Source organism: Myxocyprinus asiaticus, chromosome 3, assembly GCF_019703515.2.
Source record: "Myxocyprinus asiaticus isolate MX2 ecotype Aquarium Trade chromosome 3, UBuf_Myxa_2, whole genome shotgun sequence".
Classification (NCBI taxonomy): domain Eukaryota; kingdom Metazoa; phylum Chordata; class Actinopteri; order Cypriniformes; family Catostomidae; genus Myxocyprinus; species Myxocyprinus asiaticus.
In genome coordinates, this window is record NC_059346.1 from 9,470,250 (window position 1) to 9,542,338 (window position 72,089).

Here is a 72,089-nt window from a genome sequence, read left to right on the forward strand (position 1 = left end):
ATCTTAAAAAGAGTTGGTCAAGATTACGATCAGAGAATACATTTCAAATCAGCAATAAAATTCGATAATATTGGAATCATAAATTGTGCTTCTTTACCTCATATAACGCTAAAACACGCAATTTCCCCGCCTGATATAGCTAATGCGCATATGCAATACCGAGATGATTGACAGGTAATGTCTGTATCTAAAAGGTGATTGGCTATTTTACCTGTAAGGCGGGACTTCCTTTCTATATCCGTTTGACCGTTGGGCGCTAGAGCTTCTTGGTTGGGCGTTCAAATTTCTCCCATTCATTTCAATAGAAGTGGCCCATCTCTGCTAAATATTCTCTGCATTTATAACGAACCACAAACAATATGACAACCATCACTAACCAATTGTCGTTCTCCAATTTTTTGAACGGACCAATGGGAACCGAGAGGGGCGTATCCCCGCAAAATTCAAGCGACAGTTGTAGACGATGCGTTAGCAACCTTGTGTGTTGCTAATATAGACTCCCGTATATTGTTATAAACAAAGATTGTACTTTATTTGTTCGGCTATAGAAGCAATAACTCATTAGGTGATCGTAAAGCGATGGAAACAGCGACGGGTGAACACGTATCTATCCTATCTAAAACAGGTAAAGCGCTCTCTTACAAATTTACTGCAGGCTAGTTAAATTTAAATATGTACAGTGTTAGATATTTAGGGTAACGATTGTTTCATTTCCGTTATTTTTCGTCCGACAGAGCAAGTAGTGTTAATTTGACTTTTTGTCGGGAAATCATCTAGCAATGAGTTTGAAACCGATGAGCTGCTATACAGAGCATTGTATTACAACAACTGTGTGTGTGTGTCAGCTTCACAAAGGGACTAGTATGTCTTCATTTAATCTAAATGTTTTTGTTAAGGGCTTGGATTTGGATTATATCGTAATACTAATAACTCCAAGATAATTAGCCTTAAAAGAATAGAAGTCAACGGGAAGTTCCCACCATGATATATACAAACAAACTTGTGGGTCAGGCTTTGCTGTCTATTTGTTGGGATCAAATGTCCCCTAAAAAGACTGTAAACACTTAAGTGCCATGTGAGGTCATCCTGGTGTTGCAGACTGTAAAAACAGCTTCATTAAGGAATGAAATGTCTCAATTTACATGTAAATCTGTCCAATTTTATAAATAGCCTATACAAGAAAGAACATTTGAAGTCAGAATCAGTCTTTTTGTGTATTTCTATATATACTTTATTTTCTATCCACTTTTTATCTTTATCTATTTTTCTTTAATTATTATTATTATCTCTGTCTTGTTGCTGTATTGTTGTGCACTGGAAGCTTCTGTCACCAAGACAAATTCCTTGTATGTGCAAGCATACTTGGCAATAAACCTCATTCAGATTCTGATTTCAAATGCTCTTTCTTGTATAGGCTACTTATAAGACAGATTTACATGTAAATTGAGACATTTCGTTCCTTAATGAAGCTGTTTTTACAATCTGCAACACCAGGAAGACCTCACATGGCACTTAAGTATTTACAATCTTTTTAGGGGACATTTGATCCCAACAAATAGACAGCAAAGCCTGACCCACAAGTTTGTTTATATATCTTGGTGGGAACTACCTGTTGACTTCTATTCTTTTGTTATAAGGCTAATTATCTTGAGTTATTAGTATTACGATATAATCCAAATCCAAGCTCCTTAACAACTTTTAGATTAAATGAAGACATACTAGTCCCTTTGTGAAGCTGACAGACACACACACACATACATACACACATATATATATATATATACACACACACACACACACACACACAAATGTATGTACAATATACAAATATAAATCTGTTATATACAGAAGCAAGGGAATGTAATGGCAGAAGAGGTATGGTATGGTCAATGGGATGTCCCAATTTAGATAGCTAGACATACATTTTTTGTGTGGTTTTAATATAGTAAGGTAGGCATGTGCAGTTAAACTTTATTATTTGATCCATTTAAGTATGCTGGATTTTTTTTCTTCTTTTATTTACAGAGCAGCGCAAACTGAAATTGGCAGAATACCTGGCAGCAAAAGGCAGACTGAAAGCACCTAATCCAAAGTAGGTGGCCTAACACAGACCTGTTATGACGCATTTCCACCTTCTTTAACAACGTAAATGTAGCAAACATTTTTATATTTCCAGTTTAAAAAATATTTAGTGTAAATTTATAACATTGTCCTGTGTATTATATTACCCTGGAATAAAAAAATTAATAAAACCAGTTACCATAGCTGCCACGAGGCTTCTAACGCAGCTGCTGAGGGAGTGACAGAAAATTTGGTCTGTTTCTCTCTTCTTACTGCTGTTATCCAGCGCTGTATATTTTTATCTTCTTTTACAAAGTTGTGGAAGTGTAACGTTTTTCTTTTGCTGTTGGAGCAAATGGTTAAGCAAAAAATAAAATTTGCTGTGGTCCCCCATTCACTGCCATTCAAGTTTAGCCAACTATGACGACTTCGGCTTCATGAATGCAGACCTGTGAAAAAGGTCCATAGAAGCGTTAGTTCCAGTCTTGTCACTTCACATATTTTTGGTTAATTCTGACTAAATGATATGCAAAATAAGTGTTCATTTGATTTGAGTAATTTTGTGTATGCCTCATTCACCATCATTAAAGGCGCAATCAGTAATTTTTTTCCTCATTAAAAAAGTTTAACTCTTAAAAACATGCATTGTAATGTTGCAGTATATGTAGGAAATCTTGACCACTCACATTAAAATGAAGACTCCAGTCATATCTGTAACCTTATAAAAGCTGTTTTATTCTACATGGAGAGGGTCCGCACATGGGGGCTGCCGTGTTAGAATCACATGACCACCTGAATACTACTCACTTAATCTCGGTAACCGTCCTGTTATTTGACACTTTCACTCATTGATTAAAGTAATCATGGCTGACTATGAATACTAAATTTCTACAATGGCATCTAAAACTGAAAACTATTGATTTTAAATTACACTGCATTCAAGCAACTAGGTGTTAGTGTAAGTCCAAGATGACACAATGACAGAAATTACTGAGTATGCCTTTAAATTGTAGTATTTATATATCAGCATTAGGGTATATCTTCTAAATATCAGCATCAGCCATTGAAAAACCCATACTGATCAACCACTAAGTCACAAAACAATCTGTATTTATGTTCAGAATCAATTTACCATTGCCTGTTTTTCCTCCAAGACCTTATCTAAAGGACAAGCCTGTTGCGAAGAAACATACAGAAACTAAGGAGAAATCAAAAATTGTAAGTTTGTTGTATAAAAAGATTTTGCCCTATTCTCTGTAGTGAAAGAGTTGACTGTTGTATTGAAGTCAGTTTGTTTTTCTCAGGCAGGTGATGAAAAGGAGAACTGTGACATTAATGGCACAAATGTCAAAGAAATTAGGAGAGTGAAGACATTGGCAGAGGTTGATAAAAAGATTGCCAACTCCACCTCCTCAAAAACAAGACTCAGAACCGATTCATTTGCCAGACCCCCACCACTGTTCTCCAGTAATTCCCGTAATGCTTCACTGTTCTTGCACAAAACTGCTCTTTGTCAAGCAGACCTTCAGAGTTCACATGGTGCCAGAACAGCTTCCATTCAAATTCCTGTAAGGAAACTGCACAAAGCCAAGAAAACTGTACTGCTTTCCCACACAGCAAATGGAACCCATCAACAAAGCCATCAGAATGTCCAAAGCAAAGCCAACAAGCAAACTCAGCCATCTTCCAGCACTGCAGATAAGACTCATAAGTCAAAAAATTCAAGTCTTGTTTCAATCTGTGGTCCATCACAACCTGAACGTGGTATCCCCCATAGAGGACCAGATAACAGGCATACTAAGACAGACCATCATTCAACCAGACCAACCAAAAAATTGGTTTCAGATAACATGGTTGCAAAAATTAGTGTCCAAACAACCTCAACTGCCAAGATGCAATTGAAGAGCCAAAGACCAGCAAACAGGAATGAGACAAAAATTCAGACAAACAATGTTTCTAATACCCAGGCTATGCCAACAAAACTCCCACAAAAGCCCAGACTTGGGATTAACAGCAAAACACACAACACCAATGCTCAGTGCAATAAGCAGATGACCCGAAAAACACATTCCACAACAGAAAGACCAAATCAGAGAAAGGACATTTCGCATGTTGACACAAATGTAGATGCTGCCAAAAGTAAATTGCTTAACTCTGTCATAAATAAAGCCACAAGAACAAGTGTCTCTTCAACTGTATTTAAGCCTGCAAATAGTGGAATTACAGCAGTCATCAAAAATAAACCGCAAACTGCAGTTAAACTAAACAATGCCACTGCATCCACCAAACTATTAGGTCGAAACATCAAGAGTTCTGTGCTGCCACAGTCTACCAATGCCCCCCAAGAGCTTCAGCCGGCCACTAAGAGATCCAGCCAGGCCAAGCCAACGGTGCTGTTGCAGACTCCTAAACCCAGTTTGTGTCCCAGTACTCAGGGTGTCAGGACAGCCCCGGTGGATGGAAGGAAGAAGCCGACTGCAGCTCAGGAGGAGAGACTGTGAGTTTACTTGTGCTGAATTGGGAAGCTACCTATGAAGCTGATGTGTGCAATGTTTTTCATTGCTAAAATTCTTTCATATCCCAAAGTAATATGCAGAGTCAGCTATATGTAGACCATTTGTAGGTGCATCTGTAGGTGGATTTCACCTTAAAAAGGAAAAGCCAAAGTATACTTCAGTTTTCTGCATATCGGCACATCTCTCGCAAAGTGAGTGTCACACTAATTTCATCATCAGCACAGTACACAGCTACTGCCACATGTAGACTAGTTTTTCTAGACACAAGGACAGTCCGCGTTTTGACATGTCGTCGGCCTCTGCTTGTCCATGTGGGCTCGGGTTTAAAAGAGTTGACTTTGAATGGCTAGAGCACTCGATCGTGTGCAAGATAGAACAGTACACAGACAAACGAAGCATATGCTAGCCTTAACACTGTCTCTACGGCCTGTCCATTCTGACACGGCAACATTGGCTCGACCAGTGGTGTGAGTTTAGGGCAGAACTCTCTGTTTGTACAACCAATGGAAGACGGGGGGGGATTTTCTATAATCAGTTTTTTGCAATTTTCTAGTGATTATTTTTGCAGTTCCTTGACGCTAATGGCACAAAATTATATACATTTTAAAATTATACCACTTTAAAATTTCTGCTGCACTAGCATCACCAAATGGACTTATAATAAACAAAAAAGTAATGACTGCTTCAACTGGTTTTTTGGACACTCCCCCTTCTGCCATTGGTCATCATACAGAGAGTACCACCCCCAGGCTCAAGTTTATTTTGGGCCAGTGTTGCTGTTTCTATCCAGCCAGGATTATCAAACAAATCTACCTACGAATAGCTTGCATGTAGTTGTCTCTGCATATAACGCTGAGATTAAAAATTACACACATTAGCTTTAATTAACATTTAGATTTTCTATGTTCTTTTCTAAATCATGATAAAATATAGTTTATTATTAAAATTATATTGTTAATGTATGTATTTGTAAAATAAGTGATGTCTGTCACAGGCGTAAACTTCAGGAGTGGCGGGAGGCAAGGGGTGTTACATATAAACGCCCCCCAATGCCTGTCCGGCTGGTGAGGAGGAAGACAGTCTCTGCTTTTCCTCAGCCATATTGGACTTCTATGGAGCAGGAAGAATGCGTTCATGACTTTGTCTTTGCTGTGGGCCGATCACTTGATGACTGTATTAAATTATTACAGCAGGTATTATTTTATTTCATACCCTTTCTTAAAGTTGAATTGCATCAGAATAAAGCTAGTGGCTCATTAGCTGCTTTTCCACTATCGTTCAGTGCGCTAGGGCTATCAACTCTTCAGCTGGGGCCAATAGCCTCGGTCCTCGAGCTGCAAGACCGAAATCAATCTGTGTTCCCAACATCAGGCAAATAGCCCCGCAGCATTCCCCTAAAAACCGCCCTTAATATGCCACCCTGGTGCCATGGTGTCCCGAGTGGTCTCCCACTAACAGTGGGACGATGTCCATGCACACGTCCATGATCTCAAACTGTGGTCATTGGGCACCACTTTGTTCATTGTGCATTTTTACAGATTTGTACTGTGCCTGAAATTTTTTAATTTAAGTTGTGTGCTGGATATGCAACCTGCAAGTTCGGCGATCTTGGTGCTGACTTGACTCACCGAAACTCCACCTTTGACATTGACCCCGCCTCAATCCCCAGTTGGCCTTGTTTGGCCAAGGGTAATTGGTGGGTCATTGATCATTGGCCACAAGGAAGCATGGAGGTGGCACGATGAAGCCCCGGAAGTGACAGTGGGAACGCAACTAGCCCTGACATGCACTGGCACGCCCTAATTTGTCCCGATAGTGGAAATGCAGCTATTGTGAAAGGGGTTTCAAAGGCGCCATATGATGAGAAATAAAAATTTTCTTGATCTTTTGAAATAAAAAAAAACCCTCTGAAAGATTTAGCATGTGAGTGTATGTCATATTGATAGGATATTGGTCTTTGTGGACTAGATCTGGTACGCTGCTGCTGCTACTGCAGAGCAAGTACCGAGACTTGCTACTGCTAGAAAAACACAAATATACTGAATTAGCATGTGAAAATGCTGGTGCAAAATTAGTCAAAACGCAAGACATGCTGCATCGAGCATGTGTTACATGTTGCTGCTCAAACAGACATAAAAATTCCCCCAAAAAAGCTGGGAAGCTGCACAAATGCATATCACATAAACACAAACACAGACCCCAAATAAGCATATCTGTTGCCAAGACTTATGTACTGCTGCTGCTCCGAACAGCAATGAGCGTATGCTAACTAGGTGTGCCTAGGCCACAGGCCAAATGGCGTAACGCTAATGAAGTAAATTTGGTTAAGGTTTACCTTATAAAGATGAGCTTCTATGTGTCATGGTGAAAGCAGACCTTACCGTGCTAGCTGTTAGAAGGAAACCACCTGAGCAAATAGCATTTTGAGAAAAAACTGCAAAGAAACTCCGCTTACAGTAACTGCAAAACTAAGTCATTTAAATATTAAACAAAGAAAGAAGCAAGATGATTGGCTGAACTTCCTTCTTAGTCCAAAATGATTAATACTTTTTCAAATGTATCTGTTCAAAACGGCTCCTCCTAAACCACCCACGTGAACAATACTGGACCATTCAGTAAGTGCAGCAAAGTGCTGTTACTAATTTTTCATGCAAAGAGGGTGTTAACATAGAAGTCTTAAAGGCACAGCAGCAAAAAAACATCCCAATACCATGTCCTTACCAGGTGCAAAGCGACAAGTTTCCAGCTACAAGGAATTCATCTGTCCACACTGAACACGAAATTGCTCTGTGACGTGGCACAATCACAGCCAATCAGAAAATATTTGATGTTTAATGTACAATTCTGAGGAGCAGGATTTTGGACCAATGAGATTTCACGGTGGGCGGGACTACCCAGCTTGACACTGCGGAAGTAGAAACCAAGCAACTAATGAAATTTTTTGCAGAAATAGAAACACACTGAGGACTCATCGATGGAAAGAAACTATCGGCATAGATATTTGCCGATAACTGGTAGTTCCTAAAAGCAACTATCTACTAACTACAATTCTGAGGAGCAGGATTTTAGACCAATGAGATTTCACGGTGGGCGGGGCTACCCAGCTTGACACTGCAGAAATAGAAACCAAGAAACTGACGAAATTTTCGACTAGCGCTCGTTGCTTGCCGTGTTTGTGGCTGGTTAGGACAAATAGTCTGATTTACTTAGATTTTGTTGCTTGTCCCTGTTGCGCTGCATCCGGCTTGTAAATGAAAGGGTCAGAGTGAGGGTGGAAAATGGCCATGAAACTCTGATTTGTGATTGTTTGTGGCATAAGAATATGTCAATAAGGTTCAGGGATGCAAACTACTCACCTTTCAGTTAGTACCTTTCTTGAAGCTAATTTGCCCAAAATGTTCTACAATTTCTTTATTAAAATCACTTGAAAGGAACACTTTAAGAGCTTTAAATGCACCCAAAAAGCTTTAAATACAACAAACAAATCAACTAAAAGAACATCTGCTATGACTTTCTCACCCTTTTCACCTCTTTTGAGTTTGTATCCCTGGACATTATGAAATTATTATATTATGGTAGACATCCGCTTCTTAACAATCCAAGGAAATGTTTAAGCAAAACAAAAAACAAGTCCTGTTTCCATCTAAATGGATGGAACAAAATAAACTTAAGAATGTATAGTCAAATTGGACTTTATCAGTGTTTCACACACTGTAACAGTAGCATTACTCAAATACAGCAACTTATGTCACTACATCCTGCACCTATTGAATCAGGGATATTAGGAAATCATGAGTCTGAGTCATGAACTGCAACTAATAACCCACATTGCCCATTTTTTGTATAATGACCCATAAAGGTGTTAGTCAGTCATTGTTCATACCTTTATCTGTTGGTTTCAGTATTAGTTGGATTTTTTTGGAATATCTTGATCGTTGCGAAAAGCATCCTAATTAGAAGTCGACCAATAGTGGATTTTGCCGGTGGTAAGAAAGGCAGATTACCGAATAATTGGCTGATAGTTTTTAAAATTGATTTATGGAATGTCAAAAAATGTCTTATTCTTTTCTTACTATAGCGGGCACAGAAAAAGAGTCCAAAATTAATAAAATCCTAGATGCGGTTTATTGTACAAACCAAAATCCCATAATAACCAGAAAAAACTTCTATAACGCGGGACTTTTGAGGATAAAGAAGCCGAAACACACTGAGGACTCATTTTGAAAATATGAAATGATGGAAAGAAACTATCAGCAACTATCGGCATAGATATTTGCCGATAACTGGTAGTTCCTAAAAGGAATTAACTATCGGCATTAGTTAATTAGTAAAACCAATATATATATATATATACACACTATATTGCCAAAAGTATTCGCTCACCCATCCAAATAATTGAATTCAGGTGTTCCAATCACTTCCATGGCCACAGGTGTATAAAATGAAGCACCTAGGCATGCAGACTGCTTCTACAAACATTTGTGAAAGAATGGGCCGCTCTCAGGAGCTCTGAATTCCAGCGTGGTACTGTGATAGGATGCCACCTGTGCAACAAGTCCAGTCGTGAAATTTCCTCGCTACTAAATATTCCACAGTCAACTGTCAGTGGTATTATAACAAAGTGGAAGCGATTGGGAATGACAGCAATTCAGGCCACGTAAAATGACAGAGCGGGGTCAGCGGATGCTGAGGCGCATAGTGCGCAGAGGTCGCCAACTTTCTGCAGAGTCAATCGCTACAGACCTCCAAAGTTCATGTGGCCTTCAGATTAGCTCAAGAACAGTGCGTAGAGAGCTTCATGGGTTTCCATGGCCGAGCAGCTGCATCCAAGCCATACATCACCAAATGCAATGCAAAGCGTCGGATGCAGTGGTGTAAAGCACGCCGCCACTGGACTCTAGAGCAGTGGAGACGCGTTCTCTGGAGTGACGAATCACGCTTCTCCATCTGGCAATCTGATGGACGAGTCTGGGTTTGGCGGTTGCCAGGAGAACGGTACTTGTCTGACTGCATTGTGCCAACTGTGAAGTTTGGTGGAGGAGGGATTATGGTGTGGGGTTGTTTTTCAGGAGCTGGGCTTGGCTCCTTAGTTCCAGTGAAAGGAACTCTGAATGCTTCAGCATACCAAGAGATTTTGGACAATTCCATGCTCCCAACTTTGTGGGAATAGTTTGGGGATGGCCCCTTCCTGTCCAACATGACTGCGCACCAGTGCACAAAGCAAGGTCCATAAAGACATGGATGAGCGAGTTTGGTGTGGAAGAACTTGACTGGCCTGCACAGAGTCCTGACCTCAACCCGATAGAGCACCTTTGGGATAAATTTGAGCGAAGACTGTGAGCCAGGCCTTCTCGTCCAACATCAGTGTCTGACCTCACAAATGCGCTTCTGGAAGAATGGTCAAAAATTCCCATAAACACACTCCTAAACCTTGTGGAAAGCCTTCCCATAATAGTTGAAGCTGTTATAGCTGCAAAGGGTGGGCCGACGTCATATTAAACCCTATGGATTAAGAATGGGATGTCACTTAAGTTCATATGCGTCTAAAGGCAGGTGAGCGAATACTTTTGGCAATATAGTGTATATATATATATATAATATTACCTCTAATCCTAATTAAAGATTAATTTCCCCTGCAGATGATCATAAGATGCCATTGTTAATTTTAACTGCTGTAAAAACGGAGCCATTGAAAATATTGTCAGTGCAAGTAAAAATGTGGGCAGTAGAATAAGTCCTTATTGTTGTGCTGAAAAACCACTGATTTAGATGACTTTTCTTGGGTGTGCTCACAAGCACATTCAGAAATGATCAGATGCTGTGCACCATGTCTTGTGTTATAGGGTTGCCCGGTGGAGCAGGTCAAAGATGTGCTGTCTCGGGTGCCAATGGCACAGAAGTTTGCCAAATACTGGATCTGCCAAGCCAGACTGATGGAAAGAGAAGGAAATCTAGAAATCCTACCCATGTTCCAGGAGGCTGTTCGTGTAGTAAGAGAGGTCAGTCTTTCTCTCACACACAAACAATACATGCTTTGTTTTTGGTGTTATTTCCTCTGTATGTGTGGATTGTTTTGGTCTATGCCAGGGCATTTTAACAATTTCTGGTTTATCTGAGATGCCATTTTCAGATAAAGAATATTAGGCATTACTATCTAAATTATATTTAATCTTTCCTGGAATATAATCTAATTTCTGTTACTTCTAAGCAGGAAGTGATATGTAAATACAGAAACACAAATGTGCAAAAAGAATAAAAAACAACATCACGTAGCATATGAATGTTCTTTTCACCAATTCCAATTTCTCTCAACAGCCAGTGGATGAGCTCCGGTCTGTGGTTTTTGAGATCCTTAAAAAGAGACAGGCTCAAGGTAAAAAGCAAGGATTGGGTATTCTATATTTTTGTCCCAAATATACAGTATTTGGGCACTTCACCAAAGTGCAGTTAGTTCACCCAAAAATAAAAATCCTCTCATTATGTACTTACCTTTTAAGCCATCCCAGATGTATATGAATTTCCTTCTTCATCAGAACCAAAGTGAGGCTTTTTAGAAGCACATTTCAGCTCTTTTTGTACATACATTGGAAGTATACAGGTGCCATCAGGTTGCTGGCTGTTTGATGGTACAAAATGCATATTTAGGCAGCATAAAAATAATCCACACAACTCCAGTCAACCAGTTAATGTCTTATGAAGCAAATCAATAGGTTAATATAAAAAATAAATCAATGCCTTTGGCAGGCAGCCTGATGGCACCCGTTTAATGCATTGTTTGGGTTCAATACAAGTTAAGCTCAATCGACAGCATTTGTAGCATAATATTGATTACCACAAAAATTAATTTTGACTTGTACCTCCTTAAGGCCGTTAAAGTGAGACACTTACAATGGAAGTGAATGGGGCCAATTTATTTGTGTTAAAAGACTCCCTGTTTCAAAGGTTTAGCCAGAAGACGTAAACAATATGCATGTTAACATGATTTTATTGTGATAAAATTGCTTACTAACCTTTTCTGTGGAAAGTTATAGCCAATTTTACAACTTTGTTGTCATGATGATGTAATGTCAACAAAACCTAAAATTCTAAAATATTATGTTTTAAACAACTTAACAGCTTAATATATGAGTTTTAATAGAAGAATTAATGTAAGTGCTTTTATAAAATTACAGACTTCACATTTCTGGTTTTAAACTCTCCAAAAATAGGCCCCATTCACTTCCATTGTAAGTGTCTCATTGTAACCTCGATATTGTTTTTTTTTTTTTTTTAAAGAAAAGTAGGGATGAGTCTAAATTAATTTGATGGTAATTAACATTATGCCACAACTGCTGCCAATTGAGCTTAACTTGTATTGAACCCGGAATATTCCTTTAAGCTGCACATGTCCATTTAGCCAAACTGTTATATTTCTTGGCGCAGTTAGCAAATATATTCCTGGTTTATTCTGAAACCACTCACAACATGTTGGGTAATACACTAAAGGTATAGCTATGTCTTTGGTCTGTGTTTAATATACATTTTAAATTCATACTATTACTTGGCATGTTTTAGGTGAAATCAAAGTAGGACTAAAAGTAATTTTGAAAATGTAAACTTTCACTGTGGGCCCTATTTTAAGAGCGCTAGTGCAAAGCGCTGCGCTATGCCATCATTTATACATGCAAAGTCAGTGGCCATGGCCATGAAGTTTTGTTATTTTCGTGCAAGCATGCGCTAAGTCTAGGCGCAAGTGGGTTTGCAATGTGCTAATGGGCTGGGTCAAGTGCAATTTAATTCAGAGGTTCTTCTCCGGCACCGCCTGCGTCCTATTATATAGTCTATTCCCTGTCAAGCACCAGCGAAATAAACAAAGACATCACATTAATAAAAAGTTGTTAGTGTAAATGGACTATATGTAGTGAATTAGAAGAACAGAAATATTAATTTGCATTCTTTTGTGCATTAACTGCATCCTTGTTGAATATCGGGCATATTACTAAGATAGTGACACACTCCTTTTATATGCATGGAAAATGTGGTTCTTAATGATTATCAGTAATTTGATAACTTTTGCAGTGATTTAAAAATCACTCTTGAGGCAATAGGTGGGGGGAAAAACAATACAAATTATATAATTTAAATACAAACAAAATAATTGAAAAATAAACCATGACCTATAGATAGTTTAACACACATCTCATAAATCTGTTTCATCAAATAGCTACAATGTTCCACTATATTTTCAGAGTTTGGACATGAACTTTATTACCACTTGCTGGTGGAATCTCTTAACTGCAAATGCAGGAACTGAGTTTAGACTTTACGCTGAAAACAGATGTGCTTTTGAAACGTCTTAACGCAACGACCTATTTCTCAGGAAAATAGCAAATTACTTCATTATCATACAAAGCACCCACAGTTTGCACACATACACCCACAGATAGCGCTCTCACAAAAATCGGATAAGACATTGCGCACGGTCGTATCACGTAGAGTATGTAAATATTCAAAATAAATCTTGCCATGTTTTGTTTTATTCAGATTTGTCTCCTGTTCCAAAAGAGCCTATAGAGATGGAGACAGGTGATGAGCAGGAAGCCCATGATAACATAATGTGTACTCCAAAACCTGTCAGTGCCCTCATATGTGGAATGAGGGGAGACTCATCTGTTGTCAAATATAAAATTACAGCCACCCCAGGGTAAGGCATGTGCATACAACACAAACAAAAACCAACTTGAACCTTGATCCCATGCACATTGTTGACTGGGTTTTCATCTAAGTAAAATTCAATATGGGAAGGACTGATTAAGAGGATCACAAAAAAGGTTATAAAAACTATTTGGCCTTGCTAAAAGAAAGCATGTTCAATAAAGACAGGAAAATATATATATATTTTTTCCATTAGCTCAGTATAATCAAATGTTTTTTCAGCCCTTTATGATGTGACAAGTTAGATCTAACTAATATTTTATTTTTGTGGTGTTTATTTAAAGAGGGAAGAGGAGTCAGCAGGGAGGAGAACCTGGACGTGTAGACGGGCATGAAATCCGTTTCTTTACCCCAGTGCGCCGTTCAGTACGGATCGAGAAAACTGCTATGTGCTATCCCACAGCCTTGCAGGAACATGACCCATGTGTGACCTCTCTTTGTGACCTTGCAGACGGGGATGAGAGTAATGGAGAACTCAAAGGTAACACACAACCCCAGAGCTCCCCTGTGTATGTGTTCCGGGAGAATGAAGCACTGAGAGACCATGTTACAGTTCAACTTGTTTATCCAGATGAGGCTGAAACATAATCATATTTATAATTAGCCATGAGCTGAATTTCTCTCCAGGGATCATTGAACTGTGTTAGCATATCTATCTTGAAGCTTGTTTTACTATTTGTATGCTAAATGTGTATTTTGGGTGTGTGTTATGTGCTTTTGCTGCACAATGACCATTTTGCTGAGCTCTTGTGTTATTTAAAATATCTCTTTTTAGCCAGATATGAGCAGCAATGCTCATTTAAAATATGCTAATATCCTTTAGCTTTGACTGTTGGTATCTTTCCCTACCCTAATTAGTTGCAACCTATTTGGCTTATACCTTCATGGTTAGTACAAATGTATGCAAAAAGATAAAACAACAGAAATTATCCTGTATTTTGTGTGTGCATTATGTTTTGCTGTATCTACAAAATAATGATTGCATATGTTTTGGTGTAAAAATCCTAAGGTGTATTTTTGTTTGCAAAACTTTTCATAAAAAGATTTGTTATTCATAAAAGATATTTCTTTTCCTATCTTATTTGTTAGTCCTTAATTGAGTTGTAACTGAAGGGTCCATTATCCTGTTATCTAAACAATAGTGTATTTGGGTTCTCCAACATATGAAATTGTATTTTATTGTAATGTAAAAATTGTTTATTCAGGTAATCTAAAAAACGTGCTTCATGCGGTAATTTAAAGAGAAGTGTGTCATTTCTGCGTCATCAAACGGTATTGCAGAAATTAAAAACTGTTTTCAAACAGGTTCAGGAAAACGCCACCCATCTTCTATTGGTTGTATCAACATATAGTCCCGCCCCATCTCACCCCATTGCTTGAGCCAATGTCGCTGTGTCTGGTTGGACAGGCCAGTCAAACAGAGGAAAGTTTTGATAACATCACAGAGCCAAATTGTTACACTTTCATTGAAATCAACCTACAAATGTTTGCTTATAGCTGACTCTGCATTGCAAACACAAAAAATAATTTTAACATCGAAAAGATCAATATGACAAATTAAATTACACCAACAAAAGTACTTTTTAGGAGTTAGATTAAGTAGAAATATACCTGTAAGGTAAAAATTGCTGGGTACCACTTTTTACAGTGTAAGATAGTTAAAGGTGCAGTCAGTTTTTGTTGACATTGTCTTGGACTTACACTGACACCTAGTGGCATGGATGCAGCATCATTCAAACATAATAGTTTTCAGTAACTGTCATAATGTCAATAAATGTCATTGTAGAAATTCACTATTCACTGCCAGCCATTATTAATTAAATCCTTGAGTGAAACTGTCCGATAATAGGATGGTTACTGAGATTAAGCGAGTAGTATTCGGCTGGTCATGTGATCCTAACATGGCAGCCCCCATGAGGGGACCCTCTCCATGTAGAATATAACAGTTTTATAAGGTTACTGGTATGACTGGAGTCTTTATCTCATGTGAGTGGTCATGATTTTAGGTATGTTTCAAAATTAAAAAACTCTTCTGTTTAAATGAGGTAAAAATTACTGAGTGCACCTTTAAATAATATTTGTCACAGATGCCATTTTGTTTTATTGAAAGTGTAGAATTATTGGTGAGCTGAGCAGCTACTATAAATAGGCCTAAATAAAGGAGACTAACAAAGAGCACACTGATTGAAAATCTCTAGTAAATTAAAATGTAATTTAACCTAGCCATAATTTTTTCACAGACCTGTGAATACAAGCAATGGCCTTGGTGATGAGTCTCAAAGATTTTTTAGAGGCCTATTGCCTATGTTTACTAAATACATTTCAGTATACTACTACTTTGGATTGCTCTCGTAAAGTCTTAAATTCAGTTTTCAGAAATTTAAGGTCATAAGTCTAAAATATCTGAAATGATGTAACAAAAGTCTTAATTTTTATTTAAAGTCTTAAATTTGGGGGCGGAAAGACAGGAATGGTGGTATGACCTAATGTGATAATCAAACTTGAAAAGAATACCATTTAATTAAATAAATGCATGTGCTGTGTGCTTAAGAGTGAAAACGCGGGGGACCTGGGTAGTTCAGCGAGTAAAGACGCTGACTACCACCCCTGGAGTCATGGGTTCGAATCCAGGGCGTGCTGAGTGACTCCAGCCAGGTCTCCTAAGCAACCAAATTGGCCCAGATGCTAGAGAGGGTAGAGTCACATGGGGTAACCTCCTCGTGGTCACTATAATGTGGTTCTTGCTCTCAGTGGGGCGCGTGGTGAGTTGTGTGTGGATGCCGTGGAGAATAGTATAACGCTTGCACACGCGCTATGTCTCCGCGGTAACACGCTCAACAAGCCACGTGATAAAATGCACGGATTGACAATCTCAGACGCGGAGGCAACTGAGATTCGTCCTCTGCCACCTGGATTGAGGCGAGTCACTATGCCACCACGTGGACTTATAGCGCATTGGGAATTGGGCATTCCAAATTGGGAGAAAAAAAAAATTGAAAACGCGGCACTGTTGTATTTGCTCCATGCACGTGGGGACTTGTGAGTGTTTTCAGCTGTTGTAGAGCAATTCAGAATCAGAATGAGCTTTATTGCCAAGTATGCTTACACATACAAGGAATTTGTCTTGGTGACAGAAGCTTCCAGTTTACAAAAAATACAACAAGATAGAGATAATAATAAAAAAAAAATAGAATAAGAATAGAAAATATAAGTATATATAGAAATACACAAAAGTATATACAGTTGTGCTCAAAAGTTTGCATACCCTTGGAGAATGGTAATATATGTACCATTTTTAAAGAAAACATGAGTGAGCAGGCAAAACACATTTCTTTTATTTCTTATGGGATTCATATTCAACTGTAGGTTATAACAGAATGACACAATCATAAAACAAAACATGGCAACAAAGAAAAAAATGAAATGACCCCTGTTCAAAAGTCTGCATACCCTTAGTTCTTAATATTGTGTATTGCCCCCTTTAGCATCAATGACAGTGTGCAGTCTTTTGTAATAGTTGTCTATGAGGCCCCAAATTCTTGCAGGTAGTATAGCTGCCCATTCGTCTTGGCAAAATGCCTCCAGGTCATGCAAAGTCTTTGGTTGTCTTGCATGAACCGCATGTTTGAGATCTCCCCAGAGTAGCTCAATGATATTAAGGTCAGGAAACTGTGATGGCCACTCCAGAACCTTCACCTTTTTCTGCTGTAACCACTGGAGGGTCAACTTGGCCTTGTGTTTAGGATCATTGTCGTGCTGGAAAGTCCAAGAGCGTCCCATGCGCAGCTTTCGTGCAGAAGAATGCAAATTGTCTGCCAGTATTTTCTGATAACATGCTGCATTCATCTTGCCATCAATTTTCATAAGATTCCCCGTGCCTTTAGAGCTCACACACCCCCAAAACATCAGTGAGCCACCACCATGCTTCACAGTGGGGATGGTATTCTTTTCACTATAGGCCTTGTTGACCTCTCTCCAAACATAGTGCTTATGGTTGTGACCATAAAGCTCTATTTTGGTCTCGTCACTCAAATTACAGTGTGCCAGAAGCTGCGAGGCATGTCAAGGTGTTGTCGGGTATATTGTAACCGGGCTTTTTTGTGGCATTTCTTTCTGGCAACTCGACCATACAGCTCATTTTTGTTCAAGTATCATCATATTGTGCTCCTTGAAACAACCACACCGTCTTTTTCCAGAGCAGCCTGTATTTCTCCTGAGGTTACCTGTGGGTTTTTCTTTATATCCCGAACAATTCTTCTGGCAGTTGTGGCTGAAATCTTTCTTGGTCTACCTGACCTTGGCTTGGTATCAAGAGATCCCCGAATTTTCTTAATAAATGATTGAACAGTACTGACTGGCATTTTCAAGGCTTTGGATATATTTTTATATCCTTTTCCATCTTTATAAAGTTCCATTACCTTGTAACACAGGTCTTTTGACAGTTCTTTTCTGCTCCCCATGGCTCAGTATCTAGCCTGCTTAGTGCATCCATGTGAGAGCTAACAAACTCATTGACTATTTATACACAGGCACTAATTGCAATTTAAAAAGCCACAGGTGTGGGAAATTAACCTTTAATTGCCATTTAAACCTGTGTGTCACCTTGTGTGTCTGTAACAAGGTCAAGCATTCAAGGAAGTGTAAACTTTTGATCAGGGCCATTTGGGTGATTTCTGTTATCATTATGATTTAAAAAGGAGCCAAACAACTATGTGATGATAAATGGCTTCGTATGATCACTATCCTTAAATAAAAGACAGGTTTTTTGCATAAGTCATATTTTCAAAATCAATGCCAAAATTTCACAATTTCTGCCAGGGTTGCAAACTTTTGAGCACAACTGTGTGTGTGTGTATGTATGTATGTATGTGTGTGTGTGTGTGTGTGTGTGTGTGTATAATATATATATATATATATATATATATATATATATATATATTATATATATTATACATACACACACACACACATACAAATACAGATCCGTTATATACAGGTGTAAATGTAATGGCAGAAGAGGTATGGTATTTTGGATAAATATAAATAGACTAAGCTGTGTATTGCACATAATTATTGCTCAATGGGGCAGTTATAACTATTCATGAGATGGATAGCCTGAGGGAAAAAAAAATTTCCTCCTAAAGTCCACTATCATCTCCACTGTTTTGAGCGTGTTCATCTCCAGGTTGTTTTGACTGCACCAGACAGCCAGCTGTTCAACCTCCCATCTGTATGCAGACTCATCGTCATCCTGGATGAGGCCAATGACAGTAGTGTCGTCTGCAAACTTCAGGAGCTTGACAGAGGGGTCCTTGGCGGTGCAGTCATTTGTGTACAGGGAGAAGAGTAGTGGGGAGAGCACACATACCTGGGGGACACCAGTGCTGATTGTACAGGTGCTGGAAGTGAATTTCCCCAGTCTCACTAACTGCTGCCTATCTGTCAGAAAGCTGGTGATCCACTGACAGATAGAGGTGGGAACAGAGTTGGTTTAATTTAGTCCGGAGAATAGCTGGGATGATGGTTTGAAAGCCGAACTGAAGGCCACAAAAAGGATCCTTGCATATGTCCCTGGTCTGTCCAGATGTTGCAGGATATGATGCTGCATCATCCACAGACCTGTTTGCTCGATAAGCAAATTGAAGGGTATCCAGAAAGGGTCCAGTGATGTCATTCAGGTGGGCCAACACCAGTCTCTCAAATGACTTCATGACCACAGACGTCAGAGCGACAGGTCTGTAGTCATTAAGTCCTGTGATTTTGGGTTTCTTTGGGACAGGGATGAAAACGTATTTTTTCAGCTTCTCAGAGTAGCTTCTTTTAGCCACTCTAATCTCTGTTGTCAGTGTGTTTCTGGCCTGATTGTACAAGATTCTATCCCCACTTCTGTAAACATCCTCTTTGGACTAAGCTGCCAGAGTTTTGCTGTAAACCATGGTTTGTCATTGCTGTATGTTAAATAAGTCCTAGAAGGGATGCATATATCCTCACAGAAACTGATATATGATGTCACAGTATCTGTGAGCTCGTCCAGATTGGTGTCTGCAGCTTCAAAAACACTCCAATCAGTGCAGTCACAGCAGGTTTGTAGTTGGTGCACTTCACAAAATAGATGGCATCATGAGGAAAATTAGGCCCGGATTTAATATCTAATTAAACAATTTAATTACCGTGTACTTAAATTATTTAAGTTTGATTGCATAACTATAAAATGTAAGTATATTCTACTAATTTGTAGACATATTTGAATGTGTGAATAATTGTAAGTTAAATCGCTTAAAATTAAATTGTTATCCTAACAACACCTCTGCCACTTGAAAAAAATGAAGTCACATGTCATGTCTCATAAAAAAGAGAACACATCTCATAATTATGATGTTGTATCTCATAGTTATGATTTTGTATCTCATAAGTATAAAATACTATGTCATAATTATGACTTATGTCATAATGACTTAGTATTTCATAAGAATGAGAACATTTCCCATAATTAAGACATACATTCTCATAATAATGACTTGTAATTATGTTCAGTCATTATAAGATCGTAGAAAGTCATAATTATGAGAAAATCATGTAATTATTATGAAAACCTAAGTCATTATGAGGTATGTTCTCATTATGGCACACTATGTGACTTTATTTTTTTTAAGTGGCAGAAATGGGTTTCCATGTCTGTGTCTCGTTTGGAAGGCTGTGTCCTCCGGAGGTCGCATTTGTCGGCCGCATATGTCATCGAGGCTGTCTCGTTTCAGAAAAGCGAGTAGGACACTCCGAATGCAGCCTTCGAATGCGACCTTCTTTAATGGGAATTCGGAGGATGCATGAGGTGTATCCTTCGTGGGCACTCACAACCCACAATTCTTTGGTTCAACAGAAATGTCTAAAAAAAACAATGACGCCAATTTGCCCGTAAATATGATGTTCAAATGCAAGGAATGTTAATTCCCAAGTTAAAGTACCTCAGTAGATGGGTGCAGAGTATATGTATACTGATATTAATATATAATGAAAATAAAGTATTAGACTAAAAGTACACCTGTAAAATCTATTTTCTTTTCTCTTTACATCATTATAACTCTCCTAAAATTTACCTCATTCATTCCCTTCTAAAGAGACATTGTTCCCTTCTCACTAAAAGCGCTCGTGCTTGTTTAAGAGTGGTGTGCTGTCATAGCAACCATGATACGTTCCGTTTCCGTTTGTCCTACGAAGGCCGTCTCGTTTAAACGAGACTTGTTTTGACAGTATACTGCAGCCTTCAAAGGACGCGTCCTACCTAATATGCAGCCTTCGAAACGAGACACAGTTTTGGCCGTCACTTCTAAATATTTCAAATTCATTTCTGAGGAATCACATTTTTCTGTCAATTCTGTATGTCTAATGACACCAAATACTACAGTACCCATGAGCCTCTGCATATGTTACTATGGAGACAACTCTGGCTAGATCCTCAAAATATATTAAAATACATTCAGTATGTGCGGAGTGGTGGTGGCGTAGTGGACTAAAGCACTGAACTGGTAAGTAGAAGGTTGTTGGTTCAATCCCCACAGCCACCACCATTGTGTCCTTGAGCAAGGCACTTAACTCCAGGTTGCTCCAGGGGGACTGTCCCTGTAATAAGGGCACTGTAAGTTGCTTTGGATAAAAGTGTCTGCCAAATTCATAAATGTAAATGTATTATATTATATTGTTGTCAAAGGTGGCGGCTGCATCTTTTAACAGAATACAGCTATTAAGAATGTGAAGCTACATCATGCTGTGTTGCATGCTGGGGCGGCGCCACCATCTTGAGAGGATCGTGCTCTGCTAGTGTTAATACCGGATTTACATGGAGAAGGGAAAAGAAAAAGAAAGTGGGCCCTACCGGGACAAACTGAATGCCAGTGCCAAGCAACGGTATTTGGAGAAATTAAACACTATTAACGACATAGATCCATATGAGTTGGCAGCCCAAGAATGGATTTCAGACCCTGAAGCACTACCTCCACTGACATCGTGAACTACCTCGTTTTTGGACTAAGTGCGTACACTCTGCGTGAGTTTAAATGCTTGTGACCAAAGCTGTCATTTTTTGTTATTTAATTTTGTATTTTATGTTTGTATTTTGTTGTATTTTATTATATTATTATTTTATTTATGATTAACAGGTATTTATTTTGCTTATTGTAAGGTCATTTTATAAAAAACATTTATTTGTTATACAATTTTTTTTTTTGCTGATTAAATCCTTGTTTTTGAAGAAATAAAAATTTGCTCATGTCATTTCAAATCTTTATAATGTTCAATTCATATATAAAAAGTTGTTTTACAAACAATAGAAGCAAGGCATGTAAAACATTTTAGACAAGCATTAAATAAATCTTTTCATTAAAAACACTTATTATTGTAAAAACTGATCAATGTAAAGCACGCAAATTCACCGGGCTGCAGTGTACTTTTTAAGCAATCATTGTACAACACTTGGACACAGCAAACTGTAACAATTTTGTCTAAAAATGTCACATTCTCACCCTCACATGGCAGCATCATACTGATAGGAATAGTTGAAGACAGGATTTTATATTTGTTGCGTACAACACCGATTATTCTCTCCACATGGATTCTGAGGTGTGCAATTCCTCCACATCCTTTGCTTCCAGCTGATGTTGCCCCTTTGAAAATGCTGGTATTTTTACTTCAGCACACATCAATCCCACACTCTCTTTTATGTCAAACCCTTGATCAGCTAATACTATGTCACCTAGTAGTAGTTTGTCTAGAAAACCACAGTTCTCAGTCATTCGTTTGTCACTAGTGCACCCTGCCCACCCTTTGGAGATGAAAGAAATTACTCTTTGTGGGGTAATGCATATGAGGTTTTTCAGTGTGTGACTGTGTTTGTAGTTTGAAAATGTTTGTGCCCTTGCCTGAAGATTTGATGGTCTTTCTTTAAAAATGTCAAAGCAGTCCACAATGGCAGCAACACTATTTCCAAATGTCTCCACAAACTAGTGTGGCATACTAAGTCACAAACTCTCTCTGTCTGGCCAGTGCACTAGTGGAGACAAGCGTGCATACAAAACACTCATGTTTCCTTAAATGTAGCACTAACAGTTGCTCGGTGCACACTGAATAGATGGACGATGTGCTGGATGTGCAGATCCAATCTCAGATGCATGAAGGTAAGAAGGATCATCTGAAAAGGTGTCAACTTTCTTCTTTCCTGAGGCAGAAATGGCATTATATGGCAGAACAAAACCTGAAAAATGGCACAGCTTGGAAGTCCAGTGTAACATTATCATCCTTTAAAAAATTGTCTGTGATTTTTGCATTTATCAAGTTCATGCTTCAGCTGCCTTTTTTCCTCTAGTAGATGGTTTATTTCATCATGCCTGGACTGGCAGAGCTCACATTCCTCTACACTGTGGTCATGAGGATTTTTTGCCATGTCATCTTCCTGCCGTGCCCTCTTCTCCACGTCTGGCCGTGCCCTCTTCTCCACGTCTGGCCGTGCCCTCTTCTCCACGTCCGGCTGTGCCCTCTCCTCCACGTCTGGCCGTTCCCTCTCCTCCATTTCCTTGTTGTATATATGTTAACCAGGGTTGGGAGGGTTACTTTTGAAATGTATTCCACTACAGATTACATGCTGTAAAATGTAATTTGTAACGTATTCTGTTAGATTACTCGAGGTCAGTAACATATTCTAAATACTTTGGATTACTTCTTCAGCACTGGTAGATTTTTTCACTTGTTTTGAATATAAAAACTCTGCCAGTACAGTAAGACAAAATACACATGTTAAAAATACATTCTCTGAAAAACCTAAATATCTTATGCAGTGTTGTTTCTAAAACAAGATAAATCAAATAGGGTTTGTTTTAAGGATTTTTAGATATTTTAACAGGAAAACAATAAAACATTTTTTATCAAGAATACAGTTTTTGCCCTAATATCAAAAGTCTTATTAGAAAAATAGAAATTATGATCCAACGTGAATTTTCTTGATAAAAAATATGATGGTGCCTGGTAACGTGCATGTAAAATGGCTAGAAATAGCATTTTAGTTTAGCGTAAAGCTGACAATTTACACAAGGTTTATTTCTATTTCTTGTGCACCAAACTTACAAAATTTGCCTAATAAAAACAAATCGACAATATTTTTCTGTTGGGAAAGTCATATCCATATACTGTGTATTAATGTCAGTTATTGTCATGTTATTTGATAACCTTAAAATAAGGTTATTTTATTGCTTATTAAAATACCCGAGCCATGGGCTGTTCTCACTGCTACCATCAGGTAGGCGGTATCGCAACATCAGGACCCGCACCAGCCGACTCCATGATAGCTTCTTCCCCCAAGCAATCAGACTTCTGAACTCTTGATCTCCCACGATCAAATACATCATCACTGCACTTTATTACCCTTACTCTTATATCTCACACCGGACTGTCATGAATTATATTATTATTATATTATGTTCTCTCTTAACAACTGACTATCAACCGACAGCTGAATGTCAATACAGTACAATACTGTACATTCTATATATATATACTTTTTAATATATTTTTATTGAATAATGTGTATCTATATAGTGCGTATTGTATACTGTACAGTGTATGTTATTATTTGTATACTGTTGAGTGTAATTATGTGTACAACAGATGTTTAAATTGTGTTGTGTTAATTTGATGTTATTGTAAATTGGTATATGTCTCATCACTGTCACGACTGCTATGTTGATCGGAACTGCACCCAAGAATTTCACACACCATTGCACTTGTGTATATGGCTGTGTGACAATAAAGTGATTTGATTTGATTTTGATTTGATTTGATAATAACCTCCTCCTCCTCTGCTTCCTGTCGAGCCCTCTCATCTGCTTCACTTCGAACCCTGTCCTCCACTTTCTCTCCTGTCCTGACCCCAGACCTCTCATGTCCCCTTAACTGACGTGCAAATCTGTTTTTGTCAGTTTCACTTCATTGTGGCCCAAAAGCAAAGATGGTGCCCAGTCAGGGTGGGTGTCAAGCATTTCATATGCTGGTTGTCCTGTAAATACAGCAATTTCATAGGTTATACAAGCTGATGGGAATCTTTATATAATTTAAACAGCATCTCATGCTGGCAGAAGAACTAAATGAAATGAACATGTGTTGTGGTTTTACATTTGCCTGTTTTTTTAGATTTCCCCCATTACTTCACTCACACACAAACCTATGTTTACACTTCACGTGCTGTCAACACGTTTTTTAAGAAATATATTGTACAATTAAGGTCAAAGTTACACACCACGGGACTCACCTGATTGAAAATGCAGACAACACCCTCTCATTGACGCAGAGATGTTGCTATAATGTCTTTTCGTCTTGCTGCCGCTGTCCACACCATGCGACATCTTCTCGTTACCTCCTCCACATGCTTTCCTTCGCGTTGTTTACACGTCGGAAAAAGGAAAAAACCTATCCCATTGTTCGGTTTATTTCCTGAACGATCGTGTGACTTGCTATTGCAGTTTTTAATGCAGCAGGAATTACCTACCATGGTGATATTTTCCAAAATCAAAACACCGCCATAAACGCACTAGCAGAAAAGAAGCTTGATCCTCCTAATATGGCATCTACACTTTTTTGTTTTTGTTTTTAAACAATATCATATACAAACAACATGTCAACATTAATACATCATTGCAATATAACAATGAGATCAAGTGCAAAAGAGCATTACAAAAAAAAAAAAAAAAAAAAACATTAAACCAAAAAGTTAGGGTTTGTTTTTCAAATCCTATTCTTCTATTATATCAAAAAGTTTTTTGCATTTGTACGTTTCATCAACATAAGGGCATTTGTATAAGAAATAAACATATTGTGAAATACAGAAACCCTGGGTTTCACTTTCAAATATTTAGATTTGTGTATATAAAATTTCCCAAGAATAAGGATATTATTAACCAGAAAATTATCTTTGTTGCTGTTCATAACAAGTCCATAGACAATGTCCTTATGAGAGAAGACATCAAGAAGAGGAACCTTTGGGTAAAGCCACTCATGATTATCAAGCCATAAAGCATCTACATACATACACTGGAAAAATAAATGATCAGTAGTTTCAATATTATCACAGAATACACAATTACTAGTTTCATTTCCAAATCTTAGTCGTACAAATTCACAAATTTCCTTAGCTTTGGGAGTAAATGGGAATTTTAAATAATTTGTTCGCAACCTGTTTATTTTGAGAAAAACTGAAGTTTCTATAAACTACAGTAGGGAATAAAATATTATCAAACATATTTCTGATAGTTTTGTTGGGAAATTTAGTTTCTTTGAAATTGCAACCTCCAATTAAAAGTGATGGGAGACTCAGGGTGGTGGGATTAGAATTTGGAAGAAATCCTTTGATTAGACAAATAATAGAGTTGGGGATAGCTTTGATTATAGAATTAAATGTGTTCCGATTACAGGTTATATCATATTTAAGACAGAAATTCTCATATGATATAAAACATCCTCTGCTACTGACTAAATGAAGCACTGACCAGATACCACTGTCCATCCAGTCCTTATTATACAGTGATTTGTTTCTTATTGTGATATATCTATTATTCCATATTGGGGTCTTATGTGGCGTGAAATTATGATTGTATAAAAGCTTCCAGTACAACAAGACTTGCTGGTGAAACTGTGATAGTTTGATAGGAAGACGTTGGGGAGTGAAATCACATCTAAGTAAAAATTCTATCCCTCCCAATTTTTTTAAAATTTCTCTGGGAATATGAAACCAAATGTTGTTAATATAAAAATATTAACCAGTTCATTTTCAGGGTACCATTTATGAAATCAAAGTCAATGGCTTGTAGACCTCCATCTTTGAAATCTTTAGTCAACTTTGCTCTTTTAATGTAATGAACTTTCTTTCTCCAGATATAATCAAAATTAACATGATTAATTTTTTTAATCACTTTATTTGGAATTGCCAATGAGTATGCAGGATAGATGCACCTTGATAAACTATCCATTTTTGTTAAAAATATTCTTCCCAATAAACTAATATCTCTCAATAACCATGAGTTAAGTTTAGTTTGGCATTTATCAACTACTTTCCACAGGTTAAATTTTTGTGTTCAGTTGAGTCTTTGGAAATATATATTCCTAAATATTTCACTGTGGATTTTATAGGGATGTTATAGGCCTCGGTTAACTGACATTGATGGATTGGCATTAACTCACATTTGTTCAGATTTAATTTTAAGTCAGAGGCTTTAGAAAAGGTGTGAATCATTTGTACAATTTTGGGAACTTCTGAAAGCTGCTTCATAAAAATGGTAGTATCGTCAGCTAACTGGCTGATGATTACTGGTTGCCCAAAAGCCTCTAATGGAGCTATGTTTGAATTTTTAACAAAGATAGAAAGCAGCTCTGTAGTCATTATATAGAGAAATGGGGATAAGGGGCAACCCTGTTTAACCCCACATTTGATAGAGAATCGGGGAGATGTGCCTCCTGGTAAGGAAATGGAACTATTTGAATTTTCATAAAGAGATTCTATAATGCTTCTAAATTTCTCTCCAAAACCAAATATACTTAAACAATGGAAAATAAATGGGTGTTCAATTGTATCGAATGCCTTAAAGAAATCGAGAAATAAAACAAAACCATCATTGTCTATAACATGACTATAATCTAAAATATCAAGCACTAAACAAATATTATTATGGATGGATCTTCCTTTCATAAAACCAGATTGAGAGTCGCTTATAATATTATATAGGATGTTTTTCAATCTACTAGCATAGATATTAGTTAAAATTTTGTAATCGGTGTTTAATAAAGTAATGGGTCTAAAGTTATCTAAAATATTTGGGTCCTTATCCGGTTTAGGGATTAAAGTTATTACACCTTGTTTCATAGTAGAGGGGAATGTCATATTATCCATTGCTTCTTTTAACATAAGAGAGAAAGGATCTTTTGTCCCAAAAGTGTTTATAGAAATTGGCTGTAAGGCCATCACTACCTCGAGATTTGTTTAAAGATAAGCTGTCTACAGCTTTATCCAGCTCATCAGAGGTAATATCAGCATCACATAACAACACTGTAAGACTGTCACAAAATTGTCTGCATCACTTCCGGGAAAGTCAAAGAATTCTGTGAGATCCAACGTCATAAAACTCACACAGAGGAGCAGATCCACCTGAGAACACACCACACTTATTGGGGACCATAAAACGCAAATCACACTCACATCTGCTCTCTCTCACCTCAGGTCACTTTAAGGACACTAAAAACTAAGTTATGACTTATGCTGTTCTGTAATGTAAAAGGTTTTCTGATACATGTTTGGTATCATTCAAGAGGTCTCAGTGCAACTGGTAAAAACGGTTTCATTCCCTTTCAGCGGAGTCAAATCACAAGTAAGATTTAAGAACTTAGTAAAATACTGTATTCTATCAGGGGCATGACCCCTCCCAGATCATCTCCCACAGAGACCAGATGCTGTATGCAGATTAGGTGCATTCTTTGTAAACATAAATGTAAGCTTCAAAGAACTTGCTTGCAACCCCCTAAATTGTAAAACCAGATCCTAAATAACATCAAACACACACATCTGAAATAACAATGGAATCGTTTGGTTCTTAAGGAAGGATGGCAGAGGAGCTCAGGGAATCTGTAAGCCAGATCTCCCATGCTTTTCCATTTGCATGTAGTTTTTCTCTACCAGGTATTTCTTATTATTGATAAAAGTTTGAAGGTCTCTCTCTGTAGCCAGAAGATCCACACAGTAAACATTGTGTGTAGTTTTGTCTCTACAATGTAATTGCAAATTGTTTTACTTATGTTTGGTAAATGTTTGAATGGAATTCAACTTTAATTATATTATTATGCTTGGTTCATTGATAGCTTTGAGTTTGATTTATTATTTTAATTGGATTGTTTGAATGTATTACTATTACCTGGTAAATAAATTGTTATTATGATTCATTCTGAAGACTGTTTTCTAGTATATTTCTTATTAACTATAAATCTATGGTCAGAGTTGGCTTAACTAAGCTACTTCAGAAGTAACCCATTAGTTAAGTATGTATTAAAAGGCTAAACGGCGAACCGAGAATCTATAATAGAACTTAGCCGAGTAGATTTAAATGGGAATACTAAGAGTAGGACCGAGAATCTGTAAAACAGAACTTAATTGACTGGGGCTAAACGGTGAGTCGAGAATCTATATGAACTTAGCCAAATAAGACTAAACGGATAAAGGCGAGAATCTATAAGGACTTAGTCTAAAACTTACTAATATCTGAAACTGATGAATTTGTAGTTAAAGGACCTGTGTCCGGCTGGCACTGGACCCTAATAGCATTGAAATTACAATAGCAGATGAAATAAAGAAAAGAATTAATGATAAGATTAATAAAACATGGAAATCAAATCAAATAATAAAGTATTATTTAATGTCGCGCACGATAAGACAGAACACGCAGGAGACCTTCAGCCACGCCATTGGATACCGTCCTTGGACCAGTGGGTGACTTCCCCCTTACAAACACACACTCCTCATCTATACAAGGAATTAAATCTTTAATTTGGCTGAAGAAGAATTCAGCATCATCCGAGGAAAAGGCTGAGGAATGTAATTTTTTATAGAAAGAGACAGCTTCCTTAGCAATCAAAGTTTGATCTGTAACTACATTACCATTAATCAATAATGCTTTAATTGAAAGTCTCTCCTGCCTTCTTTTTTCTAAACGACAAAAATATGCAGTGCTTCTTTCCCCTTCTGAAAAATTTAAAAGACATTTCTAAATTCAAATAGCACTTTAAATGAAATGAAAAAAGCAATTAAAATAATGAAGTGATTAAAAAATCTTATATATAACCACCTCCCCAAATCCAAACATTTCTCCAACGGCCCCATTTGCCATCATGCAAGTATCACAACTGGTGAAAAATTACTTATAGCCTACAAATTAAGAGCTAAAGACAATTATAAATGTGGCTCAGCAGTTAAGGCTCTGGGTTACTGATTATAAGGTCAGGGGTTCAAGCCCCAGTACTGCCAAGATGCCACTGTTGGGCCCTTGAGCAAGGCCCTTGACCCTATCTGCTCCAGGGGCACCATATCATGGCTGACCCTGCACTCTGACCCCAACTAAAGACAATTATAAATGTAACGATAATTATAATACTCACTGTACATACTCTTGAGGAAGCTGGGTGACATTTTAGGTTTTTTGCGTTGGCTCCACCGTGCGGCTGGAGCTTGTTTTGTGAATAACACTTTTCCTTAAAGAAACTTTTGCATCAAAGTTCCCGGACAGATTGAGAGTGGACACTATGGATGACTGCAAAATATCTACATGCACAGTATATGTGCAAATGTATAATGTGTGATAAATAAATAAAAATTATAATTATAATTATTATAATAAATTCCCTTGTGTTCCCAAAAAATGCTGCCAAATGTGTGTTCTTATCAGATGTGTGTGCACTTTGGTAATACAGTTTATGCTGCCTAAAGAAAAGAAAATAGAACTCAATTTTAGATTCAAGGTGAACGTGTCTTGTATTACTTTGATTTAATCACTTTCGTCTCTTTGATACAAAGATACCTGTATTTACTGAACCTGCAGAGTTGCGTTCACAATGTGTAAGAGCGAACTGCTCCGTGGAAATAAAGCAAAACTCACAAGATGATCAGAGATAATTTACAGCATTCTCATAGATTACATTATTCTTTCAAACAGTTTTCAGTTGAGTGAAACAGAGAAAAAGGAGTGATAACTCTTCACATGCACTTGCTCCATGAGACAGGGTCCCGTTGCATGCCTCTGAAAAAACAGCGAATCAGACACGAGCATTGACGGCTTTTCTTTTGTCTGTTTTTAAAAATATAATAAAGTGTGGAGGTCACGTGACGCCACGCAAGGAGCAGACGTGTGAGCGACGAGCTCTGCACACTTTGCTGAATTTTCAATTATTTTCATGTCATAATCTTGTGAATTTTTATATACCAGTTACACATTTGCCCTTTGTTGCAAAACATGGCAAAGAAGTCAAAATCCTCGGGCTCTGGAGACATTAAAAGACACTTACGTGTTCAGGATGAAAGCCCCGACAACATGTCGGTGATGCTGACAAAGATTCTTGCTGACTTGGAGGATCTCGCTGTAATACATCGATCGATTATGTTAGCTACAAGAGTGACTGATGTTGAAAAACGAATTGATTTTCTGGAATCTTCGGAGAGGGAATTAACCGCTAATCCGTCCGCGACCAAAGTTGATTTGGAACATCTCCTTGAAAAGCTTGAAGATCTTGAGAATAGAAGCCGCAGGAATAACGTTCGAATTGTTGGAATTCCTGAGCATGAGGAGGGCAGAGATATAGTGCAATTCCTAGACGAGCTTTTCCCGAGTCTGCTCGACATAACAGGCCACAAGCTGGAAATCGAGCGAGCTCACAGAGTCCCAGCTCACAGATCTGCTGAGGGAGATTCTGGCCAGATTTCTGAGATCATCCGATAAAGATCTTGTGTTGCGCGAGAACCATCCACTTTCTTGGAAGAACAATAATATTTTCTTGCTCCCGGACTTTGCGAGTTCAACGAGAGAAACGCGATCGGTTTAAGGAATGCAAGAAACTCTTACATCAGAAAAAGATCTCGTTCGCTCTGTTGTTTCCAGCCAAACTGAGAATAGAAACGAAGGTCGGTCGCAAAGTATTTACATGTCCAAATCTGGCAATGTATTTTATAGAATCAGTGTCTGAGTAAACCATTGGATGTTTCTCATGTGAGTGGGTCGACTCGCTGTACTTACTCTTGAGGAAGCTGGGTGACATTTTAGGTTTTTTGCATTGGCTCCACCATGTGGCTGGAGCTTGTTTTGTGAATAACACTTTTCCTTAAAGAAACTTTTGCATCAAAGTTCCCGAACAGTTTGAGAGTGGACACTACGGATGATCGCAAAATATCTACATGCTCACACAAAGGAAGTCATGGTATATACGTTTATGCGGCCTCTGAGTGAATTGACTCGACCATCCAGGGAACCGGGATGCCGGTTTTGTTTCCTTTTGTGTTGGCTCTGCCTAGCAGCTGGAGCTTGTTCTATTGCATAACACTCCTTTGCAACAGCTGTGGATTAATCTGTTCATTCTTCGTGCTTACTCCTCCTGCTGGCTGTAGTTTGTTTTGTTGAGTTTTTATTACGGGACATTGGAATGATTACGTCATCCGCTGAACTCATAACAGCTGGCTCACTGAACATTTGTTTGTCTGTCTGAGGAATCTGAACGGTTTCATATCAGCTGGAATTTGTTTTGTGGAAGATCACACCTTTGAGACAGTTCTGTGAATGAATCTACACATTCTTTGTGTTCATTCTTCCTATTGACTGGGTTTATTTTACAATGTATTTTCTGTTATGTAATATAATTTGCCATCGGATTGCTCAATTTTGCCTCACAAATTTGTGAGGCAAAATTGAGCAATCCGATGGCAAATTTGTCGTGGGCTCATGGGCGTTCATGGACCATTTGAGTTTAGAGGGATTGTCGCCGGTTGGCGCTGTCGTGCACGGGGTTAATGTGCACGTTTTTCTTTTTTCTGTTTATTTTGTTCAGGGGGATGTTGGGGGTTGATTGTTTCACTAATGGGGAATGTGCTCTGTATAATTTTGTTTTTGACATATTTTCTTTTTATTTTTTTTATTATATCAATATGTCAGTTGTTAATATGAGCAGATTGTCTCTCTCCACGTGGAATGTGAATGGGTTGGGGCACCCCATAAAAAGAAGGAAGGTTATTTCTTTTCTTAAACATAAGAAATATGATATAGTGTTTCTTCAAGAAACACATCTCTCCCCGCAGGAAGCTGAAAAATTTGGGAAGATATTGGGTGGACATGTTTTTTTTAGTGCTGGCTCAAGTAAGAGCAAGGGAGTCATTATATTGATTAATAAACATCTACAATTCAAATGTCTCAAACAGATTAAAGATAAATTAGGAAGAGTCATTATTGTATTAGTTGAAATTCAAGGGCAAAGGTTGATTTTGGCTAATCTTTACGCACCTAACACTGATGATCATGGCTTTTTTATAGATCTTGAAGGGATGCTGCAAGCCGCTGGCACCCCTCATGATATAATATTGGGAGGAGACTTAAATCTTTTGATGGACTCAGTCCTTGATCATAGTGAAGCAAAAGTCTGTAAACCCCCTAGAGCAACATTGACGCTTCACAGGATGTGTAAAATCATGGTCTTACAGATATTTGGAGACTTTTGAACCCATCTGGTAGGGACTATAAATTTTTTCATCAGTCCATAAGATTTATTCTAGAATAGATTTTTTTTTTTTATATCCAAATCCCTCATTTCATCTGTTGTTGACTGCTCAATTGGAAATATCTTAGTCTCAGATCATGCCCTGGTGAGTTTTGTAGGGCTTTACCGGTTGTTTAGATCAGTGTTACTATCAGAAATAAATAATAATTATTTCTGTAGTTATTAACTAATATTTAAATTAATTAATTGGATCTAACTCATTAAAACCTCATATGGGACTCCAGTAAATGTAGTGTGCTATGTTTAGGAGCAAGTTTGTTTATTAGCAATAATTAATAATTATCAAAGATAATTATTAATTATTAAAATCAATAGAACATTGATGAGAATCAATGTTAGTTTTTTTTAATCCTTTAAATCAACAATTATCAAAGATAATCATTAATTGTTAACATCGATGAAACATTAATTAAAATTAACGCTAGCTTATTGATCATTCAAATTCAACAATCAGTCTGGCCTGAGCCAGCGATTGCCAGCTCACTCTACCTTTGTCTCTGTTCCTTCATCTTTGATGGACATGCTACCATGACACTTGTTCAGGGAGGTAGTTAGTCACCTCTCTAACAAAGGGGTTGCGTTTGGACAAACCCAATGAATGTTCTTTGTCTTGGTACACATGTTTAGGTTAGAGATAAGGTAGAGCGAGGGGTCCTCATCATGGTAGGCGAGTGTTGGTGGTGTTTTGAGGTGAATGTGTGCATTACCTCTCTGAAAACCAACATTAAATACAGATTTTAGTCTATATATATTCTGCCTATGACGGTAGATTGAGGATAAATCCTATTTTGAGGTTCTGAGGATTTACATGGGTTGGAATTTCAATGCCAAAATTATATGCCATGTGTATCTGTGAAGGTTGCACAACGGAGATAGTAGCAGATCTAAGGATTTGTTCGACAAGGTCTAGGGATACCAGGTAAGCTGGAATCCTTCCACCACTCAGACTGTTGACTGAGGAACTAATTTCCCTGAGGAGGTCCTGCATTAGATCTCTAACGATACACGCATAAGTTGTTTTCTCTGACAAAGTCCCTAAAGCGTGCAAAGTGTTATTGATAAGAACGGATTGCAAATTTACAGTGACTATAATACCCTGAAGGGTTTTACCCAGGCCCTGTAATTGTTCTTACTGGAGTCGTCGTCTCTGCTGGATTTTTGGACGACGGCGACGTGTGCATCTGAAGCTGGCGAACTGTTTTCTGGACAAAGTGGTCTCGGTATGTCAACCTGAGCCCACGTGTCCACGACGGCAGTCAATGAGCGGAGCCAATCGGTTCGGTAGGTCCTGGCCAACTAACAGTGGTTCCGTATAAAATTCCGTATTAAGACGACCTATCTTGCGTGTAGCTTGTGATGCTTATGTTGTAGGTCTCTGTCTATAACGGTTTGCCAAGGGAGAGCTTTGCTCTAGCCACCTCTGCGAAGGTGTTGGAACCCATTAGACTATTTCGGAACCGGTGTTGAGTAGTGCGTGGGAGTTGAATGACCCATGTGTCAGGCGTTGCTCTTACGGTACAGATCGCCCAAGAAGGTCAGAAAAGGAGGGTGTGGCATGTTAGGAGTGACTGTTTTGGGGAGTAACTTGGACCCTGTTCCCCTTTTCCCGACCTACAAAGTAAACTTTGGCGTTAACGGGAGGGGGTACATCGTCTAGTCATACTGACGGGGTTTCAGTGCCATGTTCCTTTGAGGAGGTCGACGGACCTGGTGAACAACGGAGCATGTCAAGCTTAGTTACTAACTCAGTCAAGTGTCTCCTTATATCCTCCATTTCCTCTCTCAAATCTTGTTCTCTGAGGGGATTTGAAACCTTTTCTACCCACTCACCTTCTTGTTTGGGTTTTCGTTCAAACCGCACATTTCTTTTCGGCCGGCGAACGTTTTGTTGTTTAGGCCTGCCGTGACCCTGGAGGTGTGTCTGGTCACCACCCCCCTGGTTCTGTTGCTTACCCTGCTGGCGGGGTGATCGGCACCTCTGGGGTCCGGTTCTAGCATTCACCTTAACGCGAGGCATTTTGTTGCCTTTAAGCGCTAGGTCTGCATATGAGGCTTGGATCCCCAGGGCTCTGGCGTCGCCTTCATGCCCTCAGGCAGGGCGCACACGTGTCTCCCATGCCATTTGCACGTATCTTCTGATTTCCTGCATGGTGGGGTTGCCCATTCTGCAGTGCATCGTGACGTCATATCGCATGCACTCGTGGAGGTTGTGAAGGAAAAGAGACTTGAAAGCTCGTTCCTCCTCCAGACCTGGTATGTTACTTCCTTGGAAGTACGTGGTTCTCAGGCGTCTATAATAATCACGTGGAGGCTCGTGGCTCTTCTGGGTGATGGCGAAAGCAGCTATGGTAGCAGAGGCTTCGTCGATAAACAGCGAATACTCCTCACCTAGGGCTTTACACAGAGCTGAGTAGCGGTTTCGTGTACCAGTCGGTAGCGTTTCCATGAACGCATGGACACTCCTTACCGTGGTCTTCCATATAAGCTTGAGTTTTTCGCGCGACGAAGCGTAAGGCAAATCAATCAGGCAGTGCTCAATTTCCCTAAGATAATTGTCGATGTTTGAATCTCGATTACTTGGGTCAAAGCGTTCTATGTCCCCTGTGAGGGACTCAAGTTGTCGGATGCGCAAGTGTTGGTGTCAGTATGACCACGGGTCGTCCGAGTCATCCGAAACATCATAGTCACTCGGATCGCTATAGTGATGAGGACGACTTCCTCCCCTCCGTGGTGGGGAAGGAGTCCAGTCGACGCGTGGGGGTGGACCCCGGGTTGCGTACAGCTCCCTGGCTAATGGGATCTTCGAGCCGCTTACACCACTCTGGGCTTGAAAATAACTGTCCCCCCTTCGTGGTGTGGAATCAATCGGTTTGAAACGCAAGGTGGCGTGACTGAAAACTGACTGAGGAGGGCAACTATAAGGAGGGGCACCTGCATCCAACCAGCGGGCTGCTGGAGGATTTTGAAAGGTGTCTTGGAGGACGAAGTCAGAGACTGTACCACTAGGGGTAGCTCGGCTCCTAGCGTGTGTCCCTGGGTTTCTCAGGGGCACATTTCTATGCGTATCGCTAAAAAGGGAGCCCTCTTCTATGTCAGATGTTGTGCGGTGCATTTCAGCTGCACTTACCTGATCTGACTCTACTTTTAGCTGGGCAGCTTGAAGCTGCCTGCACAGGGCTTCGTTTTCCTCCTGCATCTGGGCATTATCTTCCAGTGCCTGGACTTTCTCAGCTTGGGTGCACCTAATTTCTTGGTGCAGGCTGAGATTTTCATTCTGCACCACTTGATAGCTACTCTGCAGCTGGGCGAGCTGGGACTGGTGCTCGGCAGTTTGCAGTTGGGTTTTGCGGTGATGAAGAAGGAACATTTGGCCCACTAGGTACATGATTTTGCGCATTGGCTTCCTGACCGGGTTGTTGACATAATCAACTAGTTCCTGCAATGCTTCATCACAACGACTAATATTGTAGCCGTTAAGGTTATTTCTCTCCTCTATGGAGAGACGGAGGACAGCAGCAAGTTCATCTTGCAGTGCTGGGTCGACTAACCTCTGTGGAGCTTCAGCTCCAGTCACGCAAGGCAATTGGTGACTCATTTTACTGGGGTCGTAAAAATTCTTGTGATAGTGGCTCTGACAGCTTGTTGTTTTACAGTTGATATACTGCTAACATGAAAGCACAGTTGAGAGGCTTCGACCTGTGGCTTACGGTCTACTGTTATGTAATGTGCAAATTTCACTGTGTTCTCTCTTTGGTGGACGTCGATGAAATGACTTGGCACCTCTCTGTAACATTTAGATGAAAGTGTTAGGAGTTAAATAACAACAACAGCAGATTTTAAGCAGACTATAGCAAATTTACCAACCCCTAATTCACTCTTAAGAGCACTTTCACACCACACTGGCTTATGTTTGGCAAGTTTTGAGAAGTAAAATGTCAAACAGAACCAAACTTTGAAGTAAGGATTCAAGTTATTACTTTGGATTCTTATGCATACACACTGTGACAGAACTGGCACGTAGGATGCCTCACACGGGGCACCAATTATTATGTAGGGCTTTACTGGTTGTTTAGATCAGTGTTACTATCAGAAATAATTAATTATTTCTGTAGTTATTAACTAATATTTAAATTAATTAATTGGATCTAACTCATTAAACCTCATATGGGACTCCAGTAAATGTAGTGTGCTACGTTTAGGAGCAAGTTTGGTTATTAGCAATAATTAATAATTATCAAAGATAATTATTAATTATTAAAATCAATAGAACATTGATGAGAATCAATGTTAGTTTTTTTAATCCTTTAAATCAACAATTATCAAAGATAATCATTAATTGTTAACATCGATGAAACATTAATTAAAATTAACACTAGCTTATTGATCATTCAAATTCAACAATCATCAAAGATAATTATCAATTATCAAAAATCAATAGAATATTAATAAGGATTAACATTGACGGGGCACCACCCTGGAATTAGGGACTAATAACCAAATAGTAAAACAGTCTCAATATTAGATTGTTTTCTTAGGAAAATCGACATCCGAAGAATATCGATTTTCGGAAAAAAAACAATGAATGAAGGTTTGAATCTGAGCACTGACATCCCGTCAGCATGACACAGACGTATGCAAAACAAACCAAAACACTTCTCTTTGTAATATAAACAAAGTTTATTTATGCAGTAATATCAATTAATAATTAATACAATGCAGTCAATATACTTCCGACTTACAACTACAAACTAAACAGTGATATGATTAGATATGGAAATAAAATAATCCTATAACACATAAGGTGTGTGTGTGTGACAGTGTGTGTGTGTGTGTGTGTGTGTGTGATTAGTAAGAGAGAGAGAGAGATGAGACGATTAAGTGACAGCCCTAAAGCTGATTTCGCGATAGCGGGAGAGAAAGCAGCTGTGTTCATCACTCAGAGACCCGGTTTTACGAGCGGGGCTCGTAAAAGTCCTGCGTTATTTGACTCTTTAATGGATGAACTCAGTTTCTGTTTCACCCGCAATGGCGAAATTGCACAATCCAATTTGGTTGGACCACAATACAGCAAAACAAATTTGTGATAATTAATACCCTGAGTATTAATAATGAGCAGACATGGCGGTCCGTAAACTGTACAAGCAAAAACCTTGAAACACAAGAATAACACGCTATAATATTCTATCTCTGCCCAGACGTAACCTCTTACTTGAATCGCATGAGGACACAGGTAGAATGTGTTTTCTTCCGTCCTTTAACTTTGACCCTGTTCCTTGAGGCTCGGGTGATGACGGGAGGCCGTTTCCTCGCTCTGTCGGCGGGCGGTACGGCTGTTGATTGTCAGCGGGCAGTACGGCTGTTGATTCTCGGCGGGCTGGCGGAGAAATGTCGACTTGATTGAAGATGGAAGAGAAATCTTTAATCTCTTCACTTCTGTAGGCAAACGGATGAAGATGCGAATTGCTCGGCGGTCTCCTTTGGATCCGTTAGAGTGTTTGGTTGAACACAGAGTAATCTCAACTTGTCCAGCGAGATGGAGATTGTATGGCTACAGTTTCAAGTCGAACATTACTTCCTTGTGCCACGAGGTTGCACCAGAGAGCAGCAAAAAAAGCTACGTCTATATTCGGTGGACGAAGTCGCTGGAAGCAAATTCTGGACCATTTCAGAATTGTTTCAACTCCTGATGATGTTATGTTTGAGGGACGTTCTGTTGTGTGCCTCATCCAATAGGAGTTGAGAGCTCGATCCTTTAGTGAGCAAGGCTTCATGGATCTGTAGTCTGTTTTGGACTCCCTTTGTTTGATTTTGGTGCGATTTTTATCAGTAAAATTTACGACTTAGAAGGTGGGGGCTTGAGTTATGTTTTTACGACTGTGTTAGGCCTGCCTTTGTCTTCTATCTGAATACATGAGGCCCAACAGTTTAAAGGTGTTGCCATATACAGAGGAAAAGAAATCATATAGTTGGCGCCTTAATGTGTCCCTTTTGCAAAATCCTGATTTTCAACAAATGTTAAAGACTGAAATCAGTGTTTATATGGAGACCAACTGGTCCTCAGTATCCTCTGTGGGCATGGCTTGGGAGGCACTTAAGGCGATTCTTAGGGGTCAGATCATACAGTATGCCTCATTCATTAAAAAATCCAAAGCACAAGAACTTGTGGAGTTGGAAGGGAATATTAAAAGTGCCAAGGCAGAGCTGAAGTGCCGAATGTCGTCTGATGGCCTCAGAGAATTGACCCGATTGAAATACAGATATAATAATATTTTGTCACGGAAAGTGGAGTTTTGGTTATTCAGGGCAAGACAGTCATACTTTGAGTTGGGTGACAAAGCAGGAAAACTTTTGGCTAGATATATAAAGCAGAGAGAGTCTTTTTCTGTCATTCCCTCAGTGAAATCTGCTTGTGCTGAAATATTTACCTCAGCCATTGATATTAATAATGCCTTTAAAGAGTTCTATCTTGATCTCTATGGTTCCACGTCTTCATCCACTGATGAAGATATTAGGAACTTTGTGGAACTATTAGATCTTCCTAAACTGATGACTGTGCAAAAAAATTCTCTTGATTCTGAGATAACCTTGGAGGAGCTTGATGAGGTAATTAAAGCCTTGCCTACTGGCAAGGCTCCGGGGCCTGAAGCTTTTCCACTGAGTTTTTCAAATCTTTTGCTACAGAACTGGCTCCACTTTTGTTAGAAGTTTATACGGAATCATTATAGAACGGAAAGTTTCCGCCAACCATGACACAAGCCCGGATGAGTCTGATTTTAAAAAAGGACGAAGATCCAAGCGAGTGTAAAAGTTACCGCCCAATTTCCCTGATCCAGTTAGATGTAAAAATGTTGTCCAAAATTCTGGCTAATTGATTAAGTAAAGTTATGACATCACTTATACATATAGATCAGGTTGGGTTTATTCGAGGCCGTAGCTCTTCTGATAACATTAGGCGGCTCATCAATATTATGTGGTCAGTAGCGAATGATCAGTCTCCGGTTGCTGCCATCTCTCTTGACGCCGAAAAGGTGTTTGATATGGTAGAATTGGATTATCTTTTTAAGATTTTGGAAAGGTATGGGTTCGGGAGTACATTTATTGGTTGGATTAAGTTACTTTATAGACACCCTGTAGCAGCAGTACAAACAAATGGGTAAATTTCAGATTATTTTACTCTGGATAGGGGCACCCGGCAGGGTTGCCCACTTTCCCCATTATTGTTCTGTCTTGCCCTGGAACCATTAGCAGCCGCGATAAGAAAGGAGGATGATTTTCCAGGGGTGACGGCGGGAGGTGTGGCGCATAAGCTTCTGCTTTACGCAGATGATATTTTATTATTCATCTCCGACCCCACTAGATCTATGCCTTGCCTCCACAGAATTATTAACTCCTTTTCCAAATTCTCAGGATACAAAGTCAATTGGTCTAAATCCGAAGCTTTGGCTTTGACAGCGTACTGTCCAGTAATGGCCTACCAGCTGGGTGCCTTCCAGTGGCCCAAACAGGGAATTAAGTATTTGGGAATTTTATTCCCAGCAAATTTGTCTGATTTAGAGTTAATTTTGACCCCTTAATAAAAAGGTTTTCGAGCGATGTGGACAGGTGGGCTTCATTACACTTATCGATGATTGGGAAGGTTAATGTTATTTAAATGAATTGTATTCCAAAATTTAACTACCTGCTACAATCTCTCCCTGTAGATGTCCCCCTCTCTTATTTCAAGCAATTTGATAGCATCGCGAAGTCCTTCATTTGGAATGGTAAACGTCCCAGGTTAAATTTCAGTAAGTTACATAGGCCGTTTGACAAAGGTGGATTAGGCCTACCCAAGATTTTATTTTATTATTATGCATTCAGTCTTAGACATTTGGTTCATTGGTCGCTTCCACCTGAGAGAGCTCCTCCCTGGTTTTGTATTGAAAAGGAAGTTCTTGCCCCTATCTCACCACTGCAAAGCCTTTCGATTAAACTAGCTGGAGAGGTTAAGTCGCACCCCGTTATTTTGCATTTGCACTCGATATGGACAGAAGTGTCCAGAGTGTTTAATTCTGATATTTATTTAAACGTAGCCTTGAGCATATGGCTGAACCCTAAACTATGTATTAATAAATCCCCTTTCTGTTGGTCAGATTGGATTGTGAGGGGGGTTAATACACTTGGTGACCTGTATGAGTATTGAGATCTTTTGAAAATTTGATTCAGCATTTTGGGATTCCCAGATCTCAATTTTATAAGTATTTACAGCTGCACCACCTGCTCTGCTCTGTTTTTGGGAGTAGCATTCACCCCCCTAGAGCGGCAGATACTCTGGAAGTGGTGATTGCTGCTTTTGGGAAGGGTCATGAGGCATCAGTGTATTACTCCCTGTTAATTCAGAGTCTGGGGACAGAGCTTTAAATTCTCAGAAGATTATGGGAGGAAGATTTAAATTTGTTATTGGAGGAGGGAGTGTGGGCAAGGATTCTAAACAACATAAAGTCTGCATCTAGAGATGCAAGGGTTTACCTCTTGCAATTTAAGATTTTACATAGATTTTATTGGACCCCCTCTAGATTGTACAGGATTGGTCTTAAAGACTCACCCACCTGCTGGCGATGCCAGTCAGAAGACGGGGACATAACCCATGTTTTTTGGGGTTGTATTAAGATTCAGGAATTTTGGTTGAGGATCCAGCGTTTTGTGTGTGACGTACTGGACACTCGGTTTTCATTTTGCCCCAGACTTTGTATTTTGTGTGATGGAGGAGTCCTGAATATAGGAGATAAATATATGAAAAGCTGGGTCCTAACCAGTGTGATGATTGGCAGACAGCTAATCCTTAGGGGTTGGAAGTCAACTGATGCACCCTCATTTCGTGAGTGGTGCACCGAGTTGGGTAAAGTGGCAGCTTTCGAGGAGATGACTTCCAGACGGCAGGGGAACCTGTCGAGTTACGGCAGAAAATGGGGCAGTTATTTGTCTCATTTAGAGAGGTCCTAGTGTGGGGCAGTGGAGGGAGACAATTTTTTTAATTTTTTTTATTCTTCTTTAACTATATGTTGAACTTTGTCTTTTTTTTATGTACTATTTGTGTGTCTGTTTATACGTGGGTATTTACTTATTTTATATTTGTGCGGGCGGGGGGTGGGTGGGTGGGGGTTATAAAGGGTTTTAAGTTGATTCCTAATGTATAATTTTGTGGTTAAATTTATTCTTGTCTGTCTTGGAATCAATAAAAAATGTTAATAACAAAAAAATATAATAAAGTGTGTTTCTTCAAGCGTGTCTTTTTGACTTACAGCATTTCTTGTCATGTGTCACTCTGAGACGTCTTACAGGTCACCCACCTGTTGTGGGTAGATGAGCAAAATTACCCGTGCATGAAATGCATTTGGACGAGGAGGTCGCAAACTGGATTGAGCCTCGTCGCATTTTGCGGGTGCTATTTCACACCCTGGGTGCACATAAAAAATAACGAACGTTCATAAAATCGCTCGTAGAAAATGCTCTTAACCGCTAAGATCAATAGTTATTGGGAAATGAGGCCCAGAACTCCATGAATGTGCATGTCTTGGAGAAGCACTTTAATTGAACTAGTGAACAGTGGAGCTCAATGCGCACACATATCAAATCAGACGCGCATTAGTGGCTTTTCTTTCATCTGTTCTTCAAAATATAATCACGTTTCGTCAAACGCGCATCTTTGTGTCTAATTTCTTGTAATACATCACTCCGAGAAGTCTTACAGGTTGCCCTCCACAATGGCTGGTACATCAGCAAAATACTCTGCATGAAAAATCCGCATTTGGCGGGTGTTCATTTCAAACATTGTTCACCAGGAGTAGGCTGTACGGCAAATTCGGAAGGAAATCAAAACAGTGTCATTGACTTCAAGCTTTGCAATCGCACCCACACTTTCTGTTGGAAAATTATCTTTATAAAGTTTTAAATGATCATGTGTTAGTGAATGGTGAGACACCCGGCGAGCCACTTGATTTTTAACAAAGAGCCACAGGTTCCCGACCCCAGTTTTAAACAGTTCGACGGGACATTTTTCACCTCTTAGCTAACTACTTTTCTCACTTGCGTGCGGCGAACACCACCGCGCTTGAACCCCCGCCCAGTAAGTTCCACAGACATTTTTTCGTCTGTTAGGGACATTTTTCATCTGCTAGCTATCTGTTAGCTAGTTACTTTACTCACTCGCGCACTTAAACACCTGCTTCTCGACGCACAAGGCGCCGCACACCGCATTTCCAGCGGAGGAGAGAGGAGGGCGACAGGACGAACCACAGTGTACTGAATCTGGTGAGTGCATTTAAGTTAACATTAGTGACCACGTTGTATTTTGACACTGCTATTGATTGAAATAGATTAAGTTAAAGTTAATTAACTGTTTAAATATAAAAACAGTAGCTACTAGATGTAACTCCAGTTGTATCTAGGTTCATAGCTCTCTAACAGGCTTTTCTAGGATTAACTTGTTTTATTGTGTTGCAGGTCACAGGAAGAGAATACTTATGAGTGTAAATATTGTTCTCATAACTTTGAAAAGAGAGCACAGCTATTTAAACATTATAGGCTCAAACATGAAAGTTATGCAGGAACGGAACCATTTCCTTGTTTACATAAGGAATGTCTTTGTATATTTAACTCACTCAATGCACTAAAGGTACACTTATCCCACCTTCACACCAAAACTCCAGATCAGAAACCAAATGTAGATGTATCTGTTAAGTTTTGCTGTCTGTCATGTGGGTTTGCTGAGTCTTGTTCTGAGGCTGATTACATTATTCACCTGCATACTGCACATTTAAAAGTAAATTTAAATTTACTTTTTAAATGTATAAAGTCAGCTGCCCTTATAAAGACTGTAACTTTGAAAGCATTGTCTACTCCACTTTCAAAGCGCACAAGAGTAAAGTACACAAGGTACAGAACTGGAAGAGGTTCAAGTCAGAAATAACTGGTCATGATTATGTAAGCCATGACAGTGATGCTGCACAAGAGCAAAATGCTGAGGATATGGAGGAGTTAGAAGAGGTGAGTGAAGAAGCCAGTGAGAATGATCTTCATGATTTAGAAAAACAGCTTGAGCACAACTTGGCATCTCTTTTGTTAAAGATGCAAACTCTTCTGCACATACCAGAGAGTGCTGTGCAAGAAGTAATACAACAGCTTTGTCAAATCAATAAGCTGTCACAGCCACTTCTGCATAAGAGTGAGGGCAGTGCTAAAGGAATATGCTGACATGGATGAAACAGTTCTGAGAGATTACAAGTGCTGTTTCAAAGTAACATGATGACTTTTTGTGCCAAAGATGGACCCTTAGGAACTGCTAAAAGGAGAGCAGCCTATGTACGCAGAGAGGTTCCACTGGCAAACCCATTCGAATATGTTGCGGAAAAAGGCCAAAAACCACTTGTATATGTCCTCATTCTTTGTGTGTTAAACAGAGTTAGGTAAAAACAAAGTGCATGTGCTACAGGAATACAGATCGTATGTAGATGAACAGTACTTAAATGAAAACTCTCTTCTTGCAAGGGACGAGTTCACAATTGCTCTTGGCCTTTACATTGATGACATTGAAGTAGCCAATCCTCTAGGAACATCAAAGCTGAAACATAAAATGTGCACAGTATACTAGGTCATTGCCAACATACCTGCAAAATATAGGTCAACCCTCAACTCTATCCAGCTTCCTCTACTATGCAATACCTCTACAGTCAAAAAGTGTGGTTCTGCAAAAGTTCTGCAACCTCTTATCTATGATCTAAAGTCATTGGAGCAAAATTGTGTTTACCTGGAGAAACTAGGTACAACTGTGAGAGTGTGATATGTTCTGGTTTCTTTCAACTTAGAGACAAAGACTCTCATGATAGGGAGGTGCAGGAGGTGAGAGAGGACCCAGGAGTGAGTCGGACTTATGGTGTGAAAGGAGCCTGTCCTTTTACTGAGAATCTCGATCACTTTCATGTGGTCACTGGTTACCCTCCTGGCATCTTGCATGATGTCTTGGAAGGCATTGTTCCAACTGAGTTGTCCCTGTGTTATAGACCTGATAGGCAAGAGGTATTTCACTATAGGTATGTTAAATCACGCCATCAGGTACTTTAATTACACATTTACTGACAAATCAGACAGACCTCAGATGATTGGAAAAGGATTTTCCACCAAAGGGATCATTGGTGGAAATGCCCATGAGAATTGGTGTCTCATATGGCTCCTTCCATTTCTCATTGGTCACTGTGTCCCTGAGGGTGACAACACTTGGGAAATTCTCATGCTTCTCAAAGACATTACTGAGCTGGCTGTGCCACCAAGGCATACTGAAGAGACCTGCATATCCTGGACTGAAAGATAGCAGAGCACAGACAGCTGCTGCAATCAACATTTCCAGATTTTCGTTTCAAGCCAAACATCACTATGTGGAACATTACCCTCAGCTTATAACGAAATTTGGCCCCCTGTGTGAGGTTTGGACTATGCGCTTAGAGGGGAAGTATAAGTTCTTTAAAAAGGCAATTCGCAATGATCAGAATTTCAAAAATGTTGCCATGACACTTGCTAACAAACCAGAAAGCAATCAGTTACCATCTTAACTGTAGCTAATTTTTCAGACCATCAGTTGAGATGGCAAAGGTCACCCCAGTTTTGCTTGCCTCTTTCCCTTTGAATGTTCAGAGAGTAATCGCTCAAAACATTACACAGCCAGGGTCAGTTCTTGATGCATCGTCTCTCTGTTTAGATGGAATCAAGTATCATCCAGGCATGGTTCTCTCTGCTGGCTCATGTTTGCCCAGATTGAAAAGATTGTTGCAGCTAATACAGAAATTCTGTTTGTCTGCCACATGACAGCAGGGTACTGTGAGCATTTGAGATCCTACCATCTTCTCTGCAGTGATGTCACCTATATGTGTGTGGTTAGGATGTCAGAGTTGAACGATGTCCTCCCATTATCAGCATACAAGGTACAAGGAGAACTTACGGTAACACTGAGATGATATGTTATTTGCTAAATACCTGTCTTATCTTTTTTTCCCAGGTGGCTGTCCAACAGAAATTAACCATGAGAGTTATTGTCTCCGAGGGAGATATAAGAAAGATGACGATGACAACATGACCAGCCACACTTGAAGATTTGATTGGCTGGCTCAAAGGCACTCTCCAAGCAAACTACAGCTTCACCTTACAATACCAAGATCCTGAATTTAACAACGAACTGTGTAATCTTACAGATATCTCTGAGCTCCCAGAGAAGCCAACCATCAAAATCATCCCTATAACTGAGCTTGTACCAATCACTGCACAAACTGAATTTTCTAGTGACACAAGCAGCCAGGCAGACACCGAGATCCTGTCCAACTCCTCTCTGGATAGAAGTTCTCAGTGGCCAGAGATATTTTGCATTCCCAAATTTTCTGTTGACTTTGAGTATTGGCTTCATCAAGGTAACCTGCTGTATCTCAAGGATGCAACGAATCTGAAAGTCACAAAAGAGCTTAAACATGATTTCCTTGAGAAACTGGCCGAGACCATGTATGCATTTAAAGCATATCCAACAAAGGAAGAATTTGAAGCCATTGCAAAAGCCTTAGTACAAACACACCCATGTCTTAAAGAATCAGGGTCAACCTCTGGCTTGGAAGGATGGAAGAATAGTCTGAAGTTCAAGATGGGTAACTATAAGACCAAAATGTGCCAGTTGGGTCGACTTGAGGTTGCTGTCAATGGTGGTAAATGTGGAAGGTACACTACAAACGGCGACCCTCCCAACAATGACATCAAGAAGCCAAGGAAAGGGGAAATAAATTTCCTACCTGAAAATCCAGAGGGGATGGATGACCACAACCTTGAAGGAGCTTGTCAGGTTCTTGTGAATGAAATGAAGACAAAGCCAAATGGATCCCTTGTTAAGAAACAGATGGACATGACGTTTGCTCTTCGCAGAAAAGAAGTTGTCAAAGATAAGCCTGACATCAGCAAGATGGTACTTCAATGGCCAACTCTTTTTACAGAAAGTCAGGTATGTATGACTTTTTTTTTTTTTTTTGAGTATTTGAGTAAACAAATTAGTAAATTCCATCCTTAGACAGCTTGTGCCTTCTTCACTACCTGATTTTAAAAGATGGCTCTGCGCTATTCTTCGCTGCACCTTGATGCACACATTGCTCCCAATAGCCTTTGCATGTGTATCAAGATGCAGCAAAAAGAGCACAGAGGCATCATTTAAAATCATATAATTAAGCAGGCACAAGCACTAAGGATGGAATTTACTCATTTGTTTACTCAAATACCATTAACACATAGGAAAATGCAACATGCAGCTGGAAAATGGGTATATATATGACCATCTGGGAGTGGTTAACACTGTGTGACCCAAATCATGTAGTGTTGGGGGTCATAGATGGGGTAATTTGACCATGGGCTTATACATGGTTTGCTATGTTTTATGTTTCAGGTTTATTACGAGTTCAACAGAATGGTGGGGAAAAATCTTAGAGAGAACTTCTTTGATACACTTGACCTTTTCTCTCCAAGCCTGATGGACCTCTTCAGGAAGAAGAAAGGCCTCACCACCAGCTTTTGGCTGAGATTTTACGTCAGGCAAAGGTGGGTTGACTTGTCTACATCAGTCTACTCCCTCTCTTCCCTTTCTCCATTCCTCTCCTTTCCCTTTGCCTTTCCTCTCTCTCTCTCCTTTCTTCTCATCTCCCCTTTCCTCTCCTCTCTTGTCCTCTCCATTCTTAAAGGGATAGTTCACCCAGAAATGAAAATTCTGTCATAATTTACTCACCCTCATGTCATTCCAAACCTGTATGACTTTCTTCTGTGGAACACAAAAGAAGATATTTTGAGAAATGTCTGTTTTTTTGTTTTTGTTTTTTTTGTCCATACAATGGAAGTCAATGTGCACCAATGTTGTTTGGTTACCAACATTTTTCAAAATATCTTCTCTTGTGTTCCACAGAAGAAAGAAAGTCATACAGGTTTGAAATGACACGAGGGTGAGTAAATGACAGAATTTTCATTTTTGGGCGAACTATCCCTTTAAATGTCTTCCTCTCATCTTCTGTCTCTTTTTCTCCTGTCCTCTCTACTTTGCTCTCCCTTTTCTTGTTTCATCTCTCCTCTTCTATCCTTTACCCTTCTGTCCTCTCCCTTTTTTCTCCTCTCTCCTTTCCTTTTGTGTCATCTCCTCTTGTCCGGTCCTTTACTTTCCAGTCCTGGAAATTTGCAGTGAAGTTTTTAAGAATTGTGGGTAAGTTCGGGAATTTGATTAATACATGAGTATCCTTAGCAAACTGTGTTGTACAATATGTGCACTATCTTCCAGACCACTGAGGCAACAGACAATAGGTGCCCTTGTCTTTGGGGACTGCCGGTAATTTTGGGGGATGATCCTTTTGCCTTCTTCAAGACCTGCTCCATAAGTATTTAATTTGTTGTAAATGTTGCAGGTACATAGTTATTTTTATTTATTTATTTATTTTCATTTAAGCCATTAGTGAAGACTGTCTGCTACTAATTTTCAGAATCATTTAATCAGTATTCAGTGTTTCCCAGACTTTTATTTTATAGCCAAGAAAAATTTTAACTATTTTTGAATATCTGTATTATTGATTTATGACATGACAAACTGAAAAGATTTGACTATAAAATCTGTAAAAATGGGCTCAAATTAACTTTTTTTTCTCTCTGCTGTTGCAGTACAAATGAAAGGAAAAACTTTGACTAATGTTTTTTGAGATTGAAGAACAATACTGCCATTATTGGGTCTGTACATTACAAGTACTGGTTGCAAAACCGTGCACTGAATATGGTTTGGTAGCTTGGCAGCTCAGAAAACGTACCAATTTTCAGTCACAGTTGTGCTGAAAAGATTTGAAAAACTGCTCCCAGAAACATAAGTTGTACGACTCACTTTACATTCGTCAAAATGTTTTTTTTTTTTTTTTTTTTTGTTTTTTTACTTTACTGTCACCAGTTGGAAGTTACAAATGTCTTGTCCTAAACTCAAACTTGAGCGATTTATTGTGAAACACCAAGCTGCTAAACACAATGTACACTAATGTGTACTTTAGCACAACATAAGAAATCCTATATTTACTGTGCATTATCACATTGAGAATCAATGGGTTTATCCAAAAGCTGAAAAATGTTTCTTTCAGAGGCTGTATACAGTGGATGAAAATAAGGTGCATTTCGAACTGTTGTGAGACCAGTGCAGACAGACAGCACACTGGAGGTTAAAGGAATAGTTCACCCCAAAATGAAAATTTGCTGATAATTTACTCACCCTCAGGCCATCCAAGATGTATCTGAGTTTCTTTCATCATCAAAACAGAATTTAAGATTTTTAGGATTTCATTTCAGGCCTCCTCCTCTAAACAATGCAAGTGAATGTCCTCCATTTTTTGACGGTTCAAAATGCATATTTAGGGTGCATCAAAATAATCCACAGGACTCTAGTCAACAAATAAAGTTCTTCTGAACCCAAACGACTGATTATTTTTAGAAACAAAACAATACTCATATACTTTTTAATTACAAATGTTTGCTTCCATACATCTCTGTGATGTGCACTCATGAGAGGGATGATGTAAGCTCGTTGGTAAGGTCACGCGTCATTGTTTACAAGAGAAACTTGCACAGACCAAGCGCCGTTCACAAGCCAAAACATCCAAAACAATTTCAAAACAATAAAATAAAAATAAAAAGTAATTTCCAAATAATAATAATAATAATAATAATAAAAAACATTACTGCAGTAAATAACCATCCTTTATTTCGGAGCAATGCCGTTGCGTTATCTACTTGTGCTTTTTCTTTAGCAGAAATATATAGGTTATATGACTGTCAAGAATTCAAGCCACACAAGTTGTAGTTTGTGAAACCAAGTGTGAGAGCATTTACTGAGATTTACAGGGTTTACACAGTGAGATAAATGTTACAGGTGATATCACACAGAAGAGAAGCTTCAAAAACTTATTTATGCAGGCAGTGATGAGCGAGTGAATTGAGTGCAGGTGCGGTAAATTAGAAATTGGGTGATGACAAAGATTTCACACATACCTGATTTCGCTGAAAAAAACAGTACGGGCACAGTCGATGAATTCAGATATTGAGCTTTTGTTTCTTTTGATGGTCTGAAATCCTCAGGGGTAAAATGTTCACTGCACACCCTCCAATATTTGAGAGAATGTAGGGGTGTACTGATATCCAGGGGCACCGTAACGGTGGGAAGATTAAGACGATTCTAAGGGCCCTGGTCACCAGTGGTCAGACGGGGGCCCAGTAGAACCCCCATACTTTCCTGTATAATTCTGGTATTTAAATGGCCTCTTTGCATAATAATCTATTAAGAAGCACGCTACAATGAATGCCCTCAGACTGTGCCAAGTGCGTGTCCCTTTAAGACGTTCGCGGATTATTCAGAAACGGGGCAATTCACAGTTGTGAGTCCTTACACGCAATAGATGGCAAGAGATGGTGCAGACAAAATCGGGTTACCAAAAGAGGAAAGAAAAACATGAAAATGAGGAGAGAGCAAGATGAGGAAGACAGCTAGTCACCCAGTTTAAAAAAAAAAAAAAAAAAGGTTATTTATGTTCCCTGTTTTGTGCTATGATTATGAAGCTAGCCCGTATGAAGCTGTTATAATTAACATAAAATAAAAATTCTATCAGTTCCTCACCCCAATGTTTATCCTTGGAGGTTGGAACACAATATTTCCAAGAATGTATGTTTTTCCATGCAATCAAGCAATAGTAATGGAGCATCGAGCTTCAAAAAAGATGGAAAAGCACCAAGCGACAATAAAACCAGTCCAGTTTTCTATATATTCAAGCTTTCCGAAGCCTTGCAACAGCTTTCTGTGAGGAATCGATCGATTACGCTGTAATCATATAAATCTGCTTTAATTGTCCCGGGTGAGTTTATGAGAGAAGTGTTGTAATGATGTTCGATTCATGAGTGAATCGTTTGTTTGAGTCGGTTCATTTCAATGAATTGGAGAATCCCGTTGATAAAACCAGTCTGAATGATTCATTCGAATAGAACTGATTTGATTCTCGAGTTCAACTCACCGATTCAATTATCCTGTCGGTGTTTTAGTTAATTTCCACATTTCTTTCTGGAGCTGCTGGTGTGTGAAACCCATTATTCACTCAGTGAATAATAATATTAATAATAATAGTAAAGTTCATTGTTCTTTTACAAGCTATTCCTTGACCTATAAACTACCCCTTCTGTGTCAGAAACAAACACTGTGTCGGGAATTACGGAAGCTCTGAACTGCACGGTGGAACAAAAAATATAATAATAAAAGAATCTCAGTTCCTTCCTGTGCCTAAGTCTTAAATTTTTTTCTCTCTTCCTAAAACTTTTTTTTGAAGAGAGAAGAAAAAATTTTGGTAGAGAGAGAGAAAAAAAAAAAAACATTTTAGGAAGAGAGAAAACAATTTAAGACTTTGGCTCAGGAAGGAACTGAGACACAATTATTATTATTTTTTTTTTTTCACCGTGCGGTTCAGAGCTTCCGTAAGGAATAATCACTCATGCCTTGACTGAAGAAGATCTGAGACAGCGGGAGGATTGGTCGTTCATGAACGATTCGTTCATTTTGAATGAATCTTTTATGGGACTCAGAAGAACGAGTAGTTTCAGAGAGTGAATCGTTCATTTTGTGTTGGACGCGCATTCGCTTTGCGCAACCTCCGTTCGTTTGTTATGTGAAAACCGCATAGCACTGTACAGGAAACAAATGATTAGTTGACCTCTCGACTCTTTTGGTCCGAGTCGTTCGTTCTTTTGTCACGTGACAGCCGTGAACGCCATGCAAAAGAACGAACGAGTTGGACAAGAAGATTCCAGAGGTCAACTAATCATTCTATTTCTCATCATTTGTCCTTGGCTGCATTATCAATTTTTCCTTATTGGGACTATAATCAAAGGTTGCGTAAGTAGACGTGTTGGGGGGATTTGGCTATTGAAAATGTAACATTTTAATTTAATTCTGCTCAAATGAACGAAATGATTGAAATGACTTGAATTAAGATTCGTTCATTTTGCTGAACGAGACTCAAAGATTCAAGTCAGTAAAATGATCCGATCTCCCCATCACTAGGAGGAGGAGGTGAGCTTTAGAAAACAAGCTTTATTGTTGCTATTTATTGAATTTTTATTTAATAATTTAAATGGTGTCAGTGTGTAACAGCTCATGTGATTTGTGTGCAGAAAGGTTTTGTAAGTTGCTAATGTAATGAATATGGAGTAGTTATTTTAATTTACAGACTTATTTTATTAGTATATTGAAACGTATTGCCTTGTCCAGACCCAGAGCCTTCTCATGGTTTCACATTGGAGAAATGTGCTGGGCAGGAAGATCAGGTCAAGGACAGAAGCAGTGACCGTGATGATGGAAGTAGGCAGTACAGTCAAGACAACAAAAGTGTAGCTGAAGAAACGAGGCAGAGTAAAGAGTTTGGTGATGAGGGAGATGAGAACACAGATCACCTAACAGATGACCCAGGTCTGTGGCCAGACAAATTAACGGACATTGAAAGGGAGATGATTATCAGAAAGTTGGCAACAAAGGTTGTAGACATGTTGAAGGAGATGCCAGTGGATTCACAAGGGAAACAATTTCCAGAATATTTGCAGTTCACAAAGGCCGCCAGTGGAAGGGAAAAGCTCAGAAGGATTGGCTTGCTTACAGCAAAAGCACAAATGCTTTATACTGTATTCCATGCTTGCTTTTCTCAAACAAACTGAAAAGAGGTTCCCAGAGTGCTCTAAGCAATAGAGATGCAAGATGTCTGAGGTATCTTGGCACAGGATGTATGACAAGCTTCCAAATCGTGATAGCAACAAAGTCCACAGAGGTTGCTATTTTAAATGGAAAAACCTACAGCACTCAGTGATGACAGCAAGTGGTATTAATAAGCAGATGGACGAACAATTACAAACAGAAATTGAGAGAAACAGAGCTCTTCCAGAATGAATTCTAGATGTGCATAATGGCAGTTTCCTTGGCACAGTTGAACTTTGGTCACATTATGATCCACTCCTTAAAGACCACTTGAAATGAATTAGTTGATAAGTGTGGGAAGAGAGTTTTAAAGACAATCCTGAAGGAAAGGAAAGATGCAATATATTTCTCAATTCTCTGTTATGCAACTCCAGACATTTCCCACACAGAGCAGAATGTGAGGTACATCGGGAAAGAAATTGCAGATATAATTGAGAGTGTTCTGCTAGATCATAGCATAGATATAGCGGATTGCAGGGGCCAGGGTTATGACAATGGTGCAAATATATAAGGCAGAATCAAAGGAGTACAGGCTCACATAATGAAAAAAAAAAAAAAAAACCACTGGCCACATACTCGCCTTGTGCAGCCCACACACTAAACCTTGTAGTTGTGCATGCAGCAGAATCCAGTCCAGAGGTAGCCAAATTTTTTAGAAACATTTACTGCCTTTACTGCCTTTCCAGAGCTAGCCCTGAACGTTGGGCCATTTTGAGAGAGAAGACAGTTGCTCCTTACATAGGCTGTCAGATATCCATTGGAGTGCACGGATTGATGCCGTCAGACCAATTGCAGAACATCTGCCATCTGTTAAAGAGGCCTTTGAGAGCATGCTGGCTATTAGAGAGAAAAGGGACATCCTGCTTTCTGAAGCTTCACTGGTGGAAAATCAGATGGAGATTGAATCTAAATTCTCCAAAGAACATGGACGCCACCATAAAAGGAAGAGATTCCATGATGAATTTGATGAAGCAGAAGTAGCTCAGGAGAGTGCTGACGAAGTATTCAGAGATTCAGTTTTTTATACTGTCATGTAAAGCCTGATCAGTGACATGAATACACAATTCCTTACTACAGCAGCTATAGTCGAGGACTTTGCAAGTGTCCTGCAAATAGGGCATATGAGTGAGGATACCATCCATTAGTGGATGGCATATTAGTGCCATCCACTAATACAAAAATACCACAGTGATCTTACACCTGGGTTGGTTAATGAGATGAGACATCTCAATGCTGTATATGCAGCTACTTTCCCTTCAGAGTTGTCCCCAATTGAGCTTTTGAATCAACTCTACAGGATGCAGCTCCAGAGTATTTTCAGTGAAGTATGCATTGCCTTGCGCATATTTTGCACTTTGCCTGTGACCACTGCAAGTGAAGAGAGAGCCTTCAGTAAGCTTAAATTATTAAAAACTACCTCAGATCAACAATGTCTCAGGAAAGACTAAATGGTCTGGCCATGCTGTCTATTGAACACAATATAGCAAGACAGCTTGATTTCCAAGATCTGATCAAAGATTTTGCTGTCAGAAAAACGCGGTGCTTGGCACTTGGGGAATAATAAATTACAAGTTGACGGCTTATAAAGACATCCAGACAGAGTTTCTATAGTGTCTGTGTATGAGAGAGAGAGTACAATGTTGTTAATTACTTGAGCTGTATATATAGTTATTTGTATATAGTTATAAATGCATAATTTCAGTTAATTTAATAAACTGTTCAAATTTAGTTCTTTATTGTCTCTTATTGAATATGCAATAATTGTTATGCTTCTTGATAATGATTGTTTTTACACGTGGCAATAAGATAATTGGAGGGTGGGGGCTTGGGGCCCGGAGTACAAATTAGCTAGGGGGCCCAGAAACCCTAGCTGCGCTCCTGCTGATATCCAGGTTCAGCGCGATAAGCTAGAGCTTCAGTCGCTGTAAAGTTAATATTTTCCCGGCGTGGATTTCCTTTGGGGTTTCTGAAGGTTGAATCATCCAGGATACACCCAATTAAACCTTTGTACAGCACTCCTCTTGTAAACAATGACACGCTTCCTGCCGCCTCCTCCACGTGACGCGTGACCTTACCAACGAGCTTACATCATCCCTCTCATGAGCATGTCACAGAGATGTACGGAAATGAACATTTGTAGTTAAAAAGTATATAAGTATTGTTTTGTTTCTAAAAATAATCAGTCGTTTGGGTTCAGAAGAACTTTATTTGTTGACTGGAGTCGTGTGGTTTATTTTGATGCACCCTAAATATGCATTTTGGACCATCAAAAAATGGTGTACATTCACTTGCATTGTCTAAAGGAGGAGGCCTGAAATTAAATCCTAAATATCTTAAATTCTGTTTTGATGAAGAAAGAAACTCCGATACATCTTGGATGGCCTGAGGGTGAGTAAATTATCAGCACATTTTCATTTTTGGGTGAACTATTCCTTTAAGCCATTCACTAAATAGAGAGCATCCTATTGCTTTGCTATGCAGCTAAGTGCATCACTTTCTAAAATCTGACCAAAGGTTCTGTTTCAGGCTGTAGATGATGTTTGGACAACACAACATGTTTGGCAGACATGGGGCAATGGTAATCAGTACATAGATTTAGAATTTATAATTTTATTTTAACATGGTTGGCAGTGATTGGATGATGCTGGCCATTACTTTGAATCAGAATTAAGTATGCTAATTTCTGATGTAATGTCTGTAACAAAAAAACAAAAAAACAAAAAAAAAAAATATATATATATATATATATATATATATATATATATATATATAGTTGTGCTCAAAAGTTTGCATACCCTTGGAGAATTGGTAATATACGTACCATTTTTAAAGAAAACATGATTGAGCAGGCAAAACACATTTCTTTTATTTCTTATGGGATTCATATTCAACTGTAGGTTGTAACATAATGGAACAATCATAAAACAAAACATGGCAACAATGAAAAAAAATGTAATGACCCCTGTTCAAAAGTCTGCATACCCTTAGTTCTTAATACTGTGTATTGCCCCCTTTAGCATCAGTGACAGCGTGCAGTCTTTTGTAATAGTTGTCTATGAGGCCCCAAATTCTTGCAGGTGGTATAGCTGCCCATTTGTCTTGGCAAAATGCCACCAGTTCTTTGGTCGTCTTGCATGAACTGCATGTTTGAGATCTCCCCAGAGTGGCTTGATGATATTAAGGTCAGGAGACTGTGATGGCCACTCCAGAACCTTCAACTTTTCCTGCTGTAACCACTGGAGGGTCAACTTGGCCTTGTGCTTAGGGTCATTGTCGTGCTGGAAATTCCAAGAGCGTCCCATGCGCAGCTTTTGTGCAGAAGAATGCAAATTGTCTGCCAGTATTTTCTGATAACATGCTGCATTCATCTTACCATCAATTTTCACAAGATTCCCCATGCCTTTAGAGCTCACACACCCCAAAAACATCAGTGAGCCACCACCATGCTTCACAGTGGGGATGGTATTCTTTTCACTATAGGCCTTGTTGACCCCTGTCCAAACATAGCACCTATGCTTGTGACCATAAAGCTCTATTTTGGTCTCATCACTCCAAATTACAGTGTGCCAGAAGCTGTGAGGCATGTCACGGTGTTGTCAGGCATATTGTAACCGGGCTTTTTTGTGGCATTGGCGCAGTAAAGGCTTCTTTCTGGCAACTCGACCATGCAGCTAATTTTTTTATTCAAGTATCGTTGTATTGTTCTCCTTGAAACAACCACACCATCTTTTCCCAGAGCAGCCTGTATTTCTCCTGAGGTTACCTGTGGGTTTTTCTTTGTATCCTGAACAATTCTTCTGGCAGTTGTGGCTGAAATCTTTCTTGGTCTACCTGCCCTTGGCTTGGTATCAAGAGATCCCCGAATTTTCCACTTGAACAGTACTGACTGGCATTATCAAGGCTTTGGATAGTTCCATTACCTTGTTACGCATGTCTTTTGACAGTTCTTTTCTGCTCCCCATGGCTCAGTATCTAGCCTGCTCAGTGCATCCACGTGAGAGCTAACAAACTCATTGACTGTATATACACAGGCACTAATTGCAATTTAAAAAGCCACAGGTGTGGGAAATTAACCTTTAATTGCCATTTAAACCTGTGTGTGTCACCTTGTGTGTCTGTAACAAGGCCAAACATTCAAGGGTATGTAAACTTTTGATCAGGGCCATTTGGGTGATTTCTGTTATCATTATGATTTAAAAAGGAGCCAAACAACTATGTGATGATAAATGGCTTCATATGATCACTATTCTTAAATAAAAGACAGTTTTTTGCATGATAAGTCATATTTTCAAAATCAGTGCCAAAATATCACAATTTCTGCCAGGGTATGCAAACTTTTGAGCACAACTGTATATATAAACTCAGCAAAAAAAGAAACATCCTCTCACTTTCAACTGTTTTTATTTTCAGCAAACTTAACTTGTAAATATTTGTATGAACATAAAAAGATTAAACAATTATGACATAAACTGAACAAGTTTCACAGACATGTGAATAATGGAATAATGTGTCCCCGAACAAAATGGGGTCATATAGTAACAGTCAGTATTTGGTGTGGCCACCAGCTGCATTAAGTACTGCAGTGCATCTCCTCATGGACTGCACCAGTTTTGCCAGTTCTTGCTGCGAGATGTTACCCCACTCTTCCACCAAGGCACTTGCAAGTTCCCGGACATTTCTAGGGGGAATGGCTCTAGCCCTCACCCTCTGATCCAACAGGTCCCAGACGTGCTCAATGGGATTGAGATCCGGGCTCTTCGCTGGCCATGGCGGAATACTGACATTCCTGTCTTGCAGAAAATCACGCACAGAACGAGCAGTATGGCTGGTTGCATTGTCATGCTGGAGGGTCATGTCAGGATGAGCCTGCAGGAAGGGTACCACATGAGGGTGGAAGATGTCTTCCCTGTAACGCACAGCATTGAGATTGCCTGCAATGACAACAAGCTCAGTCCGATGATGCTGTGACTCACCGCCCTAGACCATGACGGACCCTCCACCTCCAAATCGATCCCGCTCCAGAGTACAGGCCGCGGTGTAATGCTTATTCCTTCGACGATAAATGTGAGTCCTACCAACACCCCTGGTGAGACAAACCGTGACTTGTCAGGGAAGAGCACTTTTTGCCAGTCCTGTCTGGTCCAGCGAAGGTGGGTTTGTGTCCATAGGCGACGTTGTTGCTGGTGATGTCTGGTAAGGATCTGCCTTAAAACAGGCCTACAAGCCCTCAGTCCAGCCTTTCTCAGCCTATTGCGGACAGTCTGAGCACTGATGGAGGGATTGTGCATCCCTGGTGTAACTTGGGCAGTTGTTGTTGCCATCCTGTACCTGTCCCGCAGATGTCATATTCGGATGTACTGATCCTGCGCAGGTGTTGTTACACGTGGTCTGCCACTGCGAGGACGATCAGCTGTCCTTCCTGTCTCCCTGTAGTGCTGTCTTAGGCGTCTCACAGTATGGACATTGCAATTTATTGACCTGGCCGCATCTGCAGTCCTCATGCCTCCATGCAGCATGCCTAAGGCACGTTCACGCAGATGAGCACGGACCCTGGGCATCTTTCTTTTGGTGATTTTCAGAGTCGGTAGAAAGTTCTCTTTAGTGTCCTAAGTTTTTATAACTGTGACCTAATTGCTCAGGGGGATAAGTTCAAGATGTAAAATATTAGGAAGTGCACCTTTAAAATAACTGGTATTTGTAGTGGACAGATGTATTATTTGTTTTATTTTCATAAAATAAAATACTCATATTTGTATTTTGAATATATATATATATTTTTTTTTTTTAATTTTATTTTTTATCTTTGTATTGCAATTTGAAAGTGCAGGTGTGCAGAATACGTGGGTGAGTGTCCTCCTCACATAACAAACCCGCGAATTATTGAGGCTTAAAGCCATTTTTATGCCATTCTTTTCATACTAGTTGTCAGTTAAGGGCGCTATTTTGCTAAGGTTGTATTTGACAACCATGGTATGACGGTCTTCTGCTCAGTGTCGGTCTGTACAGTAACTTTGATGTGCGGGGTTTTGCAAAGAGGGGGTGTGGCTAATTCAACGGCTCAGCTTGTGGAAATTTCAGAATGGCAAAATCACTTACAGCACCTTTAAGCACAGCATTCGGCACTCTAGATTATCGAATTTGCACTTTTCATTCTAAACTGGATCAGTGGGCGACACACCTGTCCCAGAGGATACCAGTTAATTTGCCCACTTTTACGATAATGTGAGTCGTTCACGCCGGTAATGACAAAACGGACAAGCAGGCTACAAGTAACTATATTAGGGGTAAAATAGTTACTTTCTCAATGCTTCTTCACAGTGCATATAGGTTAATTCTGATTCTTTGCTGTTACAGTTTAACTGAGAAGTAGTTCTGTAAAGTTAGCCATATAGTTTATGCATTAATGTTTGGTTTGAGATAATTTATAAGATCAGCCAAGAGTGAGCACCTTTTGTTGTCAGTAGTCTACCCCACAAAGACAAAATGCAGTAACAAGGCCTTCAAACTTTCCTAAACACCTGTCTGTCACTATACACTGAAAATATTTCTGATCTATTAGATAATTGTGTGCAGTGTCTAAAGTTTAACTTTGAGGTAATTTAATCTAATAGTTAATACTTTTCTAAATTTTGCAAATTTATGTAGCTAATGAGAATCCTTGAAATTATCACATTTATTTGGAGGCAACACACTTATTTGTAATTTTCAGTTTTGTTCAAGGTGATTAAATTAAAAGTTTTTCAATAACTGTCCAATAAGTGAAAGGATAGTATTTGGGGTAAAAGCCCCCTGGGGGCTAAAGGCCCCAATAAAACTTTTTTTCTTTAGTGGGGGGAATAGATTTATGTAAAATGTTTAAAGTGGGCTCACTTTGACTGATCCAATCACAATGGAGACTAGTTTGTTCATAGAATACTTGAGATGTTATGAAATGCCAAATGAGATTAAAATGAACAGAAAATGGTTAACCCTTTTCTGAAGTAGTTAATCTGAATAAGCATTATCTTCATTTGTTACTCAAAAAAAAAAAAAAAATAAAATAAAAAACATCTGCTGTCTCAAAACTTTTTGCATAAGTTGATACACTTTGCCCTGTAACTATTGTCCCTTTTTATTTATTTATTTTTATAAAATAAAAACAAATCTCATTTAAAATGAACGAAACAACCTGATTACATTAGGTTAAACAAAGGAATCAACGAAGTATTTTTATGGTAGAAATAGATTAACCTACACATTCACCTACTCTTTTTCACATTGGCCATAGGTAATTCTTATGGCTGTATATAAAGCCTTAATGGTGAATGACATTAGTCAATTCCACGTGCTCCTTTTTGTTTTACCACAATATGAAAGCAGCATTAAGTTGATTTTGGACTTTATTAATATAAAAATACATCTACTTAAAAAATTCTGCCTGTATGAGGTACCGTTTTGTCCAATCTGGCCGTCATAATAAAACGAGTGCATTCAGGTACAGTATGCTAAAAATATATGCAATTTCATCAAAGACAAGACACAACTGAAAACTAGGTTGTCAAAGTTTACTGTCCTCTCGCCGAACATTCCCCTTACTCCTACGCCCCTGAGTTAAACTAAATGTGTTACGCGGCGTCACAGTGGCGTGGGATGCATTTTAATAGCAGTGCTGCTGTGGAGATACTCTTTCGGTCAGGCACTCGGTGCAGAACTTTGAGGACGGGAAAAGAAATCGCTCTGAACACCAGCTGAGGTATATGCATGCATATGTTTATATCTTGATAGATTACAATTTGTTATAATTATTTATAGATCTCACTCTTAAAATGTGCTGGATAATTGAAACGAGATTGTGTAAAACAATTTTTTTTAATAAATTATAGACAGACTATCTGAAAAAGTTCCCTTCACGTCCCAGCTAACAAAAAAGGTCCTCAGGACGTTCAAGGGGACGTTCACAGGACGTCCGTTCGGGACGTTTAGGGGACGTTCTGAGGACCTTTTTATGATAGCTGGGTTGGTTTAATTTTTCCTTTGTCTGAGTTGCAAGGTGTCATGTCTGATAATAAAAGGGAACACATGGGCGAATGGATTTTGCAAGTGTTATTGAAATGTCAGATGAGGGACGATATAGGGACGGTCGCAAACTTGGGACGAAAATTGGACTTGTAGCGAACGTTCGGAATGTCCTCGGATGCCCAGCGAACGTTACAAAGCGGACCAAATGCGGACCTAAGTGGACGTTCCCTGTTTGCTGGGGTATAAGCTAACGGTTGTGCATTGATATTGTGCATGGTTTGCAATGCATGCAATATCTATTCTAATCGCATTATAATTGGAGTGAGCAAACAACCTGTTTTGGGAATCATTTGGGCGTTCCGAGTGTTTAACTCAAACAAATGAGCTGAGCTGACACGACACGGAGAGTGCCTATGATGCGCAAAATGCTGTTTAGTTAGGGGTCGTTCACACCGAACTTGTTTTAGTTCCATCCGCACTGTTTACTAATTGTTTTATACGTAAACGTGCATTTGGCCGGGCGTATTTGATGACTGTTTTTTTTTTTTTTTTTTTTTTTTTTTTTTTTTTCAGGGTCTCGTCAAGTTTAAAAGAACTTCAAGGCGTCACGAGACACTTGCTCGAGCATTTTAGCACACGTACGCATTCGGTGTGAACGGACCCTTAGGCAGCTTACTAAATGGTTAATTCCTGGGATTATAATATTAATATTTCAGTCCCCCAGAAAGTGGTGGTTTACTTAAATGAACTATTGAAAGCTTTTTTCAAGATGTTGATATGTCCATTATAATGAATTAAAATAATCTTTCTCATAAAAGAATGCCTTCTTTCTATCTTATACCAAGCGTTTGTCACTTCACTGAATTTGAACCTAGAAAAAAATAAAAAAATAAAATGTGCACTGTCACATTGTCATAAAAGGCACTGTAGGTGATTTTTTTTTTCCTTCATGGAAAGGTATGCAAAATATTTACCTATTGCCTGAAAGACATTTATAAAATTAGTGTCCTGAGATATCTCTGTGACAGCATTAGACTCTGTTAACGGCAAACAATAATGTGTCTGTGGGTCTCTGATGCTTTCTGCTTGTCAAACATTTTACGCATTCTCATATATACGCATATATTGTACTTGCAGCGAATTATTGAGGCTTAATGCCAATTTTATGCCATGTTGTTAAAAAATGTCGTCAGTTGTGGGCGCTATTTTGCTGCTGTTGTTTTTAACAGCCGCTTCTGCTCGTGGTCTAATAAAGCTAACGTGGTATCTTTGGAAGGCGGGGTTTTGGAAAGCTTGTGAAAATTCTAGAATGGCTAAAATCGCTTACAGCACCATTAATGTAAGCATTTATTTGTGTTCCTTTGCTGAGAAAGATGTTTTACCAAAATAAATAAATAAATAAATAAATAAATACTACTCTGTCACACACCACCCTGTCACATTTCTTCACTGCCAACCTGTGATGGGGTTGAGTTATTCACTACATTTAGGAATATTGTAACAAAGTTATGTAATAATCAATATATTATACATTACAAATTCTATTTAGTTACTTAAATGAAACATTGTGTTAAAAATATATGGGTGCAGACAAGAGTGATAATAAAACTGGATAATTAAAATGGGAACACAATTTAAAAAATCAAAGTATTGTTTGCTGAGCACAGCCCGATATGTTAAGGGCTAGCACAAAAAAGTTGGGGTTTTAGTTAAAAATCGGAATTTAAAGCATTTTTAACAAACATAATGAGACCACAGACACACAGTTTGCCTATTTGTAGCTTCATCACTTCGAAATGAGAAAACTGTCATATATACAGTGTTGGGGAGTAACAAAATACATGTAACGGGATTACGTATTTCAAATACAAAAGATAAGTAACTGTATTCCAGTACAGTTACAATTTAAATAATTGGTAATTAGAATACAGTTACATTCAAAAAGTATTTTGATTACTGAAGAGATTACTTTGCATTTTATTGTCATTTGTTTCATTTAATATTTAGTCCTTTCAGATGGAAAACATTTATACATATAAATGATGCGATCCAAAGTGTATTTGAACAGCGGTGAAACAATTTCTTATGATGTGTTACATTCATACGAGCAGACAGACAAGTAAGTATGAAGTAAGTTTGGAGCAGAAGAAATAGAAATAAACCTTGTGTAAATTGTCAACTTTACGCTAAGCTAAAATGCTATTTCTAGCCATTTTACATGCATGTGTTACCCGGCACGATCATATTGTTTTATCAAGAAAATTTACATTAGATCATAATTTCTTTTTTTCTAGTAAGACCTTTGATATTAGGGCAAAAATCGTATTTTTGATAATATATTTTTTTATTGTTTTCCTGTAAAAATATCTAAAAAATCTTAAAACAAAATCAGTTGGATTTATCTTGTTTTAGAAACAACACTGCATAAGATATTTAGGCTTTTCAGATAATGAAAAAATCTACCAGTGCTGAAGATGTAATCCAAAGTATTTAGTATACGTTACTGATCTTCTGTAATCTGTAGTGGAATACATTTCAAAAGTAACCCTCCCAACCCTGCATACATGTTAGATTTGTAGTCATTAAATTGGTATGAGGGACACATGAGCAGTAAGCAGATGTTTATTTTATTAAAAAAAATTGTGTAGAATCATTTTCAAACCACTTCCACTGTGCCCGCGACGGGGTTGAGAACAAAAGGTGTCCAAAATTTTCTTCATTTTTTTTTAAATAAAAAAAGGGCTTTGATGCCTGAGGTGGGAAATATGATTTGTTAGAGGTTTAATTTGTGCCTAATGTTGTAGATTATTCAGACAATTAATCAAATGTAGTTAGGAAAGAAATTCCAAGTTTAAATATTACCGATTCCCAGTAATGACCCAAATTCAGCTGTTGTTGGAATCTTGTGTTTTGTTACACTCTTTCCATGGACCTCATATTGATCAGCCTTCTTTGATATTCCAAGGCCTCCAAAATGAAATACAAAATTAGACCAGCACGGTTGCAAACCAGTCACGGAAAGTATGTGTGCGTTCAACGCAAGCGCACAACAGCAACTCATCAGATGATCGAGGATTATTGTCAGGTCAACGACTGTGGAAACACTGGTAAAGGTACGAACCTGTGCTGTTAAATGCCTCAAATGACTCATTGCTTAAAGGGATAGTTCACCCAAACATGAATATTCTCTCATCATTTACTCATCCTCATGCCATCCCAGATGTGAATGACTTTCTTTCTTCTGCTGAAAGAAAACAAAGATTTTTAGAAAAAAGTCCTCACAATACAAGTGAATGGTGACCAGAATTTTGAAGGTTGAAAAAGCACATAAAGGCAGCGAAAGAATAATCCATATGTCTCCAGTGGTTAAATCCATATCTTCAGAAGCATATAATAGGTGTGGGTAAGAAACAGATAAGTATTTAAGTCCTTTTTTAAGATCAATCTCCGCTTTCACATTCTTCTTCTTTTGTTTTTAGCAAATCACATTCTTGTGCATATCACCACTTACTGGGCATGGAGGACAATTTATAGTAAAAAAAGGACTTATTTGATCTGTTTCTCACCCACACCTATTATATCGCTTCTGAAGACGTATGTATTTAACCATTGTCGTATGGATTAATATTTTGCTGCCTCTATGTGTTTTTTGGACCTTCAAAATTTTAATACCCATTCACTTGCATTGTGAGGACTTACAGAACTATTTTTCTCAAAATTTTAATTAGTGTTCTGCAGAAGAAAGAAAGCGATACACATATGTGTTGGCATGAGTGTGAGTAAATTATTAGAGAATTTTCATTTTTGGGGTGAACTATCCCTTTAAGAACTGTAGGCTACTGGGGACCTCCTTAATAGACCTTAAATGATTTACTAGTGACGACTGTTTGAGTTCTTTTTATGGCAGCCTGTCAACATTTGGGCAACACTTAACTTTATCAAGAACTTGAAACATACATTGTTTTTCTTAAAGGTGCAATGTGTAACAATTTTCATGTAATATTCGCCTTTTTTTTGCCAATATGTGAACGGCTTGTAACACAACTTAAAAAATGAGCCCTTCCCGGACTTCCTAGGTTGCCTATTAAAGCCTGTAGACTGATTTTCATGCGAAGGGAGCGGGTCGCTTTTGCCGGGAAAATCCAAAGGATGTGACGTTTATGCGTGCTCCCGAGAGCCTTGCCTCAGTAATAGCTTCTCTTCCGCCATTCAACAGTGACAACAAACTTTAACACTAGGTAACATTATCTTAGAGATGGAATCCAGCAAACGGCCAGCTCCCAGCACAACACTGACTCCTACACAAACTCAGAGTAAGCCAAAAGAAAAAAAAAATATCTACTGAATCCCGTCTGGCTAAGCGGGAACGTGATCGTGGTCGAGCGAAAACTAGAGTGAACATCGGCAGGGCATTTGATTCCTGGAGGGACCTTCGTTCGGTTTTGGGGATCAAAACCGACCCTGAATTGGCGTTCTTCTTATTGGACAGATAAGCTTACATAACTGCAAAGCATGTGAAATATAGTGCCATAAGGATTGATCTGCGTAATTTTAGCTGCTAATGCTGACGAATTGCAAGCTACCTTGCTTCATAACTTTCAAATAATTTCAACGATCTTCTCTTTATACTAAAAGTCAGGTATACAGGATAAATTTAAGCAAATATGCTGGTTTCTTATTCGTAGTACAACATATGACAAACAAAACATACAACAGTGCAACATAACTGCAGTGCAACAGTAAACTGTCTGGTATAGTTTGGTAGTATGTAGCTGTATGTGTGTATCAGTATACTATGTTAGCTGATAAGTAGTTTTAGTATGGTCTCAAAGTTTGTAGTAAAACAATCATAACTGTGTAATTTTAATTATGCTACCTCATCTGTCAGCATGATGCAGGTGGATCACGTTCAGTCTCTTTGTACGTTACGTCATTGTTTTGGATGCTCGCTCGCATCCCTATGGAGTGTGTGCATGAGCACAAGCAACAGGTAGCTGGCTGCAGTTCACTTAACGGCCACAGGTATCATTAATAACAAGGGTTTCTGAATCTTACATACTGCACCTTTAAGTCAGCAATGTGCACTCAAATATGAACATTTATGAAAATACATTCATCAAAGTTGAATGCAAAAAAGGGTTAAGTACTGTAGATATGGATGAAGAAGAAAACTTTTAGGAACCTTCCCTAATTTTAGCATTCAAGTAATGTAAAACTTGCTAATGTTATCAAAGTTATGATAAAGTGTTACCTATTGCAAATGTTTCCATAACAACTTCCTATAATACTGTTTACAGTTTAACCTAATACGATTATTCTTTTCTTCTTTGCTTAGTCACTGTGTATGAGGAGAAAGAGGATACCCACAAAATGGCTTTCTGCTTTGAGGTGGAAAAAAAGTCCATTTTCCCCATTATTAAAACAGACTCTGGTAGTAGGGGTGAAATCGGCTTTAAGGTAATGTTATTTTCTAACTTGGATGAGCTTAGACTTACAGTATGCAGCCTCTAAAGGTGTATTTAGGGCAAAATGGCTTTCATGACAAATTCGTCTAACATTTGGAACCTCAAAAATGCAATTCTTAGCTCCCTTTAGAACATTTGGATATTGCTAGAAATTAAGTTGGTGTCAGATAGTCTCTTGCACATTTCTAATCTCTGATTTTAAGAAGTTATTTACAAGGGTGTTTTGCTATATTGCTCAATTCAGTATCTGCTTGCTATATACAGGTATTGACAGGAAAAAAGAAGTTTACTTTTGACAAAACCTTCTTGTTTCAATGGGGTGAAGAGGAGGGGGACTGGAAGAGCTTAAAGTCAATAGCTGAACCCAGCACGTACCTGTGCGTTAAAAAGGGCAAAGTGATGACCAGCTCACAACGCTTGCCACATTTTAGAATGGACAAATTAGAAAATGAGGAACCAAAAAAGCTAAGAGGTAATTTTACTCTTTATTTAGGAAGAATATTGTGTTTAATAGCTTTTTTTTTTTTTGCTGCATAGTTTGGCTTTTGTGGCTAATACACTGATGAACCAAAACATTATGACCACCTGCCTAATATGCTGTTGGTCCTCTGCATGCCGCCAAAACAGCGCCGACCCACCGAGGCTTAGTCTCTACAAGACCCTTGAAGGTGTCCTGTGGTATCTGGCACCAAAACATTAACAGCAGATCCTTCAAGTCCTGTAAGTTGCGAGGTGGAGCCACCGTGGATCAGACTTATTGGTCCAGCACATCCCACAGATGCTCAATCGGATTGAGATCTGGGGAATTTGAGGCTAGGGCAACACCTTGAGTTCTTCATTATGTTCCTCAAACCATTCCCGAGCAATGTGTGCAGTGTGGCAGGGCATATTATCCTGTTGAAAGAGGCCACTGCCATCAGGGAATACCATTGCAATGAAGGTGTGTACCTGGTCTGCAACGATGTTTAGGTAGGTGGCACGTGTCAAATTTACATCCACATGAATGGCTGGACCCAATGTTTCCCAGCAGAACATTGCCCAGAGCATCATACTGCCTCCACCGGCTTGTCATCCTCCCACAGTGCATCCTGGTACCATCACTGCCCCAGGTAAACAGCACACACGTATTCGGCCGTCCACGTGTTTTAAAAGAAAACGGGACTCATCGGACCAGGTGACCTTCTTCCACTGCTCCAAAATCCAGTTCAGATGCTCATGTGCCCCTTGTAGGCGCTTTCGATGGTGGACAGGGGTCATCATGGGCACTCTGACCGGTCTGTGGCTACGCAGCCCTATACGCAGCAGATTTGTGTAATGTGTTGTGACACATTCCTCCAGTAACCATCATTAAAATTTTCTGTGAATTGTGCCACAGTAGACCTTCTTTCGGTTCGGACCAGACGGGATAGTTTTCATTGCCCTCGTGCATTGATGAGCCTGGGGCACCCAGCAACCTGTCACCAGTTTGTGGTTTGTCCCTCCTCGGACCACTGTCGGTAGGTACTCACCACTACTGACCAGGAGCACTCCTCAAGCCTTGCCGTTTCAGAGATGCTCTGGCCCGGTCTTCTGATCTTAACAATTTGGCCCTTGTCAAAGTAGCTCAGGTCTTTAATCCAGCCCATTTCTCCTGCTGTCAACACATTGACTACGAGAACTGATTGTTTGCTTACCGTCTAATCTACCCAGACCTTGACATGTGGCCTTGTTGGGAGATTATCTAAATTATTTGCTTCATCTGTGAGCGATCATAATGTTTTGGCTCATCGGTGTATACACGTTTGTTTTTAAGCTGAAATTGTGTGTGTGTGTTTTTAATTAATGTTCTGTGGTAGATCACTCCAGAAACAAGCAAAGCTTTGATTGTTTTTTAGAGCGCTCATTCCTTAAATAATCTACTGACTTTTACGATGAACAGCGCTATTGTTCCCCATTATAAAATCTGCATTGCAAAACAATCTATTCCAATACAGAGCCATGGTATAAACCACTGACAAGATACAGTAGTTGATATTCAATATGTGCTATAAATATACATTTATAGAGCAACAATAGTGGGCAGTAATGTAGAATAGTCATAGAATCTCCCTAATTGCATGTACTTGATATTGTTTATTTAACAAGTTCATTTCATCTGCTGTACTCAACATTTATGCTGAATGAATGAAGAATGACTAAATAAAGAGACTCTTACTGTGTTTCAGGCAAACCACGAAGACTGTACAAATGCTTTGCAGTTAAGGGAGAGCTGAAAACTTTTCGCAACTTTTCATCAACAAAAGGGTCCTAATCCATTTGTATCAGCTACACTGTCTTTTTCTTTGAGGGAACCAGGATGTTGAGAAGTTCAAGTGAAAATGGAGCATTTTCTTTTTAAGGCATGCAATTTTATCCCGTTCTGCCCCAGTTTTCCTTTTTGTCATAATCTACTAATTATTACTGAAATAGAGTTATTAAATCTAAAATTAGGCCAAATGATGCATTATCTATTGTGTCCAGGAGACCAAACTATTAAGTGTTCACTCAAGTAATAAACAAAATACATTACCGGTCAAAAGTTTTTAAACACTTACTCATTCTTTGTTATAATTTTTTTTCCACATTTTAGAATAATAGTAAAGTCATCAAAACTATGGAATAACATAAATGGAACTATGGGAATTATGTTGTGACTAAACAAAATCCAAAACTGTGTTGTATTTTATCATCTTCAAAGTAGTCACCCTTTGCCTAGAATTTGCAGACATGTACTCGACATTTTCTCAACCAACTTCTTGAGGTATCACCCTGGGATGATTTTTAAACAGTATTGAAGGAGTTCCCATCTATGTTGGGCACTTATTGGCTGCTTTTCTTTATTATTTGGTCCAAGTCATCAATTAAAAAAAATAATAATAAATTAATTACATTTTAGTTTTGTAATTAAATAAATTAATATGTTGGCACAATTATATTTTTGTCTACAAAACTAATTTCAAACAGTTAAGCGTACACCTTCAGATCAACAGTTTTTTAAGATCATGAGAAACATTTCAGTCAAGTGTTTCAAACGTTTTGACCAGTAGTGTATATAGGGTTCAATGGGGCTAAAGGCACACCTTAAGGAAAAATGGCTTTTTTCTGGTTACAAAGTATATCGAGGTATAAAAAAAAAAAATAAAAAAAAAAAAATACATTAATCTTATTGAATATCAGGGTATTCTGGGTAGCTCAGTGAGTAAAGACGCTGACTGCCACCCCTGGAGTTGCAAGTTCAAATCCAGGGCATGCTGAGTGACTCCAGCCAGGTCTCCTAAGCAACCAAATTGACCCAGTTGCTAGGGAGGGTAGAGTCACATGGGGTAACCTCCTCGTGGTCGCTATAATGTGGTTCGCTCTCGGTGGGGCGCGTGGTGAGTTATGCATGGATGCGTGGAGAATAGCATGAAGCCTCCACATGCGCTATGTCTCCACGGTAACGTGCACAACAAGCCATGTGATAAAATGCGTGGAATGCCTCAGATGCAGAGGCAACTACGCCACCACGAGGACTTAGAGCGCATTGGGAATTGGGCATTCCAAATTGGGGAGTAAAAGGGGAGAAAAAAAAGTTTTTTGTTTTTTTAAAGTGGCGAGGGGGCCTTTTACCCCACTCTTGGGGTAATAGGCCCCCAGGGGGTTTATAGTGATATCGTGTAGATATAGGGGAGATAGTTATAGGGCAAAACTTGTCAAATAATGCTAATACTTTTGAGACAACAAGATGCTTTTTACAGTAACAAATTAAGATAATGCTTATTTAAAATATTTCAGAAAAGGGTGCGCCATTTTCCGCTAATGTGAGTCACATTTGGCATTTCATAACATCTTAAGTATACTATAAACCAATTAATCTCCATTGTGATTGGATCATTCAATGTGAGTCCACTTTGAATGTTCTTCATTTCCCCATTTAAGAAAAACAATGTGTTATATTGGGGCCTTTAGCCACTGCAACAGGAGGCTTTTTACCCCAAATACTTTCCTTTTACTTATTGGACAGTTATTACACAACTTTTGATTTAATCACCTTGAACAAAACTGAAAACGACAAATAAGTATTTTTTCACAAAATACTCTTTTTTTTTTTTTTTAATAAACAAGCTTGCAAATTTGCCAGGATTATACAGGACCTTGATTTGTTCGAAAATTTATAAAAAGAAGACCCCTTTGTTTTGTTTTTTACATTTTAAATTGTAAATATGCCTTGCTTTACTATTTATTCATTTGCACTCATATTGCATTCCAATATAAATGTATATTTCTATTGGGTTTAATAAAAAAATTAAAAATTAAAAAAACAATAGAGTATTGAAAGGCACCCTCGATTAACCAGTTAGAACTCAGTCAAGGGTTACTTCTGGTGGCGAGGGAGTGGAGATGCAGGCTCAGATGTCGCATTGGGAAGAATTGCAAAGAATAAAAACACTTTTGAAACAGAAAAACAAAAAGAAAAGGTTAGAGTGGGCAAAGAAACTGGAAAAGAGTGTTATGGATCTTAACCCCATTGAGCTTTTGTGGGATCAGCTAGACTGTAAGGTGTGTGAGAAGTGCCCGACAAGACACATCTATGGCAAGTGCTACAGGAAGTGTGGGGTGAAATGTCACCTGAGTATCTGGACAAACTGACAGCTAGAATGCCAATGATCTGCAAAGCTGTCTATACATTGTGACCTGCTGAATGCAACTTTGGTGAATAAAAGTACCAATTTCTTTCCATCAGAGCAAAATCTGTACATTATTCCAAACTATTGGCCTCCAGTGTATCTACTGATGTTTTCCTTTTTTAAGTATAGGGATAGTACGTTCAAATATGAAAATGCTGTTATCATTTTCTCACCCTCTTGTTCTTACTTACCCGTATGAATTTAGTATCTTTGTGCAGGTGAAACATGTAAGCAAATATGATGCAAAAAATATTGAATGACTTAAAAAATTTGCATTTATTCAGATTTTATGTGTTCAAGTGTAGGCAGAGAATACTGTGCTGGATAGAATAAACATTATGGTGTTCAGCTGACATTGTAATCTACTAATGCACTATCAGATTTCCTAATAAACAAATTCTGTAGCAATCTATTGCTTTTTTCTTCTTTTTCTTTTCTTTTTTTAACGTTTGAATGACAATGTAGACAACATGAAAAGGCACATCTACTACCCTTATAGAAATTTCTCAGCTGCAGAAAACTGGGGAAATTACAGTATATGAAAAAGTTGTCTTCTAATAACAGAGTATTTTGGCAGATTAACATATTAAGAATTTATATAATGTTCTCTCTGAGGATCTATGTATTTTCATATACCACTAATTTGGGCTTCTAAAACTTTCAGATTGTATGTGGGGGACTGTGTTAAGGAAAGAGAGAGAGGGGACAAGCATGTGCAATTTTAGATTCTTTCTGCATACAGCTAACATACACGGCAACACAAAAGCTAAATATAGCCCTGGAAACCCAGGGCAGTACACACAAGAGCTTCTCTGTCATGAGTCACATGATACCTCTGATGCCCTCCTGTGTACTCCACCTCCTCCACTCTCTCTCTCTTTCATCCTATTGGTGTATTACTTCTTGCCTTCAAATCAGAATGCCTTTTCATTTTTGTAGCTTATTTGCAGGTTATCATTTTGTCTGACACTTTTATCCTTATCAAACTACAATATACTAATTACATGGGCCTGTTTTTTTTCTTCTTCTTCTTCTTTTTATACAAACCGAGGGACAAACAGTACTGTTTTAATGTTTCAAAATGGTTTTATTGAAAGTTGTCCATAGAGTAACCTGGTATCATAGAACGTTACTATAGGCCTACCTACATTTTTACATATCTGGGCACATCCTGGTGAAATGAACACTAGAGGTGCTAAAAAAATTACCTTTATTCTCACACAAATCACGAGTAAAACGGCAGATTATCAGTTCATAAACACTTACTTTTTGCCCTGTTCCTCACACAATGCTATCTTATGACATCAAAACACTTTTAATATAGCACATAACTTGTAAGGCGATATATTTTAACGTTTGCATTACATATTCAACTACATTTACATGCTTATTCAAGCGTGATTAAATTGCGCAATAGCTCAACTGATAGTGTGTTACACTTGCAATGCAAAGAACCAGAGTACAATTCCTTAAGAGCACGGAAGTCAACAGGTGAGATGAAAGTGTCATAAAAGCACCGTAAAATTAAAAGGTTGTTCCAGAAATAGCA

General features: G+C 38.8%; 2 protein-coding genes across 4 annotated transcripts; both read left to right on the plus strand.

The window, feature by feature from the left end:
* Positions 1 to 442: 442 nt before the first annotated feature.
* On the plus strand, positions 443 to 14,386 carry ckap2l (cytoskeleton associated protein 2-like). Of its 2 annotated transcripts, XM_051677018.1 has the most exons (9): positions 443 to 625; positions 2,026 to 2,092; positions 3,216 to 3,279; positions 3,366 to 4,558; positions 5,572 to 5,770; positions 10,421 to 10,576; positions 10,893 to 10,950; positions 13,101 to 13,260; positions 13,556 to 14,386. In XM_051677018.1, exons 1-9 carry the CDS (start codon positions 580 to 582, stop codon positions 13,857 to 13,859), a joined length of 2,247 nt encoding a protein of 748 aa, XP_051532978.1. In that variant the 5' UTR covers positions 443 to 579; the 3' UTR covers positions 13,860 to 14,386. The 2 variants fall into 2 exon arrangements, with proteins under 2 accessions (XP_051532978.1, XP_051532987.1); XM_051677027.1 differs by lacking the exon at positions 13,101 to 13,260 and having other exon boundaries at positions 13,556 to 13,739.
* A 45,613-nt stretch (positions 14,387 to 59,999) lies between these two features.
* On the plus strand, positions 60,000 to 70,948 carry LOC127427644 (uncharacterized). 2 transcript variants are annotated; one of them, XM_051675338.1, is made up of 6 exons: positions 60,068 to 60,124; positions 62,398 to 62,520; positions 63,356 to 63,503; positions 65,726 to 65,847; positions 66,120 to 66,327; positions 68,060 to 70,948. In XM_051675338.1, exons 2-6 carry the CDS (start codon positions 62,476 to 62,478, stop codon positions 68,143 to 68,145), a joined length of 609 nt encoding a protein of 202 aa, XP_051531298.1. In that variant the 5' UTR covers positions 60,068 to 60,124; positions 62,398 to 62,475; the 3' UTR covers positions 68,146 to 70,948. The 2 variants fall into 2 exon arrangements, with proteins under 2 accessions (XP_051531307.1, XP_051531298.1); XM_051675347.1 differs by lacking the exon at positions 62,398 to 62,520 and having other exon boundaries at positions 60,000 to 60,124.
* The last annotated feature ends 1,141 nt before the right edge of the window (positions 70,949 to 72,089 follow it).

What these genes read in the sequence shown, in the direction of transcription:
- ckap2l (XM_051677018.1), top strand. Translation starts at nt 580, where the DNA reads ATGGAAACAGCGACGGGTGAACACGTATCTATCCTATCTAAAACAG. An exon ending in ATCTATCCTATCTAAAACAG is followed by an intron (nt 626 to 2,025) that starts GTAAAGCGCTCT and finishes TTTTATTTACAG; the next exon opens with AGCAGCGCAAACTGAAATTG. An exon ending in CTAAGGAGAAATCAAAAATT is followed by an intron (nt 3,280 to 3,365) that starts GTAAGTTTGTTG and finishes TGTTTTTCTCAG; the next exon opens with GCAGGTGATGAAAAGGAGAA.
- LOC127427644 (XM_051675338.1), top strand. Translation starts at nt 62,476, where the DNA reads ATGATGTGTTACATTCATACGAGCAGACAGACAAGTAAGTATGAA. An exon ending in GACAGACAAGTAAGTATGAA is followed by an intron (nt 62,521 to 63,355) that starts GTAAGTTTGGAG and finishes TGATATTCCAAG; the next exon opens with GCCTCCAAAATGAAATACAA. An exon ending in GGGGTGAAATCGGCTTTAAG is followed by an intron (nt 65,848 to 66,119) that starts GTAATGTTATTT and finishes TGCTATATACAG; the next exon opens with GTATTGACAGGAAAAAAGAA.